Source organism: Schistocerca serialis, chromosome 6 (assembly GCF_023864345.2).
Source record: "Schistocerca serialis cubense isolate TAMUIC-IGC-003099 chromosome 6, iqSchSeri2.2, whole genome shotgun sequence".
Taxonomy (NCBI): domain Eukaryota; kingdom Metazoa; phylum Arthropoda; class Insecta; order Orthoptera; family Acrididae; genus Schistocerca; species Schistocerca serialis.
In genome coordinates, this window is record NC_064643.1 from 775,758,048 (window position 1) to 775,830,136 (window position 72,089).

A 72,089-nucleotide genomic window follows, 5' to 3' on the forward strand; every position below is an offset into this window, starting at 1 on the left:
GATTAGTGGATCGGAAATGTGATTGTCGTATCCCAAAGGAAAATCCTTTCGTTTCCATAGAAACGTTACTCGATTTAGAAGGAAATGTCTTAGAACACATAGTACACGTATTTCATAGCGACGCAATTTCCGTGTGAGTTCGTCAATGTGTGGGCGTGAGGGATGCAGTAAAGAAGGATTAGTGGATCGGAAATGAGATTGTCGTATCCCAAAAGAAAATCCTGTCGTTTCCATAGAAACGTTACTCGATTTAGAAAGAAATGTCTTAGAACACATAGTACTCGTATTTCATAGCGACGGAATTTCCGTGTGAATTCTAAAATGTTTGGGAGTGAGGGATGCAGTAAAGAAGGATTAGTGGATCGGAAATGTGATTGTCGTATCCCAAAAGAAAATCCTGTCGTTTCCATAGAAACGTTACTCGATTTAGAACGAAATGTCTTAGACCACATAGTACTCGTATTTCATAGCGACGCAATTTCCGTGTGTATTCGTCAATGTTTGGGAGTGAGGGATGCAGTAAAGAAGGATTAGTGGATCGGAAATGTGATTGTCGTATCCCAAAAGAAAATCCTTTCGTTTCCATAGAAACGTTACTCGATTTAGAAGGAAATGTCTTAGAACACATAGTACACGTATTTCATAGCGACGCAATTTCCGTGTGAGTTCGTCAATGTGTGGGCGTGAGGGATGCAGTAAAGAAGGATTAGTGGATCGGAAATGAGATTGTCGTATCCCACAAGAAAATCCTGTCGTTTCCATAGAAACGTTACTCGATTTAGAAAGAAATGTCTTAGAACACATAGTACTCGTATTTCATAGCGACGGAATTTCCGTGTGAATTCTAAAATGTTTGGGAGTGAGGGATGCAGTAAAGAAGGATTAGTGGATCGGAAATGTGATTGTCGTATCCCAAAAGAAAATCCTGTCGTTTCCATAGAAACGTTACTCGATTTAGAAGGAAATGTCTTAGAACACATAGTACTCGTATTTCATAGCGACGGAATTTCCGTGTGAATTCGTCAATGTTTGGGAGTGAGGGATGCAGTAAAGAAGGATTAGTGGATCGGAAATGTGATTGTCGTATCCCAAAAGAAAATCCTGTCGTTTCCATAGAAACGTTACTCGATTTAGAAGGAAATATCTTAGAACACATAGTACTCGTATTTCATAGCGACGCAATTTCCGTGTGAATTCGTCAATGTTTGGGAGTGAGGGATGCAGTAAAGAAGGATTAGTGGATCGGAAATGTGATTGTCGTATCCCAAAAGAAAATTATGTCGTTTCCATAGAAACGTTACTCGATTTAGAAGGAAATGTCTTAGAACACATAGTACTCGTATTTCATAGCGACGTAATTTCCGTGTGAATTCGTCAATGTTTGGGAGTGAGGGATGCAGTAAAGAAGGATTAGTGGATCGGAAATGAGATTGTCGCATCCCAAAAGAGAATCGTGTCGTATCCATAGAAACGTTACTCGATTTAGAAGGAAATGTCTTAGGACACATAGTACTCGTATTTCATAGCGACGGAATTTCCGTGTGAATTCGTCAATGTGTGGGAGTGAGGGATGCAGTAAAGAAGGATTAGTGGATCGGAAATGAGATTGTCGTATCACAAAGGAAAATCCTGTCGTTTCCATAGAAACGTTACTCGATTTAGAAGGAAATGTCTTAGAACACATAGTACTCGTATTTCATAGCGACGCAATTTCCGTGTGAGTTCGTCAATGTGTGGGCATGAGGGATGCGGTAAAGAAGGATTAGTGGATCGGAAATGTGATTGTCGTATCCCAAAAGAAAATCCTGTCGTTTCAATAGAAACGTTACTCGATTTAGAACGAAATGTCTTAGAACACATAGTACTCGTATTTCATAGCGACGGAATTTCCGTGTGAATTCTAAAATGTTTGGGAGTGAGGGATGCAGTAAAGAAGGATTAGTGGATCGGAAATGTGATTGTCGTATCCCAAAATAAAATCCTGTCGTTTCCATAGAAACGTTACTCGATTTAGAAGGAAATGTATTAGAACACATAGTACACGTATTTCATAGCGACGCAATTTCCGTGTGAGTTCGTCAATGTGTGGGCGTGAGGGATGCAGTAAAGAAGGATTAGTGGATCGGAAATGAGATTGTCGTATCCCAAAAGAAAATCCGGTCGTTTCCATAGAAACGTTACTCGATTTAGAAAGAAATGTCTTAGAACACATAGTACTCGTATTTCATAGCGACGGAATTTCCGTGTGAATTCTAAAATGTTTGGGAGTGAGGGATGCAGTAAAGAAGGATTAGTGGATCGGAAATGTGATTGTCGTATCCCAAAATAAAATCCTGTCGTTTCCATAGAAACGTTACCGGATTTAGAAGGAAATGTCTTAGAACACATAGTACTCGTATTTCATAGGGACGCAATTTCCGTGTGAATTCGTCAATGTGTGGGAGTGATGGATGCAGTAAAGAAGGATTAGTGGATCAGTAATGAGATTGTCGTATCCCAAAGGAAAATCCTGTCGTTTCCATAGAAACGTTACTCGATTTAGAAGGAAATGTCTTAGAACACATAGTACTCGTATTTCATAGGGACGCAATTTCCGTGTGAATTCGTCAATGTGTGGGAGTGAGGGATGCAGTAAAGAAGGATTAGTGGATCGGAAATGAGATTGTCGTATCCCAAAGGAAAATCCTGTCGTTTCCATAGAAACGTTACTCGATTTAGAAGGAAATGTCTTAGAACACATAGTACTCGTATTTCATAGCGACGCAATTTCCCTGTGAATTCGTCAATGTGTGTTAGTGAGGGATGCAGTAAAGAAGGATTAGTGGATCGGAAATGTGATTGTCATATCCCAAAAGAAAATCCTGTCGTTTCCATAGAAACGTTACTCGATTTAGAAGGAAATGTCTTAGAACACATAGTACTGGTATTTCATAGCGACGGAATTTCCGTGTGAATTCGTCAATGTTTGGGAGTGAGGGATGCAGTAAAGAAGGATTAGTGGATCGGAAATGTGATTGTCGTATCCCAAAAGAAAATCCTGTCGTTTCCATAGAAACGTCACTCGATTTAGAAGGAAATGTCTTAGAACACATAGTACTCGTATTTCATAGGGACGCAATTTCCGTGTGAATTCGTCAATGTGTGGGAGTGAGGGATGCAGTAAAGAAGGATTAGTGGATCGGAAATGAGGTTGTCGTATCCCAAAGGAAAATCCTGTCGTTTCCATAGAAACGTTACTCGATTTAGAAGGAAATGTCTTAGAACACATAGTACTCGTATTTCATAGCGACGGAATTTCCGTGTGAATTCGTCAATGTTTGGGAGTGAGGGATGCAGTAAAGAAGGATTAGTGGATCGGAAATGTGATTGTCGTATCCCAAAAGAAAATTATGTCGTTTCCATAGAAACGTTACTCGATTTAGAAGGAAATGTCTTAGAACACATAGTACTCGTATTTCATAGCGACGTAATTTCCGTGTGAATTCGTCAATGTTTGGGAGTGAGGGATGCAGTAAAGAAGGATTAGTGGATCGGAAATGAGATTCTCGTATCCCAAAAGAGAATCCTGTCGTTTCCATAGAAACGTTACTCGATTTAGAAGGAAATGTCTTAGAACACATAGTACTCGTATTTCATAGCGACGGAATTTCCGTGTGAATTCGTCAATGTGTGGGAGTGAGGGATGCAGTAAAGAAGGATTAGTGGATCGGAAATGAGATTGTCGTATCACAAAGGAAAATCCTGTCGTTTCCATAGAAACGTTACTCGATTTAGAAGGAAATGTCTTAGAACACATAGTACTCGTATTTCATAGCGACGCAATTTCCGTGTGAGTTCGTCAATGTGTGTTAGTGAGGGATGCGGTAAAGAAGGATTAGTGGATCGGAAATGTGATTGTCGTATCCCAAAAGAAAATCCTGTCGTTTCAATAGAAACGTTACTCGATTTAGAACGAAATGTCTTAGACCACATAGTACTTGTATTTCATAGCGACGGAATTTCCGTGTGTATTCGTCAATGTTTGGGAGTGAGGGATGCAGTAAAGAAGGATTAGTGGATCGGAAATGTGATTGTCGTATCCCAAAAGAAAATCCTTTCGTTTCCATAGAAACGTTACTCGATTTAGAAGGAAATGTCTTAGAACACATAGTACACGTATTTCATAGCGACGCAATTTCCGTGTGAGTTCGTCAATGTGTGGGCGTGAGGGATGCAGTAAAGAAGGATTAGTGGATCGGAAATGAGATTGTCGTATCCCAAAAGAAAATCCTGTCGTTTCCATAGAAACGTTACTCGATTTAGAAAGAAATGTCTTAGAACACATAGTACTCGTATTTCATAGCGACGGAATTTCCGTGTGAATTCTAAAATGTTTGGGAGTGAGGGATGCAGTAAAGAAGGATTAGTGGATCGGAAATGTGATTGTCGTATCCCAAAAGAAAATCCTGTCGTTTCCATAGAAACGTTACTCGATTTAGAACGAAATGTCTTAGACCACATAGTACTCGTATTTCATAGCGACGCAATTTTCGTGTGTATTCGTCAATGTTTGGGAGTGAGGGATGCAGTAAAGAAGGATTAGTGGATCGGAAATGTGATTGTCGTATCCCAAAAGAAAATCCTTTCGTTTCCATAGAAACGTTACTCGATTTAGAAGGAAATGTCTTAGAACACATAGTACACGTATTTCATAGCGACGCAATTTCCGTGTGAGTTCGTCAATGTGTGGGCGTGAGGGATGCAGTAAAGAAGGATTAGTGGATCGGAAATGAGATTGTCATATCCCAAAAGAAAATCCTGTCGTTTCCATAGAAACGTTACTCGATTTAGAAAGAAATGTCTTAGAACAAATAGTACTCGTATTTCATAGCGACGGAATTTCCGTGTGAATTCTAAAATGTTTGGGAGTGAGGGATGCAGTAAAGAAGGATTAGTGGATCGGAAATGTGATTGTCGTATCCCAAAATAAAATCCTGTCGTTTCCATAGAAACGTTACTCGATTTAGAAGGAAATGTCTTAGAACACATAGTACTCGTATTTGATAGCGACGTAATTTCCGTGTGAATTCGTCAATGTTTGGGAGTGAGGGATGCAGTAAAGAAGGATTAGTGGATCGGAAATGAGATTGTCGCATCCCAAAAGAGAATCGTGTCGTTTCCATAGAAACGTTACTCGATTTAGAAGGAATTGTCTTAGAACACATAGTACTCGTATTTCATAGCGACGGAATTTCCGTGTGAATTCGTCAATGTGTGGGAGTGAGGGATGCAGTAAAGAAGGATTAGTGGATCGGAAATGAGATTGTCGTATCACAAAGGAAAATCCTGTCGTTTCCATAGAAACGTTACTCGATTTAGAAGGAAATGTCTTAGAACACATAGTACTCGTATTTCATAGCGACGCAATTTCCGTGTGAGTTCGTCAATGTGTGGGCATGAGGGATGCGGTAAAGAAGGATTAGTGGATCGGAAATGTGATTGTCGTATCCCAAAAGAACATCCTGTCGTTTCAATAGAAACGTTACTCGATTTAGAACGAAATGTCTTAGAACACATAGTACTCGTATTTCATAGCGACGGAATTTCCGTGTGAATTCTAAAATGTTTGGGAGTGAGGGATGCAGTAAAGAAGGATTAGTGGATCGGAAATGTGATTGTCGTATCCCAAAATAAAATCCTGTCGTTTCCATAGAAACGTTACTCGATTTAGAAGGAAATGTATTAGAACACATAGTACACGTATTTCATAGCGACGCAATTTCCGTGTGAGTTCGTCAATGTGTGGGCGTGAGGGATGCAGTAAAGAAGGATTAGTGGATCGGAAATGAGATTGTCGTATCCCAAAAGAAAATCCGGTCGTTTCCATAGAAACGTTACTCGATTTAGAAAGAAATGTCTTAGAACACATAGTACTCGTATTTCATAGCGACGGAATTTCCGTGTGAATTCTAAAATGTTTGGGAGTGAGGGATGCAGTAAAGAAGGATTAGTGGATCGGAAATGTGATTGTCGTATCCCAAAATAAAATCCTGTCGTTTCCATAGAAACGTTACCGGATTTAGAAGGAAATGTCTTAGAACACATAGTACTCGTATTTCATAGGGACGCAATTTCCGTGTGAATTCGTCAATGTGTGGGAGTGAGGGATGCAGTAAAGAAGGATTAGTGGATCAGAAATGAGATTGTCGTATCCCAAAGGAAAATCCTGTCGTTTCCATAGAAACGTTACTCGATTTAGAAGGAAATGTCTTAGAACACATAGTACTCGTATTTCATAGCGACGTAATTTCCGTGTGAATTCGTCAATGTTTGGGAGTGAGGGATGCAGTAAAGAAGGATTAGTGGATCGGAAATGAGATTGTCGCATCCCAAAAGAGAATCGTGTCGTTTCCATAGAAACGTTACTCGATTTAGAAGGAAATGTCTTAGAACACATAGTACTCGTATTTCATAGCGACGGAATTTCCGTGTGAATTCGTCAATGTGTGGGAGTGAGGGATGCAGTAAAGAAGGATTAGTGGATCGGAAATGAGATTGTCGTATCACAAAGGAAAATCCTGTCGTTTCCATAGAAACGTTACTCGATTTAGAAGGAAATGTCTTAGAACACATAGTACTCGTATTTCATAGCGACGCAATTTCCGTGTGAGTTCGTCAATGTGTGGGCATGAGGGATGCGGTAAAGAAGGATTAGTGGATCGGAAATGTGAATGTCGTATCCCAAAAGAAAATCCTGTCGTTTCAATAGAAACGTTACTCGATTTAGAACGAAATGTCTTAGAACACATAGTACTCGTATTTCATAGCGACGGAATTTCCGTGTGAATTCTAAAATGTTTGGGAGTGAGGGATGCAGTAAAGAAGGATTAGTGGATCGGAAATGTGATTGTCGTATCCCAAAATAAAATCCTGTCGTTTCCATAGAAACGTTACTCGATTTAGAAGGAAATGTATTAGAACACATAGTACACGTATTTCATAGCGACGCAATTTCCGTGTGAGTTCGTCAATGTGTGGGCGTGAGGGATGCAGTAAAGAAGGATTAGTGGATCGGAAATGAGATTGTCGTATCCCAAAAGAAAATCCGGTCGTTTCCATAGAAACGTTACTCGATTTAGAAAGAAATGTCTTAGAACACATAGTACTCGTATTTCATAGCGACGGAATTTCCGTGTGAATTCTAAAATGTTTGGGAGTGAGGGATGCAGTAAAGAAGGATTAGTGGATCGGAAATGTGATTGTCGTATCCCAAAATAAAATCCTGTCGTTTCCATAGAAACGTTACCGGATTTAGAAGGAAATGTCTTAGAACACATAGTACTCGTATTTCATAGGGACGCAATTTCCGTGTGAATTCGTCAATGTGTGGGAGTGAGGGATGCAGTAAAGAACGATTAGTGGATCAGAAATGAGATTGTCGTATCCCAAAGGAAAATCCTGTCGTTTCCATAGAAACGTTACTCGATTTAGAAGGAAATGTCTTAGAACACATAGTACTCGTATTTCATAGGGACGCAATTTCCGTGTGAATTCGTCAATGTGTGGGAGTGAGGGATGCAGTAAAGAAGGATTAGTGGATCGGAAATGAGATTGTCGTATCCCAAAGGAAAATCCTGTCGTTTCCATAGAAACGTTACTCGATTTAGAAGGAAATGTCTTAGAACACATAGTACTCGTATTTCATAGCGACGCAATTTCCCTGTGAATTCGTCAATGTGTGTTAGTGAGGGATGCAGTAAAGAAGGATTAGTGGATCGGAAATTTGATTGTCATATCCCAAAAGAAAATCCTGTCGTTTCCATAGAAACGTTACTCGATTTAGAAGGAAATGTCTTAGAACACATAGTACTGGTATTTCATAGCGACGGAATTTCCGTGTGAATTCGTCAATGTTTGGGAGTGAGGGATGCAGTAAAGAAGGATTAGTGGATCGGAAATGTGATTGTCGTATCCCAAAAGAAAATCCTGTCGTTTCCATAGAAACGTCACTCGATTTAGAAGGAAATGTCTTAGAACACATAGTACTCGTATTTCATAGGGACGCAATTTCCGTGTGAATTCGTCAATGTGTGGGAGTGAGGGTTGCAGTAAAGAAGGATTAGTGGATCGGAAATGAGGTTGTCGTATCCCAAAGGAAAATCCTGTCGTTTCCATAGAAACGTTACTCGATTTAGAAGGAAATGTCTTAGAACACATAGTACTCGTATTTCATAGCGACGGAATTTCCGTGTGAATTCGTCAATGTTTGGGAGTGAGGGATGCAGTAAAGAAGGATTAGTGGATCGGAAATGTGATTGTCGTATCCCAAAAGAAAATTATGTCGTTTCCATAGAAACGTTACTCGATTTAGAAGGAAATGTCTTAGAACACATAGTACTCGTATTTCATAGCGACGTAATTTCCGTGTGAATTCGTCAATGTTTGGGAGTGAGGGATGCAGTAAAGAAGGATTAGTGGATCGGAAATGAGATTGTCGTATCCCAAAAGAGAATCCTGTCGTTTCCATAGAAACGTTACTCGATTTAGAAGGAAATGTCTTAGAACACATAGTACTCGTATTTCATAGCGACGGAATTTCCGTGTGAATTCGTCAATGTGTGGGAGTGAGGGATGCGGTAAAGAAGGATTAGTGGATCGGAAATGTGATTGTCGTATCCCAAAAGAACATCCTGTCGTTTCAATAGAAACGTTACTCGATTTAGAACGAAATGTCTTAGAACACATAGTACTCGTATTTCATAGCGACGGAATTTCCGTGTGAATTCTAAAATGTTTGGGAGTGAGGGATGCAGTAAAGAAGGATTAGTGGATCGGAAATGTGATTGTCGTATCCCAAAATAAAATCCTGTCGTTTCCATAGAAACGTTACTCGATTTAGAAGGAAATGTATTAGAACACATAGTACACGTATTTCATAGCGACGCAATTTCCGTGTCGATGAATTATTCAGATACAATTCTACCCTTGAATGCCGTTTACTAATTTTCTATCTTCATACTCGCGGAATCCATGCGAAAAGTAGCTCATACAATAGCTATGCCATGAGCGCATAAGTATTCTATGTAGTACTCTCTCTGGTGATTGTTAGAAAAAAAAGAAAGGGAGCTTCGGAGATTGTCTTCGTGCCGATTAGCCTGTGCTTGGTTTGGAAGAACTGTAATCTGATTATTGAGATTTATTACAGAAGATAACTGATATGAACTGTACGATTAAATGGAAATATATATAGATGGCTCCTTCAAGTAAATGGTGTGTATTTTAAATTTGAGAATTAATGATATTTATCGATATATTGCGTAGTTGTTAATCAGAAGGGACTTCCGAAAGACTGGATACGAACCTGCACTTAATAATCCAAGAGCTCCATTGCTTCTTCGGAAGGTTAAACTTCATCAAAGCCAAATATCCGCTTGATCTGAGGTTTCCCGACTGATTATACAACGCTCCCAAAATTACGAGGCATTTTATTTGTGCAGATTAGCAGACTGCCGCAAAGCACGAGCCTGCAGAGAAGAAGAATCATCGCCTGATTTCATTCTAACAAGTAAAATTTCAGAATCATTTTGAGTGACTGAGCTATGACTGTATTTCCTATCATGAATGATTGATTGCTCGAACTAATTGAGAGCTACATAATTACGTAGAAAAGGAGGAAAAAAAAATTACAGTGGCGCCAGTGTGACAGGACTCTCTTGGATTGTTATATAATATATGTATTTTTTGTTTCATGAAAACCAACGAGAACGAGAGGTAACTAATCTGAAGAGAGATTCGGTGCCCATAGTAAAAGATTGCTGATACCAAGAAACGATTTCAACTATTGGACAACACCGAGACTACAGAACAAGGCCAGAGAAATCTAATTTTTTTATCCTGTAGTTAAAATAGTTTGAAATCAGTTTAGAAAGAATTTTTTTCCAGATAGTAGTTAGATTGTAGAACTGTATATTGTGTGATTTTCGTATCTGAGCAGTGAACTTTATACCATCTGTGAAGTAATTAGAAAGTGAAGTGTGTCTACGACAGTAAATTTGAAACTGTATTTAGTGACTGGAACCTGATATTGACAGTTATTTAATGGTATTGACTAGAGCGGCATTTAAAATGTCATTGAATCAGCAACGAGACGTGCAACAGCCTTCAGCTGTTTGCACAGAAGCAGAGGCCACGGATAGTAATTCTGAGACTGTTGTGGCTAGCGGTAGCAATATAAATAATCCCGCTGGTTCAGAAAACATTCATACAACAGCTGATCAGACTGTTGTTGACACATTAGTTGTTATTATGCAACAGTTGTCTCTATTAGCCGAAGGCCAAGCGGAGGTGAAACGAGACTTATCCGTTATACAAAATGAATTCAAAAATCAACTAGCCGAAAATCAAACAGAATTACAAAATCAGTTAAGAGCAACCTTTACCGAATTAGATCAGAGATTAAATACCCAGACACAGGAAATAAAGGAACAGGCGGAAAGGACCGAACAGAATCTTATTGCTCGAATTGAGCAGGTCCGCCAACAATGCCAAGAAAACAATAGTAAATTAAAAGCGGAACTAACCGAATATGTATCCGTCAAAATTGACACGATACAAAAACAAGTAGAACTGTTTCCTCAAGTAATACAAGCTCAAGAGGACATACAGTGTTCCGTAGCTATGATACCAGAAATAACAGAATCCCAAGACAATCTAAAGAAGCAATTTGACGAAGTGAAGGAAAAACAGGAGACAGTGGAACATAGAATGAATGTACTTGCGGGAAAGTTTTCAGAAATGACATTAGAGCGGCAAAATTCTCCTTCGGAAACGATAGAAGAAACTGTGAAAGTAGCTTTACAGTCAATTTCAGAGAGTTCCGAGGATAATTTTTTTAACAAAGGGTTAAAGGAAGTTCGAGAACAACTTGGCGAAGAATTCTCGCGTTGGAAAGAAGATATCGAAAGATCACTAAATCTCTCGCAGCAGGATTTAGAAACAGCGAGAAGTAGGAAACAAAACTCTCAATCTGCGCGTGACATTCCGTCCACGTCAAGATCCGATGTAAATAGAACTGGAACATCACAAGTTAGATTGGATATAACGGAGAACCACAGGGAAAAGTACGAACAGGATGATTTTTGGAATCGTAGTACCGTTGAGGAGAAGATGATTAAACAGAGACAATTTCAAATCTTTAACCCTGACAAAAAGAATGTTCATCCTGTAGTCTTTATTCGAAGTTTCAGAGGTCTATTTCCACGATCTTGGACAGAATGGCAAAAGATTAGTTTTGTATCTGGATATATACAAGGAACAGGAGCATTGTGGGCATGCGAACAAACATGTTCTTGTAAATGTTACAAAGAATTTGAGCAGGCTTTTCTAGCAAAATATTGGTCTGCTGGAATACAGGAAAGACTTAGGCAGGAAGTATTACATCCTGAGCCTTTCTCATTTTCTAGAGGATCTCTAAAGAGATATTTTGAGAAATACATTAATAAATCTTTGTATTGGGATGTACCGATTCCTTTGCCGGATATACTTAGAATACTCAAGTCCAGACTACCCACCAGTATAAGGAATCAGCTGTTATATATAAATGATAAGGATATAGACTCATTTATGACTACGCTTGATCATATTGATATAATTGAGGAGGACAATAAAAGGGCAAGAGAAATGTCATATCAAAGAAGAGCAACAGAAGCGAATCCGAGCTGCAACTCGAGTGGGAATGGCAGTAATGGTAGCAGTAACAATAATCATAACCAACTACACTCTCCGAGGAGACTTAGCAATGAACAAAATGCAAACAATAATTATCATCATAATGTAAACTTTAGTAATGGTGCAGCGAGGGGCTATTTTAGGAACAATAGGAATTTTAATCGATATAATCCAATGTATGGCAACACAGGACAGTTCTACCAACACCAGCAAAACAACAACAATAATTACACGAATCAAGCAAGACAATATAGACCGAAATCACCACAACAACCGATAATCACTGAAGTAGCTGAAGAGACAAATACCAATCGGACCAACAATCAGTCAAACTAAACATGACCGCACCGTGCCCCGGAGGAGCGGTCAGGGGATCTGTTAGGGGCGAAACAGTAAAATTACAATTGTTAAGATATAATGATGGTGAGCTGTTGACTGAAGAGTTAACAAAGGATTTAATAACGTGTCATAATGACAGATCGAGTGTTCCGGTATCGGAAGTATTTGTTGAAATAGAGGAAGTTCCAACGAATGTGATATTAGACACCGCCGCTTCCGCCAATGTCATCTCAGGCGCTCTTTTTCGGAGAATTATTAGGAAGAAGAAGGTACCAATTTTGCCAGTACAGAACTGCAAAATCATCGGAGCTGTTGGAGCACGCTCTCCCAGTGTCAAAATACAAACACAATTAGAGATGAAAATGGGAAATGTAGCAATAAAATGCACGTTCCTTGTAGTGGAGAAGTTATTAGTGGACTGTATTCTTGGTATTGGGAGTATGCAGGAGTACGATAGTCAGATAGATTTTTTGGAAGGAATAGTTAAATTTAGATTAAATGGAGAAGAGATAGCACTGGATTTAAATAGAAAGGAAACGGTGCATGAGAAATATTGTCGCGGTGCCATAATTCAATTAATTGACACTACAAACGGTCGTTGGAAGGAACTTTCAAAGGATTTGATGCAACAGGAGGACTTTAACCAAACAACATTGATAAAAGCTAGTGAATCAAATCAGCTTCCCGGAGAACAAAGGCAGCAGCTTCATTGTTTGTTATAGGCATATGAAGAGATTTTTGATGAGAAACCAGGAATTATTAAAGGGTATATTTGTCACCTACAAGTGAAGCCACATCAGACTTACTGTTACAAGCACTATCCGATCCCCTGGCGTTTAGAACAATCCGTTCAAAGGGAGATAAATAGAATGTTAGGATGGAACTTGATTGAGCCATCAACTAGTCCATATTGTTCTCCGCTCTTAGTCGTTCCAAAACCTGGAGGCAACGGATGAAAAGTATGAAGACCAGAATTTAAAATGGGAAGAAAAGATTTGACTCGCACTTGCCAATTTAACTAAAATGGCAGTACAATGGAAATTGACATACGATAAACGGATTCACCGGATTCAGACGTTTCATCTTGGAGAAAAGGTTTTATTGAGGCGACACATCTATTCCTCGAAACTGATGAAGAACATAAAGAAATGGAATCTTATTTATACCGGACCATATGTTATTGTAAATATACCAAATCCTGGATCATACTTGTTGGCATATCCCGAATCGAAAAGAATAAAGGGATTATTCCCGCATAATGATATTAAGAAATTTAGTGAAGGATCGTAGATCTGTGATACCAAATATGGAGAAGAATTTAGTGTGGAATTTGACTATGAGTCGAATGTGTATATAAATATCAAGAAGTTTATGTTGTCTAGAGGTTAAGAGACAGGGAGATTACTCTTGTGGTAGGTTAAGAGACTCTTGTGGTAGGTTAAGAGACAGTGAGATTACTCCTGTGATAGGTTAAGAGACAGTGAGATTACTCCTGTGCTAGGTTAAGAGACAGTGAGATTACTCCTGTGATAGGTTAAGAGACAGTGAGATTACTCTTGTGATAGGTTAAGAGACAGTGAGATTACTCCTGTGATAGTTAGCACAAAATTTTTAAGATAGGTAGAAGAATTTGTTAATTACTAGTGTTTGTAAGTGTGGACTATGAGCAGAAGCCACAGTGATATACAATGAAAGTGCATCTACATTTCCTCAAGACACGGCACTTATGTGAGAATTGCGTGTGAAACTTGAACAGTGTGGGATATGTAGGTAAATACGCTGTGTGTGTATGATGTGCGCTGTTTGCGCAAGAAAACAAACGAACTGTGAAATGAAGCAACAGTCGACAATGTCACTGTTGCAAACAACTGAAGAAACTCCCTGGTTGCGCGAGAGAAAATTATTATAATGTTTAGATTTTCATCATGCCTTCTTTACCAGGAGAATTAATTTAAGAATTTTAATTAACATTTTAAGAATAGCAGTTTGTGTGTTTCATATTATGGACATAATTGTTGAAATATATTTCCATAAATGTTCATGAGAGGAAGAAGAAGATTCTGCGATTGGATGATTTGTTAAATGAACATACGTCATCATTAATGATATTTATTTGCAAGTGGACCTATAAATCAATTAATCATAAGAATAATGAAAATTTTTCAAATTATTCCTTTTGTGGAGTCAGTGTCATATGCCTATGTTTAAAATTTTTCATCAAGTGTAAACTTAAATTTTATCCTTAATTTCTTAATTGAAAGCAAACCTCGGACAGATTCAATGCTCTACTTCCACCTGCACTACAACAAAACGAAGAGTAGATTAAAAAATTTTTTGAGAGGAATACATTCTATATGAGCTACAACAAAATTTAAATGGCCACAGTCTATTTGGCAATGTTTTGGACAATCAGCAGTTGTAATGCAAAACAACTTTGGTATTGAGGACTACAAAAAAATTCGTGATTGTCAGGACTGATGGATGTTCCAGTCTAGTACAGATGGAAGAATATAAGGATCCACTCCGATTTTGAGTTCAGCGATGAAATATGGACTTCATTGCCTTAATCCACTCTCTTCCAGGGATTTATTCAGTCAGAACCTTTTCTTATTTCACTTTAAACCTGTTTCATGTTCACGTCCCTGACCATCTGTTCCTGAGATCATCTTCCTGTTTCTACGGCACGTTACCAGCTTCTATCCTGTACCATAAGCCATCGCCTGTCCTCCGTGCCGCCTCCACCAAAAGCTGTACGTCGCCTACCCGGTGTCCGTACCCAGTGTTCCTGTTCCATCGACTTCACAACGAGATCGCCGGCTACATCGTCGAAAGAAGAATTAAAAAAAAAAATTTTTTTTTGAGCAATATTGTAAATTTTTTTTTTTGGCTATGAGGCACTTTTCCTTCGATCTAATCTATAGAGCTTCTATATATTTCAAAATTACTGGATTTAGGCTTTCCTATCTTCTTTAATACCTGAGCTGGGGTCTATTCTTCCGGGTTTTCCAGGGTTTCCCTGTGAAGGCCAGTTCCCAAATGGGTAGACCTTTTTCGTAATTACACCAATCAACATCTTCCCTGGTTATGTACTCGGGATGCGGGTATACCCCGGTACATGTAAAAGCTACAGCTTAGGTATTCTCGTGACTTATTGTCTTAACATGTTACCCATACTCTCTATAGTAAAATTCTACGAATTCAAAATATTCCTCTTTTGAATAAAAAACCCAACAAATTTTTTTCTGTTAGCTCGCAAAGTGTATTATCATTAACTTTGCTCGCTGCGAGGGGCAATTGTAATATCTCTTTATATTCGATGAATTATTCAGATACAATTCTACCCTTGAATGCCGTTTACTAATTTTCTATCTTCATACTCGCGGAATCCATGCGAAAAGTAGCTCATACAATAGCTATGCCATGAGCGCATAAGTATTCTATGTAGTACTCTCTCTGGTGATTGTTAGAAAAAAAAGAAAGGGAGCTTCGGAGATTGTCTTCGTGCCGATTAGCCTGTGCTTGGTTTGGAAGAACTGTAATCTGATTATTGAGATTTATTACAGAAGATAACTGATATGAACTGTACGATTAAATGGAAATATATATAGATGGCTCCTTCAAGTAAATGGTGTGTATTTTAAATTTGAGAATTAATGATATTTATCGATATATTGCGTAGTTGTTAATCAGAAGGGACTTCCGAAAGACTGGATACGAACCTGCACTTAATAATCCAAGAGCTCCATTGCTTCTTCGGAAGGTTAAACTTCATCAAAGCCAAATATCCGCTTGATCTGAGGTTTCCCGACTGATTATACAACGCTCCCAAAATTACGAGGCATTTTATTTGTGCAGATTAGCAGACTGCCGCAAAGCACGAGCCTGCAGAGAAGAAGAATCATCGCCTGATTTCATTCTAACAAGTAAAATTTCAGAATCATTTTGAGTGACTGAGCTATGACTGTATTTCCTATCATGAATGATTGATTGCTCGAACGAATTGAGAGCTACATAATCACGTAGATAGGAGGAAAAATTACAAAACGTTACTCGATTTAGAAGGAAATGTATTAGAACACATAGTACACGTATTTCATAGCGACGCAATTTCCGTGTGAGTTCGTCAATGTGTGGGCGTGAGGGATGCAGTAAAGAAGGATTAGTGGATCGGAAATGAGATTGTCGTATCCCAAAAGAAAATCCGGTCGTTTCCATAGAAACGTTACTCGATTTAGAAAGAAATGTCTTAGAACACATAGTACTCGTATTTCATAGCGACGGAATTTCCGTGTGAATTCTAAAATGTTTGGGAGTGAGGGATGCAGTAAAGAAGGATTAGTGGATCGGAAATGTGATTGTCGTATCCCAAAATAAAATCCTGTCGTTTCCATAGAAACGTTACCGGATTTAGAAGGAAATGTCTTAGAACACATAGTACTCGTATTTCATAGGGACGCAATTTCCGTGTGAATTCGTCAATGTGTGGGAGTGAGGGATGCAGTAAAGAAGGATTAGTGGATCAGAAATGAGATTGTCGTATCCCAAAGGAAAATCCTGTCGTTTCCATAGAAACGTTACTCGATTTAGAAGGAAATGTCTTAGAACACATAGTACTCGTATTTCATAGCGACGTAATTTCCGTGTGAATTCGTCAATGTTTGGGAGTGAGGGATGCAGTAAAGAAGGATTAGTGGATCGGAAATGAGATTGTCGCATCCCAAAAGAGAATCGTGTCGTTTCCATAGAAACGTTACTCGATTTAGAAGGAAATGTCTTAGAACACATAGTACTCGTATTTCATAGCGACGGAATTTCCGTGTGAATTCGTCAATGTGTGGGAGTGAGGGATGCAGTAAAGAAGGATTAGTGGATCGGAAATGAGATTGTCGTATCACAAAGGAAAATCCTGTCGTTTCCATAGAAACGTTACTCGATTTAGAAGGAAATGTCTTAGAACACATAGTACTCGTATTTCATAGCGACGCAATTTCCGTGTGAGTTCGTCAATGTGTGGGCATGAGGGATGCGGTAAAGAAGGATTAGTGGATCGGAAATGTGATTGTCGTATCCCAAAAGAAAATCCTGTCGTTTCAATAGAAACGTTACTCGATTTAGAACGAAATGTCTTAGAACACATAGTACTCGTATTTCATAGCGACGGAATTTCCGTGTGAATTCTAAAATGTTTGGGAGTGAGGGATGCAGTAAAGAAGGATTAGTGGATCGGAAATGTGATTGTCGTATCCCAAAATAAAATCCTGTCGTTTCCATAGAAACGTTACTCGATTTAGAAGGAAATGTATTAGAACACATAGTACACGTATTTCATAGCGACGCAATTTCCGTGTGAGTTCGTCAATGTGTGGGCGTGAGGGATGCAGTAAAGAAGGATTAGTGGATCGGAAATGAGATTGTCGTATCCCAAAAGAAAATCCGGTCGTTTCCATAGAAACGTTACTCGATTTAGAAAGAAATGTCTTAGAACACATAGTACTCGTATTTCATAGCGACGGAATTTCCGTGTGAATTCTAAAATGTTTGGGAGTGAGGGATGCAGTAAAGAAGGATTAGTGGATCGGAAATGTGATTGTCGTATCCCAAAATAAAATCCTGTCGTTTCCATAGAAACGTTACCGGATTTAGAAGGAAATGTCTTAGAACACATAGTACTCGTATTTCATAGGGACGCAATTTCCGTGTGAATTCGTCAATGTGTGGGAGTGAGGGATGCAGTAAAGAAGGATTAGTGGATCAGAAATGAGATTGTCGTATCCCAAAGGAAAATCCTGTCGTTTCCATAGAAACGTTACTCGATTTAGAAGGAAATGTCTTAGAACACATAGTACTCGTATTTCATAGGGACGCAATTTCCGTGTGAATTCGTCAATGTGTGGGAGTGAGGGATGCAGTAAAGAAGGATTAGTGGATCGGAAATGAGATTGTCGTATCCCAAAGGAAAAACCTGTCGTTTCCATAGAAACGTTACTCGATTTAGAAGGAAATGTCTTAGAACACATAGTACTCGTATTTCATAGCGACGCAATTTCCCTGTGAATTCGTCAATGTGTGTTAGTGAGGGATGCAGTAAAGAAGGATTAGTGGATCGGAAATTTGATTGTCATATCCCAAAAGAAAATCCTGTCGTTTCCATAGAAACGTTACTCGATTTAGAAGGAAATGTCTTAGAACACATAGTACTGGTATTTCATAGCGACGGAATTTCCGTGTGAATTCGTCAATGTTTGGGAGTGAGGGATGCAGTAAAGAAGGATTAGTGGATCGGAAATGTGATTGTCGTATCCCAAAAGAAAATCCTGTCGTTTCCATAGAAACGTCACTCGATTTAGAAGGAAATGTCTTAGAACACATAGTACTCGTATTTCATAGGGACGCAATTTCCGTGTGAATTCGTCAATGTGTGGGAGTGAGGGTTGCAGTAAAGAAGGATTAGTGGATCGGAAATGAGGTTGTCGTATCCCAAAGGAAAATCCTGTCGTTTCCATAGAAACGTTACTCGATTTAGAAGGAAATGTCTTAGAACACATAGTACTCGTATTTCATAGCGACGGAATTTCCGTGTGAATTCGTCAATGTTTGGGAGTGAGGGATGCAGTAAAGAAGGATTAGTGGATCGGAAATGTGATTGTCGTATCCCAAAAGAAAATTATGTCGTTTCCATAGAAACGTTACTCGATTTAGAAGGAAATGTCTTAGAACACATAGTACTCGTATTTCATAGCGACGTAATTTCCGTGTGAATTCGTCAATGTTTGGGAGTGAGGGATGCAGTAAAGAAGGATTAGTGGATCGGAAATGAGATTGTCGTATCCCAAAAGAGAATCCTGTCGTTTCCATAGAAACGTTACTCGATTTAGAAGGAAATGTCTTAGAACACATAGTACTCGTATTTCATAGCGACGGAATTTCCGTGTGAATTCGTCAATGTGTGGGAGTGAGGGATGCAGTAAAGAAGGATTAGTGGATCGGAAATGAGATTGTCGTATCACAAAGGAAAATCCTGTCGTTTCCATAGAAACGTTACTCGATTTAGAAGGAAATGTCTTAGAACACATAGTACTCGTATTTCATAGCGACGCAATTTCCGTGTGAGTTCGTCAATGTGTGTTAGTGAGGGATGCGGTAAAGAAGGATTAGTGGATCGGAAATGTGATTGTCGTATCCCAAAAGAAAATCCTGTCGTTTCAATAGAAACGTTACTCGATTTAGAACGAAATGTCTTAGACCACATAGTACTTGTATTTCATAGCGACGGAATTTCCGTGTGTATTCGTCAATGTTTGGGAGTGAGGGATGCAGTAAAGAAGGATTAGTGGATCGGAAATGTGATTGTCGTATCCCAAAAGAAAATCCTTTCGTTTCCATAGAAACGTTACTCGATTTAGAAGGAAATGTCTTAGAACACATAGTACACGTATTTCATAGCGACGCAATTTCCGTGTGAGTTCGTCAATGTGTGGGCGTGAGGGATGCAGTAAAGAAGGATTAGTGGATCGGAAATGAGATTGTCGTATCCCAAAAGAAAATCCTGTCGTTTCCATAGAAACGTTACTCGATTTAGAAAGAAATGTCTTAGAACACATAGTACTCGTATTTCATAGCGACGGAATTTCCGTGTGAATTCTAAAATGTTTGGGAGTGAGGGATGCAGTAAAGAAGGATTAGTGGATCGGAAATGTGATTGTCGTATCCCAAAAGAAAATCCTGTCGTTTCCATAGAAACGTTACTCGATTTAGAACGAAATGTCTTAGACCACATAGTACTCGTATTTCATAGCGACGCAATTTCCGTGTGTATTCGTCAATGTTTGGGAGTGAGGGATGCAGTAAAGAAGGATTAGTGGATCGGAAATGTGATTGTCGTATCCCAAAAGAAAATCCTTTCGTTTCCATAGTAACGTTACTCGATTTAGAAGGAAATGTCTTAGAACACATAGTACACGTATTTCATAGCGACGCAATTTCCGTGTGAGTTCGTCAATGTGTGGGCGTGAGGGATGCAGTAAAGAAGGATTAGTGGATCGGAAATGAGATTGTCATATCCCAAAAGAAAATCCTGTCGTTTCCATAGAAACGTTACTCGATTTAGAAAGAAATGTCTTAGAACAAATAGTACTCGTATTTCATAGCGACGCAATTTCCGTGTGAATTCTAAAATGTTTGGGAGTGAGGGATGCAGTAAAGAAGGATTAGTGGATCGGAAATGTGATTGTCGTATCCCAAAAGAAAATCCTGTCGTTTCCATAGAAACGTTACTCGATTTAGAAGGAAATGTCTTAGAACACATAGTACTCGTATTTCATAGCGACGCAATTTCCGTGTGAATTCGTCAATGTTTGGGAGTGAGGGATGCAGTAAAGAACGATTAGTGGATCGGAAATGTGATTGTCGTATCCCAAAAGAAAATCCTGTCGTTTCCAGAGAAACGTTACTCGATTTAGAAGGAAATGTCTTAGAACACATAGTACTCGTATTTCACAGCGACGGAATTTCCGTGTGAATTCGTCAATGTGTGGGAGTGAGGGATGCAGTAAAGAAGGATTAGTGGATCGGAAATGAGATTGTCGTATCCCAAATGAAAATCCTGTCGTTTCCATAGAAACGTTACTCGATTTAGAAGGAAATGTCTTAGAACACATAGTACTCGTATTTCATAGCGACGCAATTTCCGTGTGAATTCGTCAATGTGTGGGAGTGAGAGATGCAGTAAAGAAGGATTAGTGGATCGGAAATGTGATTGTCGTATCCCAAAAGAAAATCCTGCCGTTTCCATAGAAACGTTACTCGATTTAGAAGGAAATCTCTTAGAACACATAGCACTCGTATTTCATAGCGACGCAATTTCCGTGTGAATTCGTCAATGTGTGGGAGTGAGGGATGCAGTAAAGAAGGATTAGTGGATCGGAAATGAGATTGTCGTATCCCAAAAGAAAATCCTGTCGTTTCCATAGAACGTTACTCGATTCAGAAGGAAATGTCTTAGAACACATAGTACTCGTATTTCATAGCGACGCAATTTCCGTGTGAATTCGTCAATGTGTGGGAGTGAGGGAAGCAGTAAAGAAGGATTAGTGGATCAGAAAATGTGATTGTCGTATCCCAAAAGAAAATCCTGTCGTTTCCATAGAAACGTTACTCGATTTAGAAGGAAATGTCTTAGAACACATAGTACTCGTATTTCATAGCGACGCAATTTCCGTGTGAATTCGTCAATGTTTGGGAGTGAGGGATGCAGTAAAGAAGGATTAGTGGATCGGAAATGTGATTGTCGTTTCCCAAAAGAAAATCCTGTCGTTTCCATAGAAACGTTACTCGATTTAGAAGGAAATGTCTTAGAACACATAGTACTCGTATTTCATAGCGACGCAATTTCCGTGTGAATTCGTCAATGTGTGGGAGTGAGGGATGCAGTAAAGAAGGATTAGTGGATCGGAAATGAGATTGTCGTATCCCAAAATAAAATCCTGTCGTTTCCATAGAAACGTTACTCGATTTAGAAGGAAATGTCTTAGAACACATAGTACTCGTATTTCATAGCGACGCAATTTCCGTGTGAATTCGTCAATGTGTGGGAGTGAGGGATGCAGTAAAGAAGGATTAGTGGATCGGAAATGTGATTGTCGTATCCCAAAAGAAAATCCTGTCGTTTCCATAGAAACGTTACTCCATTTAGAAGGAAATGTCTTAGAACACATAGTACTCGTATTTCATAGCGACGGAATTTCCGTGTGAATTCTAAAATGTTTGGGAGTGAGGGATGCAGTAAAGAAGGATTAGTGGATCGGAAATGTGATTGTTGTATCCCAAAAGAAAATCCTGTCGTTTCCATAGAAACGTTACTCGATTTAGAAGGAAATGTCTTAGAACACATAGTACTCGTATTTAATAGCGACGCAATTTCCGTGTGAATTCGTCAATGTTTGGGAGTGAGGGATGCAGTAAAGAACGATTAGTGGATCGGAAATGTGGTTGTCCTATCCCAAAAGAAAATCCTGTCGTTTCCATAGAAACGTTACTCGATTTAGAGGGAAATGTCTTAGAACACATAGTACTCGTATTTCACAGCGACGGAATTTCCGTGTGAATTCGTCAATGTGTGGGAGTGAGGGATGCAGTAAAGAAGGATTAGTGGATCGGAAATGAGATTGTCGTATCCCAAAAGAAAATCCCGTCTTTTCCATAGAAACGTTACTCGATTTAGAAGGAAATGTCTTAGAACACATAGTACTCGTATTTCATAGCGACGCAATTTCCGTGTGAATTCGTCAATGTGTGGGAGTGAGGGATGCAGTAAAGAAGGATTAGTGGATCAGAAATGTGATTGTCGTATCCCAAAAGAAAATCCTGCCGTTTCCATAGAAACGTTACTCGATTTAGAAGGAAATGTCTCAGAACACATAGCACTCGTATTTCATAGCGCCGCAATTTCCGTGTGAATTCGTCAATGTGTGGGAGTAAGGGATGCAGTAAAGAAGGATTAGTGGATCGGAAATGAGATTGTCGTATCCCAAAAGAAAATCCTGTCGTTTCCATAGAAACGTTACTCGATTTAGAAGGAAATGTCTTAGAACACATAGTACTCGTATTTCATAGCGACGCAATTTCCGTGTGAATTCGTCAATGTGTGGCAGTGAGGGAAGCAGTAAAGAAGGATTAGTGGATCAGAAAATGTGATTGTCGTATCCCAAAAGAAAATCCTGTCGTTTCCATAGAAACGTTACTCGATTTAGAAGGAAATGTCTTAGAACACATAGTACTCGAATTTCATAGCGACGCAATATCCGTGTGAATTCGTCAATGTTTGGGAGTGAGGGATGCAGTAAAGAAGGATTAGTGGATCGGAAATGTGATTGTCGTATCCCAAAAGAAAATCCTGTCGTTTCCATAGAAACGTTACTCGATTTAGAAGGAAATGTCTTAGAACACATAGTACTCGTATTTCATAGGGACGCAATTTCCGTTTGAATTCGTCAATGTGTGGGAGTGAGGGATGCAGTAAAGAAGGATTAGTGGATCGGAAATGAGATTGTCGTATCCCAAAGGAAAATCCTGTCGTTTCCATAGAAACGTTACTCGATTTAGAAGGAAATGTCTTAGAACACATAGTACTCGTATTTCATAGCGACGCAATTTCCCTGTGAATTCGTCAATGTGTGTTAGTGAGGGATGCAGTAAAGAAGGATTAGTGGATCGGAAATGTGATTGTCATATCCCAAAAGAAAATCCTGTCGTTTCCATAGAAACGTTACTCGATTTAGAAGGAAATGTCTTAGAACACATAGTACTTGTATTTCATAGCGACGGAATTTCCGTGTGAATTCGTCAATGTTTGGGAGTGAGGGATGCAGTAAAGAAGGATTAGTGGATCGGAAATGTGATTGTCGTATCCCAAAAGAAAATCCTTTCGTTTCCATAGAAACGTTACTCGATTTAGAAGGAAATGTCTTAGAACACATAGTACACGTATTTCATAGCGACGCAATTTCGGTGTGAGTTCGTCAATGTGTGGGCGTGAGGGATGCAGTAAAGAAGGATTAGTGGATCGGAAATGAGATTGTCGTATCCCAAAAGAAAATCCTGTCGTTTCCATAGAAACGTTACTCGATTTAGAAGGAAATGTCTTAGAACACATAGTACTCGTATTTCATAGCGACGGAATTTCCGTGTGAATTCTAAAATGTTTGGGAGTGAGGGATGCAGTAAAGAAGGATTAGTGGATCGGAAATGTGATTGTCGTATCCCAAAAGAAAATCCTGTCGTTTCCATAGAAACGTTACTCGATTTAGAAGGAAATGTCTTAGAACACATAGTACTCGTATTTCATAGCGACGCAATTTCCGTGTGAATTCGTCAATGTTTGGGAGTGAGGGATGCAGTATTGAACGATTACTGGATCGAAAATGTGATTGTCGTATCCCAAAAGAAAATCCTGTCGTTTCCATAGAAACGTTACTCGATTTAGAAGGAAATGTCTTAGAACACATAGTACTCGTATTTCACAGCGACGGAATTTCCGTGTGAATTCGTCAATGTGTGGGAGTGAGGGATGCAGTAAAGAAGGATTAGTGGATCGGAAATGTGATTGTCGTATCCCAAAAGAAAATCCTGCCGTTTCCATAGAAACGTTACTCGATTTAGAAGGAAATGTCTTAGAACACATAGCACTCGTACTTCATAGCGACGCAATTTCCGTGTGAATTCGTCAATGTGTGGGAGTGAGGGAAGCAGTAAAGAAGGATTAGTGGTTCAGAAAATGTGATTGTCGTATCCCAAAAGAAAATCCTGTCGTTTCCATAGAAACGTTACTCGATTTAGAAGGAAATGTCTTAGAACACATAGTACTCGTATTTCATAGCGACGCAATTTCCGTGTGAATTCGTCAATGTTTGGGAGTGAGGGATGCAGTAAAGAAGGATTAGTTGATCGGAAATGTGATTGTCGTATCCCAAAAGAAAATCCTGTCGTTTCCATAGAAACGTTACTCGATTGAGAAGGAAATGTCTTAGAACACATAGTACTCGTATTTCATAGCGACGCAATTTCCGTGTGAATTCGTCAATGTTTGGGAGTGAGGGATGCAGTATTGAACGATTAGTGGATCGAAAATGTGATTGTCGTATCCCAAAAGAAAATCCTGTCGTTTCCATAGAAACGTTACTCGATTTAGAAGGAAATGTCTTAGAACACATAGTACTCGTATTTCATAGCGACGCAATTTCCGTGTGAATTCGTCAATGTTTGGGAGTGAGGGATGCAGTAAAGAAGGATTAGTTGATCGGAAATGTGATTGTCGTATCCCAAAAGAAAATCCTGTCGTTTCCATAGAAACGTTACTCGATTTAGAAGGAAATGTCTTAGAACACATAGTACTCGTATTTCATAGCGACGCAATTTCCGTGTGAATTCGTCAATGTTTGGGAGTGAGGGATGCAGTATTGAACGATTAGTGGATCGAAAATGTGATTGTCGTATCCCAAAAGAAAATCCTGTCGTTTCCATAGAAACGTTACTCGATTTAGAAGGAAATGTCTTAGAATACATAGTACTCGTATTTCACAGCGACGGAATTTCCGTGTGAATTCGTCAATGTGTGGGAGTGAGGGATGCAGTAAAGAAGGATTAGTGGATCGGAAATGAGATTGTCGTATCCCAAAAGAAAATCCTGTCGTTTCCATAGAAACGTTACTCGATTCAGAAGGAAATGTCTTAGAACACATAGTACTCGTATTTCATAGCGACGCAATTTCCGTGTGAATTCGTCAATGTGTGGGAGTGAGGGAAGCAGTAAAGAAGGATTAGTGGTTCAGAAAATGTGATTGTCGTATCCCAAAAGAAAATCCTGTCGTTTCCATAGAAACGTTACTCGATTTAGAAGGAAATGTCTTAGAACACATAGTACTCGTATTTCATAGCGACGCAATTTCCGTGTGAATTCGTCAATGTTTGGGAGTGAGGGATGCAGTAAAGAAGGATTAGTTGATCGGAAATGTGATTGTCGTATCCCAAAAGAAAATCCTGTCGTTTCCATAGAAACGTTACTCGATTGAGAAGGAAATGTCTTAGAACACATAGTACTCGTACTTCATAGCGACGCAATTTCCGTGTGAATTCGTCAATGTGTGGGAGTGAGGGATGCAGTAAAGAATGATTAGTGGATCGGAAATGAGATTGTCGTATCCCAAAATAAAATCCTGTCGTTTCCATAGAAACGTTACTCGATTTAGAAGGAAATGTCTTAGAACACATAGTACTCGTATTTCATAGCGACGCAATTTCCGTGTGAATTCGTCAATGTTTGGGAGTGAGGGATGCAGTAAAGAAGGATTAGTGGATCGGAAATGTGATTGTCGTATCCCAAAAGAAAATCCTTTCGTTTCCATAGAAACGTTACTCCATTTAGAAGGAAATGTCTTAGAACACATAGTACTCGTATTTCATAGCGACGCAATTTCCGTGTGAGTTCGTCAATGTGTGGGCGTGAGGGATGCAGTAAAGAAGGATTAGTGGATCGGAAATTAGATTGTCGTATCCCAAAAGAAAATCCTGTCGTTTCCATAGAAACGTTACTCGATTTAGAAGGAAATGTCTTAGAACACATAGTACTCGTATTTCATAGCGACGGAATTTCCGTGTAAATTCTAAAATGTTTGGGTGTGAGGAATGCAGTAAAGAAGGATTAGTGGATCGGAAATGTGATTGTTGTATCCCAAAAGAAAATCCTGTCGTTTCCATAGAAACGTTACTCGATTTAGAAGGAAATGTCCTAGAACACATAGTACTAGTATTTAATAGCGACGCAATTTCCGTGTGAATTCGTCAATGTTTGGGAGTGAGGGATGCAGTAAAGAACGATTAGTGGATCGGAAATGTGATTGTCGTATCCCAAAAGAAAATCCTGTCGTTTCCATAGAAACGTTACTCGATTTAGAGGGAAATGTCTTAGAACACATAGTACTCGATTTCACAGCGACGGAATTTCCGTGTGAATTCGTCAATGTGTGGGAGTGAGGGATGCAGTAAAGAAGGATTAGTGGATCGGAAATGAGATTGTCGTATCCCAAAAGAAAATCGTGTCGTTTCCATAGAAACGTTACTCGATTTAGACGGAAATGTCTTAGAACACATAGTACTCGTATTTCATAGCGACGCAATTTCCGTGTGAATTCGTCAATGTGTGGGAGTGAGGGATGCAGTAAAGAAGGACTAGTGGATCGGAAATGAGATTGTCGTATCCCAAATGAAAATCCTGTCGTTTCCATAGAAACGTTACTCGATTTAGAAGGAAATGTCTTAGAACACATAGTACTCGTATATCATAGCGACGCATTTCCGTGTGAATTCGTCAATGTGTGGGAGTGAGGGATGCAGTAAAGAAGGATTAGTGAATCGGAAATGTGATTGTCGTATCCCAAAAGAAAATCCTGCCATTTCCATAGAAACGTTACTCGATTTAGAAGGAAATGTCTTAGAACACATAGCACTCGTATTTCATAGCGACGCAATTTCCGTGTGAATTCGTCAATGTGTGGGAGTGAGGGATGCAGTAAAGAAGGATTAGTGGATCGGAAATGAGATTGTCGTATCCCAAAAGAAAATCCTGTCGTTTCCATAGAAACGTTACTCGATTCAGAAGGAAATGTCTTAGAACACATAGTACTCGTATTTCATAGCGACGCAATTTCCGTGTGAATTCGTCAATGTGTGGGGGTGAGGGAAGCAGTAAAGAAGGATTAGTGGTTCAGAAAATGTGATTGTCGTATCCCAAAAGAAAATCCTGTCGTTTCCATAGAAACGTTACTCGATTTAGAAGGAAATGTCTTAGAACACATAGTACTCGTATTTCATAGCGACGCAATTTCCGTGTGAATTCGTCAATGTTTGGGAGTGAGGGATGCAGTAAAGAAGGATTAGTTGATCGGAAATGTGATTGTCGTATCCCAAAAGAAAATCCTGTCGTTTCCATAGAAACGTTACTCGATTTAGAAGGAAATGTCTTAGAACACATAGTACTCGTATTTCATAGCGACGCAATTTCCGTGTGAATTCGTCAATGTGTGGGAGTGAGGGATGCAGTAAAGAAGGATTAGTGGATCGGAATTGAGATTGTCGTATCCCAAAATAAAATCCTGTCGTTTCCATAGAAACGTTACTCGATTTAGAAGGAAATGTCTTAGAACACATAGTACTCGTATTTCATAGCGACGCAATTTCCGTGTGAATTCGTCAATGTTTGGGAGTGAGGGATGCAGTAAAGAAGGATTAGTGGATCGGAAATGTGATTGTCGTATCCCAAAAGAAAATCCTGTCGTTTCCATAGAAACGTTACTCGATTTAGAAGGAAATGTCTTAGAACACATAGTACTCGTACTTCATAGCGACGCAATTTCCGTGTGAATTCGTCAATGTGTGGGAGTGAGGGAAGCAGTAAAGAAGGATTAGTGGATCGGAAATCAGATTGTCGTATCCCAAAATAAAATCCTGTCGTTTCCATAGAAACGTTACTCGATTTAGAAGGAAATGTCTTAGAACACATAGTACTCGTATTTCATAGCGACGCTATTTCCGTGTGAATTCGTCAATGTTTGGGAGTGAGGGATGCAGTAAAGAAGGATTAGTGGATCGGAAATGTGATTGTCGTATCCCAAAAGAAAATCCTTTCGTTTCCATAGAAACGTTACTCCATTTAGAATGAAATGTCTTAGAACACATAGTACTCGTATTTCATAGCGACGCAATTTCCGTGTGAGTTCGTCAATGTGTGGGCGTGAGGGATGCAGTAAAGAAGGATTAGTGGATCGGAAATTAGATTGTCGTATCCCAAAAGAAAATCCTGTCGTTTCCATAGAAACGTTACTCGATTTAGAAGGAAATGTCTTAGAACACATAGTACTCGTATTTCATAGCGACGGAATTTCCGTGTGAATTCTAAAATGTTTGGGAGTGAGGGATGCAGTAAAGAAGGATTAGTGGATCGGAAATGTGATTGTCGTATCCCAAAAGAAAATCCTGTCGTTTCCATAGAAACGTTACTCGATTTAGAGGGAAATGTCTTAGAACACATAGTACTCGATTTCACAGCGACGGAATTTCCGTGTGAATTCGTCAATGTGTGGGAGTGAGGGATGCAGTAAAGAAGGATTAGTGGATCGGAAATGAGATTGTCGTATCCCAAAAGAAAATCGTGTCGTTTCCATAGCAACGTTACTCGATTTAGACGGAAATGTCTTAGAACACATGGTACTCGTATTTCATAGCGACGCAATTTCCGTGTGAATTCGTCAATGTGTGGGAGTGAGGGATGCAGTAAAGAAGGATTAGTGGATCGGAAATGTGATTGTCGTATCCCAAAAGGAAATCCTGCCGTTTCCATAGAAACGTTACTCGATTTAGAAGGAAATGTCTTAGAACACATAGCACTCGTATTTCATAGCGACGCAATTTCCGTGTGAATTCGTCAATGTGTGGGAGTGAGGGATGCAGTAAAGAAGGATTAGTGGATCGGAAATGTGATTGTCGTATCCCAAAAGAAAATCCTGTCGTTTCCATAGAAACGTTACTCGATTTAGAAGGAAATGTCTTAGAACACATAGTACTCGTATTTCACAGCGACGGAATTTCCGTGTGAATTCGTCAATGTGTGGGAGTGAGGGATGCAGTAAAGAAGGACTAGTGGATCGGAAATGAGATTGTCGTATCCCAAATGAAAATCCTGTCGTTTCCATAGAAACGTTACTCGATTTAGAAGGAAATGTCTTAGAACACATAGTACTCGTATTTCATAGCGACGCATTTCCGTGTGAATTCGTCAATGTGTGGGAGTGAGGGATGCAGTAAAGAAGGATTAGTGGATCGGAAATGTGATTGTCGTATCCCAAAAGAAAATCCTGCCATTTCCATAGAAACGTTACTCGATTTAGAAGGAAATGTCTTAGAACACATAGCACTCGTATTTCATAGCGACGTAATTTCCGTGTGAATTCGTCAATGTGTGGGAGTGAGGGATGCAGTAAAGAAGGATTAGTGGATCGGAAATGAGATTGTCGTATCCCAAAAGAAAATCCTGTCGTTTCCATAGAAACGTTACTCGATTTAGAAGGAAATGTCTTAGAACACATAGTACTCGTATTTCATAGCGACGGAATTTCCGTGTGAATTCTAAAATGTTTGGGAGTGAGGGATGCAGTAAAGAAGGATTAGTGGATCGGGAATGTGATTGTTGTATCCCAAAAGAAAATCCTGTCGTTTCCTTAGAAACGTTACTCGATTTAGAAGGTAATGTCTTAGAACACATAGTACTCGTATTTAATAGCGACGCAATTTCCGTGTGAATTCGTCAATGTTTGGGAGTGAGGGATGCAGCAAAGAAGGATTAGTGGATCGGAAATGAGATTGTCGTATCCCAAAAGAAAATCGTGTCGTTTCCATAGAAACGTTACTCGATTTAGACGGAAATGTCTTAGAACACATAGTACTCGTATTTCATAGCGACGCAATTTCCGTGTGAATTCGTCAATGTGTGGGAGTGAGGGATGCAGTAAAGAAGGATTAGTGGATCGGAAATGTGATTGTCGTATCCCAAAAGAAAATCCTGCCGTTTCCATAGAAACGTTACTCGATTTAGAAGGAAATGTCTTAGAACACATAGCACTCGTATTTCATAGCGACGCAATTTCCGTGTGAATTCGTCAATGTGTGGGAGTGAGGGATGCAGTAAAGAAGGATTAGTGGATCGGAAATGTGATTGTCGTATCCCAAAAGAAAATCCTGTCGTTTCCATAGAAACGTTACTCGATTTAGAAGGAAATGTCTTAGAACACATAGTACTCGTATTTCACAGCGACGGAATTTCCGTGTGAATTCGTCAATGTGTGGGAGTGAGGGATGCAGTAAAGAAGGACTAGTGGATCGGAAATGAGATTGTCGTATCCCAAATGAAAATCCTGTCGTTTCCATAGAAACGTTACTCGATTTAGAAGGAAATGTCTTAGAACACATAGTACTCGTATTTCATAGCGACGCAATTTCCGTGTGAATTCGTCAATGTGTGGGAGTGAGGGATGCAGTAAAGAAGGATTAGTGGATCGGAAATGTGATTGTCGTATCCCAAAAGAAAATCCTTTCGTTTCCATAGAAACGTTACTCCATTTAGAATGAAATGTCTTAGAACACATAGTACTCGTATTTCATAGCGACGCAATTTCCGTGTGAGTTCGTCAATGTGTGGGCGTGAGGGATGCAGTAAAGAAGGATTAGTGGATCGGAAATTAGATTGTCGTATCCCAAAAGAAAATCCTGTCGTTTCCATAGAAACGTTACTCGATTTAGAAGGAAATGTCTTAGAACACATAGTACTCGTATTTCATAGCGACGGAATTTCCGTGTGAATTCTAAAATGTTTGGGAGTGAGGGATGCAGTAAAGAAGGATTAGCTGATCGGAAATGTGATTGTCGTATCCCAAAAGAAAATCCTGTCGTTTCCATAGAAACGTTACTCGATTTAGAGGGAAATGTCTTAGAACACATAGTACTCGATTTCACAGCGGCGGAATTTCCGTGTGAATTCGTCAATGTGTGGGAGTGAGGGATGCAGTAAAGAAGGATTAGTGGATCGGAAATGAGATTGTCGTATCCCAAAAGAAAATCGTGTCGTTTCCATAGCAACGTTACTCGATTTAGACGGAAATGTCTTAGAACACATGGTACTCGTATTTCATAGCGACGCAATTTCCGTGTGAATTCGTCAATGTGTGGGAGTGAGGGATGCAGTAAAGAAGGATTAGTGGATCGGAAATGTGATTGTCGTATCCCAAAAGGAAATCCTGCCGTTTCCATAGAAACGTTACTCGATTTAGAAGGAAATGTCTTAGAACACATAGCACTCGTATTTCATAGCGACGCAATTTCCGTGTGAATTCGTCAATGTGTGGGAGTGAGGGATGCAGTAAAGAAAGATTAGTGGATCGGAAATGTGATTGTCGTATCCCAAAAGAAAATCCTGTCGTTTCCATAGAAACGTTACTCGATTTAGAAGGAAATGTCTTAGAACACATAGTACTCGTATTTCACAGCGACGGAATTTCCGTGTGAATTCGTCAATGTGTGGGAGTGAGGGATGCAGTAAAGAAGGACTAGTGGATCGGAAATGAGATTGTCGTATCCCAAATGAAAATCCTGTCGTTTCCATAGAAACGTTACTCGATTTAGAAGGAAATGTCTTAGAACACATAGTACTCGTATATCATAGCGACGCATTTCCGTGTGAATTCGTCAATGTGTGGGAGTGAGGGATGCAGTAAAGAAGGATTAGTGGATCGGAAATGTGATTGTCGTATCCCAAAAGAAAATCCTGCCATTTCCATAGAAACGTTACTCGATTAAGAAGGAAATGTCTTAGAACACATAGCACTCGTATTTCATAGCGACGCAATTTCCGTGTGAATTCGTCAATGTGTGGGAGTGAGGGATGCAGTAAAGAAGGATTAGTGGATCGGAAATGAGATTGTCGTATCCCAAAAGAAAATCCTGTCGTTTCCATAGAAACGTTACTCGATTCAGAAGGAAATGTCTTAGAACACATAGTACTCGTATTTCATAGCGACGCAATTTCCGTGTGAATTCGTCAATGTGTGGGGGTGAGGGAAGCAGTAAAGAAGGATTAGTGTTTCAGAAAATGTGATTGTCGTATCCCAAAAGAAAATCCTGTCGTTTCCATAGAAACGTTACTCGATTTAGAAGGAAATGTCTTAGAACACATAGTACTCGTATTTCATAGCGACGCAATTTCCGTGTGAATTCGTCAATGTTTGGGAGTGAGGGATGCAGTAAAGAAGGATTAGTTGATCGGAAATGTGATTGTCGTATCCCAAAAGAAAATCCTGTCGTTTCCATAGAAACGTTACTCGATTTAGAAGGAAATGTCTTAGAACACATAGTACTCGTATTTCATAGCGACGCAATTTCCGTGTGAATTCGTCAATGTGTGGGAGTGAGGGATGCAGTAAAGAAGGATTAGTGGATCGGAATTGAGATTGTCGTATCCCAAAATAAAATCCTGTCGTTTCCATAGAAACGTTACTCGATTTAGAAGGAAATGTCTTAGAACACATAGTACTCGTATTTCATAGCGACGCAATTTCCGTGTGAATTCGTCAATGTTTGGGAGTGAGGGATGCAGTAAAGAAGGATTAGTGGATCGGAAATGTGATTGTCGTATCCCAAAAGAAAATCCTTTCGTTTCCATAGAAACGTTACTCCATTTAGAAGGAAATGTCTTAGAACACATAGTACTCGTATTTCATAGCGACGCAATTTCCGTGTGAGTTCGTCAATGTGTGGGCGTGAGGGATGCAGTAAAGAAGGATTAGTGGATCGGAAATTAGATTGTCGTATCCCAAAAGAAAATCCTGTCGCTTCCATAGAAACGTTACTCGATTTAGAAGGAAATGTCTTAGAACACATAGTACTCGTATTTCATAGCGACGGAATTTCCGTGTGAATTCTAAAATGTTTGGGAGTGAGGGATGCAGTAAAGAAGGATTAGTGGATCGGAAATGTGATTGTTGTATCCCAAAAGAAAATCCTGTCGTTTCCATAGAAACGTTACTCGATTTAGAAGGAAATGTCTTAGAACACATAGTACTCGTATTTAATAGCGACGCAATTTCAGTGTGAATTCGTCAATGTTTGGGAGTGAGGGATGCAGTAAAGAACGATTAGTGGATCGGAAATGTAATTGTCGTATCCCAAAAGAAAATCCTGTCGTTTCCATAGAAACGTTACTCGATTTAGGAGGAAATGTCTTAGAACACATAGTACTCGTATTTCATAGCGACGCAATTTCCGTGTGAATTCGTCAATGTGTGGGAGTGAGGGATGCAGTAAAGAAGGATTAGTTGATCGGAAATGTGATTGTCGTATCCCAAAAGAAAATCCTGTCGTTTCCATAGAAACGTTACTCGATTTAGAAGGAAATGTCTTAGAACACATAGTACTCGTATTTCATAGCGACGCAATTTCCGTGTGAATTCGTCAATGTGTGGGAGTGAGGGATGCAGTAAAGAAGGATTAGTGGATCGGAAATGAGATTGTCGTATCCCAAAATAAAATCCTGTCGTTTCCATAGAAACGTTACTCGATTTAGAAGGAAATGTCTTAGAACACATAGTACTCGTATTTCATAGCGACGCAATTTCCGTGTGAATTCGTCAATGTTTGGGAGTGAGGGATGCAGTAAAGAAGGATTAGTGGATCGGAAATGTGATTGTCGTATCCCAAAAGAAAATCCTTTCGTTTCCATAGAAACGTTACTCGATTTAGAAGGAAATGTCTTAGAACACATAGTACTCGTATTTCATAGCGACGCAATTTCCGTGTGAGTTCGTCAATGTGTGGGCGTGAGGGATGCAGTAAAGAAGGATTAGTGGATCGGAAATTAGATTGTCGTATCCCAAAAGAAAATCCTGTCGCTTCCATAGAAACGTTACTCGATTTAGAAGGAAATGTCTTAGAACACATAGTACTCGTATTTCATAGCGACGGAATTTCCGTGTGAATTCTAAAATGTTTGGGAGTGAGGGATGCAGTAAAGAAGGATTAGTGGATCGGAAATGTGATTGTTGTATCCCAAAAGAAAATCCTGTCGTTTCCATAGAAACGTTACTCGATTTAGAAGGAAATGTCTTAGAACACATAGTACTCGTATTTAATAGCGACGCAATTTCAGTGTGAATTCGTCAATGTTTGGGAGTGAGGGATGCAGTAAAGAACGATTAGTGGATCGGAAATGTGATTGTCGTATCCCAAAAGAAAATCCTGTCGTTTCCATAGAAACGTTACTCGATTTAGAGGGAAATGTCTTAGAACACATAGTACTCGTATTTCACAGCGACGGAATTTCCGTGTGAATTCGTCAATGTGTGGGAGTGAGGGATGCAGTAAAGAAGGATTAGTGGATCGGAAATGAGATTGTCGTATCCCAAAAGAAAATCGTGTCGTTTCCATAGAAACGTTACTCGATTTAGACGGAAATGTCTTAGAACACATAGTACTCGTATTTCATAGCGACGCAATTTCCGTGTGAATTCGTCAATGTGTGGGAGTGAGGGATGCAGTAAAGAAGGATTAGTGGATCGCAAATGTGATTGTCGTATCCCAAAAGAAAATTCTGCCGTTTCCATAGAAACGTTACTCGATTTAGAAGGAAATGTCTTAGAACACATAGCACTCGTATTTCATAGCGACGCAATTTCCGTGTGAATTCGTCAATGTGTGGGAGTGAGGGATGCAGTAAAGAAGGATTAGTAGATCGGAAATGAGATTGTCGTATCCCAATAGAAAATCCTGTCGTTTCCATAGAAACGTTACTCGATTTAGAAGGAAATGTCTTAGAACACATAGTACTCGTATATCATAGCGACGCAATTTCCGTGTGAATTCGTCAATGTGTGGGAGTGAGGGAAGCAGTAAAGAAGGATTAGTGGATCAGAAAATGTGATTGTCGTATCCCAAAAGAAAATCCTGTCGTTTCCATAGAAACGTTACTCGATTTAGAAGGAAATGTCTTAGAACACATAGTACTCGTATTTCATAGCGACGCAATATCCGTGTGAATTCGTCAATGTTTGGGAGTGAGGGATGCAGTAAAGAAGGATTAGTGGATCGGAAATGTGATTGTCGTATCCCAAAAGAAAATCCTGTCGTTTCCATAGAAACGTTACTCGATTTAGAAGGAAATGTCTTAGAACACATAGTACTCGTATTTCATAGGGACGCAATTTCCGTGTGAATTCGTCAATGTGTGGGAGTGAGGGATGCAGTAAAGAAGGATTAGTGGATCGGAAATGAGATTGTCGTATCCCAAAGGAAAATCCTGTCGTTTCCATAGAAACGTTACTCGATTTAGAAGGAAATGTCTTAGAACACATAGTACTCGTATTTCATAGCGACGCAATTACCCTGTGAATTCGTCAATGTGTGTTAGTGAGGGATGCAGTAAAGAAGGATTAGTGGATCGGAAATGTGATTGTCATATCCCAAAAGAAAATCCTGTCGTTTCCATAGAAACGTTACTCGATTTAGAAGGAAATGTCTTAGAACACATAGTACTCGTATTTCATAGCGACGGAATTTCAGTGTGAATTCGTCAATGTTTGGGAGTGAGGGATGCAGTAAAGAAGGATTAGTGGATCGGAAATGTGATTCTCGTATCCCAAAAGAAAATCCTGCCGTTTCCATAGAAACGTTACTCGATTTAGAAGGAAATGTCTTAGAACACATAGCACTCGTATTTCATAGCGACGCAATTTCCGTGTGAATTCGTCAATGTGTGGGAGTGAGGGATGTAGTAAAGAAGGATTAGTGGATCGGAAATGTGATTGTCGTATCCCAAAAGAAAATCCTGTCGTTTCCATATAAACGTTACTCGATTTAGAAGGAAATGTCTTAGAACACATAGTACTCGTATTTCACAGCGACGGAATTTCCGTGTGAATTCGTCAATGTGTGGGAGTGAGGGATGCAGTAAAGAAGGACTAGTGGATCGGAAATGAGATTGTCGTATCCCAAATGAAAATCCTGTCGTTTCCATAGAAACGTTACTCGATTTAGAAGGAAATGTCTTAGAACACATAGTACTCGTATTTCATAGCGACGCAATTTCCGTGTGAATTCGTCAATGTGTGGGAGTGAGGGATGCAGTAAAGAAGGATTAGTGGATCGGAAATGTGATTGTCGTATCCCAAAAGAAAATCCTGCCGTTCCCATAGAAACGTTTCTCGATTTAGAAGGAAATGTCTTAGAACACATAGCACTCGTATTTCATAGCGACGCAATTTCCGTGTGAATTCGTCAATGTGTGGGAGTGAGGGATGCAGTAAAGAAGGATTAGTGGATCGGAAATGAGATTGTCGTATCCCAAAAGAAAATCCTGTCGTTCCATAGAAACGTTACTCGATTCAGAAGGAAATGTCTTAGAACACATAGTACTCGTATTTCATAGCGACGCAATTTCCGTGTGAATTCGTCAATGTGTGGGAGTGAGGGAAGCAGTAAAGAAGGATTAGTGGTTCAGAAAATGTGATTGTCGTATCCCAAAAGAAAATCCTGTCGTTTCCATTGAAACGTTACTCGATTTAGAAGGAAATGTCTTAGAACACATAGTACTCGTATTTCATAGCGACGCAATTTCCGTGTGAATTCGTCAATGTTTGGGAGTGAGGGATGCAGTAAAGAAGGATTAGTTGATCGGAAATGTGATTGTCGTATCCCAAAAGAAAATCCTGTCGTTTCCATAGAAACGTTACTCGATTTAGAAGGAAATGTCTTAGAACACATAGTACTCGTATTTCATAGCGACGGAATTTCCGTGTGAATTCGTCAATGTTTGGGAGTGAGGGATGCAGTAAAGAAGGATTAGTTGATCGGAAATGTGATTGTCGTATCCCAAAAGAAAATCCTGTCGTTTCCATAGAAACGTTACTCGATTTAGAGGGAAATGTCTTAGAACACATAGCACTCGTATTTCATAGCGACGGAATTTCCGTGTGAATTCGTCAATGTGTGGGAGTGAGGGATGCAGTAAAGAAGGATTAGTGGATCGGAAATGAGATTGTCGTATCCCAAAAGAAAATCCTGTCGTTTCCATAGAAACGTTACTCGATTTAGACGGAAATGTCTTAGAACACATAGTACTTGTATTTCATAGCGACGCAATTTCCGTGTGAATTCGTCAATGTGTGGGAGTGAGGGATGCAGTAAAGAAGGATTAGTGGATCGGAAATGTGATTGTCGTATCCCAAAAGAAAATCCTGCCGTTTCCATAGAAACGTTACTCGATTTAGAAGGAAATGTCTTAGAACACATAGCACTCGTATTTCATAGCGACGCAATTTCCGTGTGAATTCGTCAATGTGTGGGAGTGAGGGATGCAGTAAAGAAGGATTAGTGGATCGGAAATGAGATAGTCGTATCCCAAAAGAAAATCCTGTCGTTCCATAGAAACGTTACTCGATTCAGAAGGAAATGTCTTAGAACACATAGTACTCGTATTTCATAGCGACGCAATTTCCGTGTGAATTCGTCAATGTGTGGGAGTGAGGGAAGCAGTAAAGAAGGATTAGTGGTTCAGAAAATGTGATTGTCGTATCCCAAAAGAAAATCCTGTCGTTTCCATAGAAACGTTACTCGATTTAGAAGGAAATGTCTTAGAACACATAGTACTCGTATTTCATAGCGACGCAATTTCCGTGTGAATTCGTCAGTGTTTGGGAGTGAGGGATGCAGTAAAGAAGGATTAGTGGATCGGAAATGTGATTGTCGTATCCCAAAAGGAAATCCTTTCGTTTCCATAGAAACGTTACTCCATTTAGAAGGAAATGTCTTAGAACACATAGTACTCGTATTTCATAGCGACGCAATTTCCGTGTGAGTTCGTCAATGTGTGGGCGTGAGGGATGCAGTAAAGAAGGATTAGTGGATCGGAAATTAGATTGTCGTATCCCAAAAGAAAATCCTGTCGTTTCCATAGAAACGTTACTCGATTTAGAAGGAAATGTCTTAGAACACATAGTACTCGTATTTCAAAGCGACGGAATTTCCGTGTGAATTCTAAAATGTTTGGGAGTGAGGGATGCAGTAAAGAAGGTTTAGTGGATCGGAAATGTGATTGTTGTATCCCAAAAGAAAATCCTGTCGTTTCCATAGAAACGTTACTCGATTTAGAAGGACATGTCTTAGAACACATAGTACTCGTATTTAATAGCGACGCAATTTCAGTGTGAATTCGTCAATGTTTGGGAGTGAGGGATGCAGTAAAGAACGATTAGTGGATCGGAAATGTGATTGTCCTATCCCAAAAGAAAATCCTGTCGTTTCCATAGAAACGTTACTCGATTTAGAGGGAAATGTCTTAGAACACATAGCACTCGTATTTCACAGCGACGGAATTTCCGTGTGAATTCGTCAATGTGTGGGAGTGAGGGATGCAGTAAAGAAGGATTAGTGGATCGGAAATGAGATTGTCGTATCCCAAAAGAAAATCCTGCCGTTTCCATAGAAACGTTACTCGATTTAGAAGGAAATGTCTTAGAACACATAGCACTCGTATTTCATAGCGACGCAATTTCCGTGTGAATTCGTCAATGTGTGGGAGTGAGGATAGCAGTAAAGAAGGATTAGTGGATCGGAAATGAGATTGTCGTATCCCAATAGAAAATCCTGTCGTTTCCATAGAAACGTTACTCGATTTAGAAGGAAATGTCTTAGAACACATAGTACTCGTATTTCATAGCGACGCAATTTCCGTGTGAATTCGTCAATGTGTGGGAGTGAGGGAAGCAGTAAAGAAGGATTAGTGGATCAGAAAATGTGATTGTCGTATCCCAAAAGAAAATCCTGTCGTTTCCATAGAAACGTTACTCGATTTAGAAGGAAATGTCTTAGAACACATAGTACTCGTATTTCATAGCGACGCAATATCCGTGTGAATTCGTCAATGTTTGGGAGTGAGGGATGCAGTAAAGAAGGATTAGTGGATCGGAAATGTGATTGTCGTATCCCAAAAGAAAATCCTGTCGTTTCCATAGAAACGTTACTCGATTTAGAAGGAAATGTCTTAGAACACATAGTACTCGTATTTCATAGGGACGCAATTTCCGTGTGAATTCGTCAATGTGTGGGAGTGAGGGATGCAGTAAAGAAGGATTAGTGGATCGGAAATGAGATTGTCGTATCCCAAAGGAAAATCCTGTCGTTTCCATAGAAACGTTACTCGATTTAGAAGGAAATGTCTTAGAACACATTGTACTCGTAATTCATAGCGACGGAATTTCCGTGTGAATTCAAAAATGTTAGGGAGTGAGGGATGCAGTAAAGAAGGATTAGTGGATCGGAAATGTGATTGTCGTATCCCAAAAGAAAATCCTGTCGTTTCCATAGAAACGTTACTCGATTTAGAAGGAAATGTCTTAGAACACATAGTACTCGTATTTCACAGCGACGGAATTTCCGTGTGAATTCGTCAATGTGTGGGAGTGAGGGATGCAGTAAAGAAGGACTAGTGGATCGGAAATGAGATTGTCGTATCCCAAATGAAAATCCTGTCGTTTCCATAGAAACGTTACTCGATTTAGAAGGAAATGTCTTAGAACACATAGTTCTCGTATTTCATAGCGACGCAATTTCCCTGTGAATTCGTCAATGTGTGTTAGTGAGGGATGCAGTAAAGAAGGATTAGTGGATCGGAAATGTGATTGTCATATCCCAAAAGAAAATCCTGTCGTTTCCATAGAAACGTTACTCGATTTAGAAGGAAATGTCTTAGAACACATAGTACTCGTATTTCATAGCGACGGAATTTCCGTGTGAATTCGTCAATGTTTGGGAGTGAGGGATGCAGTAAAGAAGGATTAGTGGATTGGAAATGTGATTGTCGTATCCCAAAAGAAAATCCTGTCGTTTCCATAGAAACGTTACTCGATTTAGAAGGAAATGTCTTAGAACACATAGTACTCGTATTTAATAGCGACGGAATTTCCGTGTGAGTTCGTCAATGTGTGGGCATGAGGGATGCAGTAAAGAAGGATTAGTGGATCGGAAATGAGATTGTCGTATCCCAAAAGAAAATCCTGTCGTTTCCATAGAAACGTTACTCAATTTAGAAGGAAATGTCTTAGAACACATAGTACTCGTATTTCATAGCGACGCAATTTCCGTGTGAATTCGTCAATGTTTGGGAGTGAGGGATGCAGTAAAGAAGGATTAGTGGATCGGAAATGTGATTGTCGTATCCCAAAAGAAAATCCTGTCGTTTCCATAGAAACGTTACTCGATTTAGAACGAAATGTCTTAGAACACATAGTACTTGTATTTCATAGCGACGGAATTTCCGTGTGAATTCGTCAATGTTTGGGAGTGAGGGATGCAGTAAAGAAGGATTAGTGGATCGGAAATGTGATTGTCGTATCCCAAAAGAAAATCCTTTCGTTTCCATAGAAACGTTACTCGATTTAGAAGGTAATGTCTTAGAACACATAGTACACGTATTTCATAGCGACGCAATTTCCGTGTGAGTTCGTCAATGTGTGGGCGTGAGGGATGCAGTAAAGAAGGATTAGTGGATCGGAAATGAGATTGTTGTATCCCAAAAGAAAATCCGGTCGTTTCCATAGAAACGTTACTCGATTTAGAAAGAAATGTCTTAGAACACATAGTACTCGTATTTCATAGCGACGGAATTTCCGTGTGAATTCTAAAATGTTTGGGAGTGAGGGATGCAGTAAAGAAGGATTAGTGGATCGGAAATGTGATTGTCGTATCCCAAAATAAAATCCTGTCGTTTCCATAGAAACGTTACTCGATTTAGAAGGAAATGTCTTAGAACACATAGTACTCGTATTTCATAGGGACGCAATTTCCGTGTGAATTCGTCAATGTGTGGGAGTGAGGGATGCAGTAAAGAAGGATTAGTGGATCGTAAATGAGATTGTCGTATCCCAAAGGAAAATCCTGTCGTATCCATAAAAAAGTTACTCGATTTAGAAGGAAATGTCTTAGAACACATAGTACTCGTATTTCATAGGGACGCAATTTCCGTGTGAATTCGTCAATGTGTGGGAGTGAGGGATGCAGTAAAGAAGGATTAGTGGATCGGAAATGAGATTGTCGTATCCCAAAGGAAAATCCTGTCGTTTCCATAGAAACGTTACTCGATTTAGAAGGAAATGTCTTAGAACACATAGTACTCGTATTTCATAGCGACGCAATTTCCCTGTGAATTCGTCAATGTGTGTTAGTAAGGGATGCAGTAAAGAAGGATTAGTGGATCGGAAATGTGATTGTCATATCCCAAAAGAAAATCCTGTCGTTTCCATAGAAACGTTACTCGATTTAGAAGGAAATGTCTTAGAACACATAGTACTCGTATTTCATAGCGACGGAATTTCCGTGTGAATTCGTCAATGTTTGGGAGTGAGGGATGCAGTAAAGAAGGATTAGTGGATCGGAAATGTGATTGTCGTATCCCAAAAGGAAATCCTGTCATTTCCATAGAAACGTTACTCGATTTAGAAGGAAATGTCTTAGAACACATAGTACTCGTATTTAATAGCGACGCAATTTCCGTGTGAGATCGTCAATGTGTGGGCGTGAGGGATGCAGTAAAGAAGGATTAGTGGATCGGAAATGAGATTGTCGTATCCCAAAAGAAAATCCTGTCGTTTCCATAGAAACGTTACTCGATTTAGAAGGAAATGTCTTAGAACACATAGTACTCGTATTTCATAGCGACGCAATTTCCGTGTGATTTCGTCAATGTTTGGGAGTGAGGGATGCAGTAAAGAAGGATTAGTGGATCGGAAATGTGATTGTCGTATCCCAAAAGAAAATCCGGTCGTTTCCATAGAAACGTTGCTCGATTTAGAAGGAAATGTCTTAGAACACATAGTACTCGTATTTCATAGCGACGGAATTTCCGTGTGAATTCGTCAATGTTTGGGAGTGAGGGATGCAGTAAAGAAGGTTTAGTGGATCGGAAATGTGATTGTCGTATCCCAAAAGAAAATCCTGTCGTTTCCATAGAAACGTTACTCGATTTAGAAGGAAATGTCTTAGAACACATAGTACTCGTATTTCATAGGGACGCAATTTCCGTGTGAATTCGTCAATGTGTGGGAGTGAGGGATGCAGTAAAGAAGGATTAGTGGATCGGAAATGAGGTTGTCGTATCCCAAAGGAAAATCCTGTCGTTTCCATAGAAACGTTACTCGATTTAGAAGGAAATGTCTTAGAACACATAGTACTCGTATTTCATAGCGACGCAATTTCCCTGTGAATTCGTCGATGTGTGTTAGTGCGGGATTCAGTAAAGAAGGATTAGTGGATCGGAAACGTGATTGTCGTATCCCAAAAGAAAATCCTGTCGTTTCCATAGAAACGTTACTCGATTGAGAAGGAAATGTCTTAGAACACATAGTACTCGTATTTCATAGCGACGGAATTTCCGTGTGAATTCGTCAATGTTTGGGAGTGAGGGATGCAGTAAAGAAGGATTAGTGGATCGGAAATGTGATTGTCTTATCCCAAAAGAAAATCCTGTCGTTTCCATAGAAACGTTACTCGATTTAGAAGGAAATGTCTTAGAACACATAGTACTCGTATTTCATAGCGACGCAATTTCCGTGTGAATTCGTCAATGTTTGGGAGTGAGGGATGCAGTAAAGAAGGATTAGTGGATCGGAAATGTGATTGTCGTATCCCAAAAGAAAATCCTGTCGTTTCCATAGAAACGTTACTCGATTTAGAAGGAAATGTCTTAGAACACATAGTACTCGTATTTCATAGCGACGCAATTTCCGTGTGAATTCGTCAATGTTTGGGAGTGAGGGATGCAGTAAAGAACGATTAGTGGATCGGAAATGTGATTGTCGTATCCCAAAAGAAAATCCTGTCGTTTCCAGAGAAACGTTACTCGATTTAGAAGGAAATGTCTTAGAACACATAGTACTCGTATTTCACAGCGACGGAATTTCCGTGTGAATTCGTCAATGTGTGGGAGTGAGGGATGCAGTAAAGAAGGATTAGTAGATCGGAAATGAGATTGTCGTATCCCAAATGAAAATCCTGTCGTTTCCATAGAAACGTTACTCGATTTAGAAGGAAATGTCTTAGAACACATAGTACTCGTATTTCATAGCGACGCAATTTCCGTGTGAATTCGTCAATGTGTGGGAGTGAGGGATGCAGTAAAGAAGGATTAGTGGATCGGAAATGTGATTGTCGTATCCCAAAAGAAAATCCTGCCGTTTCCTTAGAAACGTTACTCGATTTAGAAGGAAATGTCTTAGAACACATAACACTCGTATTTCATAGCGACGCAATTTCCGTGTGAATTCGTCAATGTGTGGGAGTGAGGGATGCAGTAAAGAAGGATTAGTGGATCGGAAATGAGATTGTCGTATCCCAAAAGAAAATCCTGTCGTTTCCATAGAACGTTACTCGATTCAGAAGGAAATGTCTTAGAACACATAGTACTCGTATTTCATAGCGACGCAATCTCCGTGTGAATTCGTCAATGTGTGGGAGTGAGGGAAGCAGTAAAGAAGGATTAGTGGATCAGAAAATGTGATTGTCGTATCCCAAAAGAAAATCCTGTCGTTTCCATAGAAACGTTACTCGATTTAGAAGGAAATGTCTTAGAACACATAGTACTCGTATTTCATAGCGACGCAATTTCCGTGTGAATTCGTCAATGCGTGGGAGTGAGGGATGCAGTAAAGAAGGATTAGTGGATCGGAAATGAGATTGTCGTATCCCAAAATAAAATCCTGTCGTTTCCATAGAAACGTTACTCGATTTAGAAGGAAATGTCTTAGAACACATAGTACTCGTATTTCATAGCGACGCAATTTCCGTGTGAATTCGTCAATGTTTGGGAGTGAGGGATGCAGTAAAGAAGGATTAGTGGATCGGAAATGTGATTGTCGTGTCCCAAAAGAAAATCCTTTCGTTTCCATAGAAACGTTACTCGATTTAGAAGGAAATGTCTTAGAACACATAGTACTCGTATTTCATAGCGACGCAATTTCCGTGTGAATTCTAAAATGTTTGGGAGTGAGGGATGCAGTAAAGAAGGATTAGTGGATCGGAAATGTGATTGTTGTATCCCAAAAGAAAATCCTGTCGTTTCCATAGAAACGTAACTCGATTTAGAAGGAAATGTCTTAGAACACATAGTACTCGTATTTCATAGCGACGCAATTTCCGTGTGAATTCGTCACGGTTTGGGAGTGAGGGATGCAGTAAAGAACGATTAGTGGATCGGAAATTTGATTGTCGTATCCCAAAAGAAAATCCTGTCGTTTCCATAGAAACGTTACTCGATTTAGAGGGAAATGTCTTAGAACACATAGTACTCGTATTTCACAGCGACGGAATTTCCGTGTGAATTGGTCAATGTGTGGGAGTGAGGGATGCAGTAAAGAACGATTAGTGGATCGGAAATGAGATTGTCGTATCCCAAAAGAAAATCCTGTCTTTTCCATAGAAACGTTACTCGATTTAGAAGGAAATGTCTTAGAACACATAGTACTCGTATTTCATAGCGACGCAATTTCCGTGTGAATTCGTCAATGTGTGGGAGTGAGGGATGCAGTAAAGAAGGATTAGTGGATCGGAAATGTGATTGTCGTATCCCAAAAGAAAATCCTGCCGTTTCCATAGAAACGTTACTCGATTTAGAAGGAAATGTCTCAGAACACATAGCACTCGTATTTCATAGCGACGCAATTTCCGTGTGAATTCGTCAATGTGTGGGAGTGAGGGATGCAGTAAAGAAGGATTAGTGGATCAGAAATGAGATTGTCGTATCCCAAAAGAAAATCCTGTCGTTTCCATAGAAACGTTACTCGATTTAGAAGGAAATGTCTTAGAACACATAGTACTCGTATTTCATAGCGACGCAATTTCCGTGTGAATTCGTCAATGTGTGGCAGTGAGGGAAGCAGTAAAGAAGGATTAGTGGATCAGAAAATGTGATTGTCGTATCCCAAAAGAAAATCCTGTCGTTTAAATAGAAACGTTACTCGATTTAGAAGGAAATGTCTTAGAACACATAGTACTCGTATTTCATAGCGACGCAATATCCGTGTGAATTCGTCAATGTTTGGGAGTGAGGGATGCAGTAAAGAAGGATTAGTGGATCGGAATTGTGATTGTCGTATCCCAAAAGAAAATTATGTCGTTTCCATAGAAACGTTACTCGATTTAGAAGGAAATGTCTTAGAACACATAGTACTCGTATTTCATAGGGACGCAATTTCCGTGTGAATTCGTCAATGTGTGGGAGTGAGGGATGCAGTAAGGAAGGATTAGTGGATCGGAAATGAGATTGTCGTATCCCAAAGGAAAATCCTGTCGTTTCCATAGAAACGTTACTCGATTTAGAAGGAAATGTCTTAGAACACATAGTACTCGTATTTCATAGCGACGCAATTTCCCTGTGAATTCGTCAATGTGTGTTAGTGAGGGATGCAGTAAAGAAGGATTAGTGGATCGGAAATGTGATTGTCATATCCCAAAAGAAAATCCTGTCGTTTCCATAGAAACGTTACTCGATTTAGAAGGAAATGTCTTAGAACACATAGTACTCGTATTTCATAGCGACGGAATTTCCGTGTGAATTCGTCAATGTTTGGGAGTGAGGGATGCAGTAAAGAAGGATTAGTGGATCGGAAATGTGATTGTCGTATCCCAAAAGAAAATCCTGTCGTTTCCATAGAAACGTTACTCGATTTAGAAGGAAATGTCTTAGAACACATAGTACTCGTATTTAATAGCGACGCAATTTCCGTGTGAGTTTGTCAATGTGTGGGCGTGAGGGATGCAGTAAAGAAGGATTAGTGGATCGGAAATGAGATTGTCGTATCCCAAAAGAAAATCCTGTCGTTTCCATAGAAACGTTACTCGATTTAGAAGGAAATGTCTTAGAACACATAGTACTCGTATTTCATAGCGACGCAACTTCCGTGTGAATTCGTCAATGTTTGGGAGTGAGGGATGCAGTAAAGAAGGATTAGTGGATCGGAAATGTGATTGTCGTATCCCAAAAGAAAATCCTGTCGTTTCCATAGAAACGTTACTCGTTTAGAAGGAAATGTCTTAGAACACATAGTACCCGTATTTCATAGCGACGCAATTTCCGTGTGAATTCGTCAATGTTTGGGAGTGAGGGATGCAGTAAAGAACGATTAGTGGATCGGAAATGTGATTGTCGTATCCCAAAAGAAAATCCTGTCGTTTCCATAGAAACGTTACTCGATTTAGAAGGAAATGTCTTAGAACGCATAGTACTCGTATTTCATAGGGACGCGATTTCCGTGTGAATTCGTCAATGTGTGGGAGTGAGGGATGCAGTAAAGAAGGATTAGTGGATCGGAAATGAGATTGTCGTATCCCAAAGGAAAATCCTGTCGTTTCCATAGAAACATTACTCGATTTAGAAGGAAATGTCTTAGAACACATAGTACTCGTATTTCATAGCGACGCAATTTCCATGTGAGTTCGTCAATGTGTGTTTGTGAGGGATGCGGTAAAGAAGGATTAGTGGATCGGAAATGTGATTGTCGTATCCCAAAAGAAAATCCTGTCGTTTCCATAGAAACGTTACTCGATTTAGAACGAAATGTCTTAGAACACATAGTACTTGTATTTCATAGCGACGGAATTTCCGTGTGAATTCGTCAATGTTTGGGAGTGAGGGATGCAGTAAAGAAGGATTAGTGGATCGGAAATGTGATTGTCGTATCCCAAAAGAAAATCCTTTCGTTTCCATAGAAACGTTACTCGATTTAGAAGGAAATGTCTTAGAACACATAGTACACGTATTTCATAGCGACGCAATTTCCGTGTGAGTTCGTCAATGTGTGGGCGTGAGGGATGCAGTAAAGAAGGATTAGTGGATCGGAAATGAGATTGTCGTATCCCAAAAGAAAATCCTGTCGTTTCCATAGAAACGTTACTCGATTTAGAAGGAAATGTCTTAGAACACATAGTACTCGTATTTCATAGCGACGGAATTTCCGTGTGAATTCTAAAATGTTTGGGAGTGAGGGATGCAGTAAAGAAGGATTAGTGGATCGGAAATGTGATTGTCGTATCCCAAAAGAAAATCCTGTCGTTTCCATAGAAACGATACTCGATTTAGAAGGAAATGTCCTAGAACACATAGTACTCGTATTTCATAGCGACGCAATTTCCGTGTGAATTCGTCAATGTTTGGGAGTGAGGGATGCAGTAAAGAACGATTAGTGGATCGGAAATGTGATTGTCGTATCCCAAAAGAAAATCCTGTCGTTTCCGTAGAAACGTTACTCGATTTAGAAGGAAATGTCTTAGAACACATAGTACTCGTATTTCACAGCGACGGAATTTCCGTGTGAATTCGTCAATGTGTGGGAGTGAGGGATGCAGTAAAGAAGGATTAGTGGATCGGAAATGAGATTGTCGTATCCCAAATGAAAATCCTGTCGTTTCCATAGAAACGTTCCGCGATTTAGAAGGAAATGTCTTAGAACACATAGTACTCGTATTTCATAGCGACGCAATTTCCGTGTGAATTCGTCAATGTGTGGGAGTGAGGGATGCAGTAAAGAAGGATTAGTGGATCGGAAATGTGATTGTCGTATCCCAAAAGAAAATCCTGCCGTTTCCATAGAAACGTTACTCGATTTAGAAGGAAATGTCTTAGAACACATAGCACTCGTATTTCATAGCGACGCAATTTCCGTGTGAATTCGTCAATGTGTGGGAGTGAGGGATGCAGTAAAGAAGGATTAGTGGATCGGAAATGAGATTGTCGTATCCCAAAAGAAAATCCTGTCGTTTCCATAGAAACGTTACTCGATTCAGAAGGAAATGTCTTAGAACACATAGTACTCGTATTTCATAGCGACGCAATTTCCGTGTGAATTCGTCAATGTGTGGGAGTGAGGGAAGCAGTAAAGAAGGATTAGTGGTTCAGAAAATGTGATTGCCGTATCCCAAAAGAAAATCCTGTCGTTTCCATAGAAACGTTACTCGATTTAGAAGGAAATGTCTTAAAACACATAGTACTCGTATTTAATAGCGACGCAATTTCCGTGTGAATTCGTCAATGTTTGGGAGTGAGGGATGCAGTAAAGAAGGATTAGTTGATCGGAAATTAGATTGTCGTATCCCAAAATATAAACCTGTCGTTTCCATAGAAACGTTACTCGATTTAGAAGGAAATGTCTTAGAACACATAGTACTCGTATTTCATAGCGACGCAATTTCCGTGTGAATTCGTCAATGTGTGGGAGTGAGGGATGCAGTAAAGAAGGATTAGTGGATCGGAAATGTGATTGTCGTATCCCAAAAGAAAATCCTGCCGTTTCCATAGAAACGTTACTCGATTTAGAAGGAAATGTCTTAGAACACATAGCACTCGTATTTCATAGCGACGCAATTTCCGTGTGAATTCGTCAATGTGTGGGAGTGAGGGATGCAGTAAAGAAGGATTAGTGGATCGGAAATGAGATTGTCGTATCCCAAATGAAAATCCTGTCGTTTCCATAGAAACGTTCCGCGATTTAGAAGGAAATGTCTTAGAACACATAGTACTCGTATTTCATAGCGACGCAATTTCCGTGTGAATTCGTCAATGTGTGGGAGTGAGGGATGCAGTAAAGAAGGATTAGTGGATCGGAAATGTGATTGTCGTATCCCAAAAGAAAATCCTGTCGTTTCCATAGAAACGTTACTCGATTTAGAAGGAAATGTCTTAGAACACATAGTACTCGTATTTAATAGCGACGCAATTTCCGTGTGAGTTTGTCAATGTGTGGGCGTGAGGGATGCAGTAAAGAAGGATTAGTGGATCGGAAATGAGATTGTCGTATCCCAAAAGAAAATCCTGTCGTTTCCATAGAAACGTTACTCGATTTAGAAGGAAATGTCTTAGAACACATAGTACACGTATTTCATAGCGACGCAATTTCCGTGTGAATTCGTCAATGTTTGGGAGTGAGGGATGCAGTAAAGAAGGATTAGTGGATCGGAAATGTGATTGTCGTATCCCAAAAGAAAATCCTGTCGTTTCCATAGAACCGTTACTCGTTTAGAAGGAAATGTCTTAGAACACATAGTACTCGTATTTCATAGCGACGCAATTTCCGTGTGAATTCGTCAATGTTTGGGAGTGAGGGATGCAGTAAAGAACGATTAGTGGATCGGAAATGTGATTGTCGTATCCCAAAAGAAAATCCTGTCGTTTCCGTAGAAACGTTACTCGATTTAGAAGGAAATGTCTTAGAACGCATAGTACTCGTATTTCATAGGGACGCAATTTCCGTGTGAATTCGTCAATGTGTGGGAGTGAGGGATGCAGTAAAGAAGGATTAGTGGATCGGAAATGAGATTGTCGTATCCCAAAGGAAAATCCTGTCGTTTCCATAGAAACGTTACTCGATTTAGAAGGAAATGTCTTAGAACACATAGTACTCGTATTTCATAGCGACGCAATTTCCATGTGAGTTCGTCAATGTGTGTTTGTGAGGGATGCGGTAAAGAAGGATTAGTGGATCGGAAATGTGATTGTCGTATCCCAAAAGAAAATCCTGTCGTTTCCATAGAAACGTTACTCGATTTAGAACGAAATGTCTTAGAACACATAGTACTTGTATTTCATAGCGACGGAATTTCCGTGTGAATTCGTCAATGTTTGGGAGTGAGGGATGCAGTAAAGAAGGATTAGTGGATCGGAAATGTGATTGTCGTATCCCAAAAGAAAATCCTTTCGTTTCCATAGAAACGTTACTCGATTTAGAAGGAAATGTTTAGAACACATAGTACTCGTATTTCATAGCGACGGAATTTCCGTGTGAATTCTAAAATGTTTGGGAGTGAGGGATGCAGTAAAGAAGGATTAGTGGATCGGAAATGTGATTGTCGTATCCCAAAAGAAAATCCTGTCGTTTCCATAGAAACGATACTCGATTTAGAAGGAAATGTCCTAGAACACATAGTACTCGTATTTCATAGCGACGCAATTTCCGTGTGAATTCGTCAATGTTTGGGAGTGAGGGATGCAGTAAAGAACGATTAGTGGATCGGAAATGTGATTGTCGTATCCCAAAAGAAAATCCTGTCGTTTCCATAGAAACGTTACTCGATTTAGAAGGAAATGTCTTAGAACACATAGTACTCGTATTTCACAGCGACGGAATTTCCGTGTGAATTCGTCAATGTTTGGGAGTGAGGGATGCAGTAAAGAAGGTTTAGTGGATCGGAAATGTGATTGTCGTATCCCAAAAGAAAATCCTGTCGTTTCCATAGAAACGTTACTCGATTTAGAAGGAAATGTCTTAGAACACATAGTACTCGTATTTCATAGGGACGCAATTTCCGTGTGAATTCGTCAATGTGTGGGAGTGAGGGATGCAGTAAAGAAGGATTAGTGGATCGGAAATGAGGTTGTCGTATCCCAAAGGAAAATCCTGTCGTTTCCATAGAAACGTTACTCGATTTAGAAGGAAATGTCTTAGAACACATAGTACTCGTATTTCATAACGACGCAATTTCCCTGTGAATTCGTCGATGTGTGTTAGTGCGGGATTCAGTAAAGAAGGATTAGTGGATCGGAAATGTGATTGTCGTATCCCAAAAGAAAATCCTGTCGTTTCCATAGAAACGTTACTCGATTGAGAAGGAAATGTCTTAGAACACATAGTACTCGTATTTCATAGCGACGGAATTTCCGTGTGAATTCGTCAATGTTTGGGAGTGAGGGATGCAGTAAAGAAGGATTAGTGGATCGGAAATGTGATTGTCTTATCCCAAAAGAAAATCCTGTCGTTTCCATAGAAACGTTACTCGATTTAGAAGGAAATGTCTTAGAACACATAGTACTCGTATTTCATAGCGACGCAATTTCCGTGTGAATTCGTCAATGTTTGGGAGTGAGGGATGCAGTAAAGAAGGATTAGTGGATCGGAAATGTGATTGTCGTATCCCAAAAGAAAATCCTGTCGTTTCCATAGAAACGTTACTCGATTTAGAAGGAAATGTCTTAGAACACATAGTACTCGTATTTCATAGCGACGCAATTTCCGTGTGAATTCGTCAATGTTTGGGAGTGAGGGATGCAGTAAAGAACGATTAGTGGATCGGAAATGTGATTGTCGTATCCCAAAAGAAAATCCTGTCGTTTCCAGAGAAACGTTACTCGATTTAGAAGGAAATGTCTTAGAACACATAGTACTCGTATTTCACAGCGACGGAATTTCCGTGTGAATTCGTCAATGTGTGGGAGTGAGGGATGCAGTAAAGAAGGATTAGTGGATCGGAAATGAGATTGTCGTATCCCAAATGAAAATCCTGTCGTTTCCATAGAAACGTTACTCGATTTAGAAGGAAATGTCTTAGAACACATAACACTCGTATTTCATAGCGACGCAATCTCCGTGTGAATTCGTCAATGTGTGGGAGTGAGGGAAGCAGTAAAGAAGGATTAGTGGATCAGAAAATGTGATTGTCGTATCCCAAAAGAAAATCCTGTCGTTTCCATAGAAACGTTACTCGATTTAGAAGGAAATGTCTTAGAACACATAGTACTCGTATTTCATAGCGACGCAATTTCCGTGTGAATTCGTCAATGTGTGGGAGTGAGGGATGCAGTAAAGAAGGATTAGTGGATCGGAAATGAGATTGTCGTATCCCAAAATAAAATCCTGTCGTTTCCATAGAAACGTTACTCGATTTAGAAGGAAATGTCTTAGAACACATAGTACTCGTATTTCATAGCGACGCAATTTCCGTGTGAATTCGTCAATGTTTGGGAGTGAGGGATGCAGTAAAGAAGGATTAGTGGATCGGAAATGTGATTGTCGTGTCCCAAAAGAAAATCCTTTCGTTTCCATAGAAACGTTACTCGATTTAGAAGGAAATGTCTTAGAACACATAGTACTCGTATTTCATAGCGACGCAATTTCCGTGTGAATTCTAAAATGTTTGGGAGTGAGGGATGCAGTAAAGAAGGATTAGTGGATCGGAAATGTGATTGTTGTATCCCAAAAGAAAATCCTGTCGTTTCCATAGAAACGTAACTCGATTTAGAAGGAAATGTCTTAGAACACATAGTACTCGTATTTCATAGCGACGCAATTTCCGTGTGAATTCGTCACGGTTTGGGAGTGAGGGATGCAGTAAAGAACGATTAGTGGATCGGAAATTTGATTGTCGTATCCCAAAAGAAAATCCTGTCGTTTCCATAGAAACGTTACTCGATTTAGAGGGAAATGTCTTAGAACACATAGTACTCGTATTTCACAGCGACGGAATTTCCGTGTGAATTGGTCAATGTGTGGGAGTGAGGGATGCAGTAAAGAACGATTAGTGGATCGGAAATGAGATTGTCGTATCCCAAAAGAAAATCCTGTCTTTTCCATAGAAACGTTACTCGATTTAGAAGGAAATGTCTTAGAACACATAGTACTCGTATTTCATAGCGACGCAATTTCCGTGTGAATTCGTCAATGTGTGGGAGTGAGGGATGCAGTAAAGAAGGATTAGTGGATCGGAAATGTGATTGTCGTATCCCAAAAGAAAATCCTGCCGTTTCCATAGAAACGTTACTCGATTTAGAAGGAAATGTCTCAGAACACATAGCACTCGTATTTCATAGCGACGCAATTTCCGTGTGAATTCGTCAATGTGTGGGAGTGAGGGATGCAGTAAAGAAGGATTAGTGGATCGGAAATGAGATTGTCGTATCCCAAAAGAAAATCCTGTCGTTTCCATAGAAACGTTACTCGATTTAGAAGGAAATGTCTTAGAACACATAGTACTCGTATTTCATAGCGACGCAATTTCCGTGTGAATTCGTCAATGTGTGGCAGTGAGGGAAGCAGTAAAGAAGGATTAGTGGATCAGAAAATGTGATTGTCGTATCCCAAAAGAAAATCCTGTCGTTTAAATAGAAACGTTACTCGATTTAGAAGGAAATGTCTTAGAACACATAGTACTCGTATTTCATAGCGACGCAATATCCGTGTGAATTCGTCAATATTTGGGAGTGAGGGATGCAGTAAAGAAGGATTAGTGGATCGGAATTGTGATTGTCGTATCCCAAAAGAAAATTATGTCGTTTCCATAGAAACGTTACTCGATTTAGAAGGAAATGTCTTAGAACACATAGTACTCGTATTTCATAGGGACGCAATTTCCGTGTGAATTCGTCAATGTGTGGGAGTGAGGGATGCAGTAAGGAAGGATTAGTGGATCGGAAATGAGATTGTCGTATCCCAAAGGAAAATCCTGTCGTTTCCATAGAAACGTTACTCGATTTAGAAGGAAATGTCTTAGAACACATAGTACTCGTATTTCATAGCGACGCAATTTCCCTGTGAATTCGTCAATGTGTGTTAGTGAGGGATGCAGTAAAGAAGGATTAGTGGATCGGAAATGTGATTGTCATATCCCAAAAGAAAATCCTGTCGTTTCCATAGAAACGTTACTCGATTTAGAAGGAAATGTCTTAGAACACATAGTACTCGTATTTCATAGCGACGGAATTTCCGTGTGAATTCGTCAATGTTTGGGAGTGAGGGATGCAGTAAAGAAGGATTAGTGGATCGGAAATGTGATTGTCGTATCCCAAAAGAAAATCCTGTCGTTTCCATAGAAACGTTACTCGATTTAGAAGGAAATGTCTTAGAACACATAGTACTCGTATTTAATAGCGACGCAATTTCCGTGTGAGTTTGTCAATGTGTGGGCGTGAGGGATGCAGTAAAGAAGGATTAGTGGATCGGAAATGAGATTGTCGTATCCCAAAAGAAAATCCTGTCGTTTCCATAGAAACGTTACTCGATTTAGAAGGAAATGTCTTAGAACACATAGTACTCGTATTTCATAGCGACGCAACTTCCGTGTGAATTCTAAAATGTTTGGGAGTGAGGGATGCAGTAAAGAAGGATTAGTGGATCGGAAATGTGATTGTCGTATCCCAAAAGAAAATCCTGTCGTTTCCATAGAAACGTTACTCGTTTAGAAGGAAATGTCTTAGAACACATAGTACCCGTATTTCATAGCGACGCAATTTCCGTGTGAATTCGTCAATGTTTGGGAGTGAGGGATGCAGTAAAGAACGATTAGTGGATCGGAAATGTGATTGTCGTATCCCAAAAGAAAATCCTGTCGTTTCCATAGAAACGTTACTCGATTTAGAAGGAAATGTCTTAGAACGCATAGTACTCGTATTTCATAGGGACGCAATTTCCGTGTGAATTCGTCAATGTGTGGGAGTGAGGGATGCAGTAAAGAAGGATTAGTGGATCGGAAATGAGATTGTCGTATCCCAAAGGAAAATCCTGTCGTTTCCATAGAAACATTACTCGATTTAGAAGGAAATGTCTTAGAACACATAGTACTCGTATTTCATAGCAACGCAATTTCCATGTGAGTTCGTCAATGTGTGTTTGTGAGGGATGCGGTAAAGAAGGATTAGTGGATCGGAAATGTGATTGTCGTATCCCAAAAGAAAATCCTGTCGTTTCCATAGAAACGTTACTCGATTTAGAACGAAATGTCTTAGAACACATAGTACTTGTATTTCATAGCGACGGAATTTCCGTGTGAATTCGTCAATGTTTGGGAGTGAGGGATGCAGTAAAGAAGGATTAGTGGATCGGAAATGTGATTGTCGTATCCCAAAAGAAAATCCTTTCGTTTCCATAGAAACGTTACTCGATTTAGAAGGAAATGTCTTAGAACACTTAGTACACGTATTTCATAGCGACGCAATTTCCGTGTGAGTTCGTCAATGTGTGGGCGTGAGGGATGCAGTAAAGAAGGATTAGTGGATCGGAAATGAGATTGTCGTATCCCAAAAGAAAATCCTGTCGTTTCCATAGAAACGTTACTCGATTTAGAAGGAAATGTCTTAGAACACATAGTACTCGTATTTCATAGCGACGGAATTTCCGTGTGAATTCTAAAATGTTTGGGAGTGAGGGATGCAGTAAAGAAGGATTAGTGGATCGGAAATGTGATTGTCGTATCCCAAAAGAAAATCCTGTCGTTTCCGTAGAAACGATACTCGATTTAGAAGGAAATGTCCTAGAACACATAGTACTCGTATTTCATAGCGACGCAATTTCCGTGTGAATTCGTCAATGTTTGGGAGTGAGGGATGCAGTAAAGAACGATTAGTGGATCGGAAATGTGATTGTCGTATCCCAAAAGAAAATCCTGTCGTTTCCGTAGAAACGTTACTCGATTTAGAAGGAAATGTCTTAGAACACATAGTACTCGTATTTCACAGCGACGGAATTTCCGTGTGAATTCGTCAATGTGTGGGAGTGAGGGATGCAGTAAAGAAGGATTAGTGGATCGGAAATGAGATTGTCGTATCCCAAATGAAAATCCTGTCGTTTCCATAGAAACGTTCCGCGATTTAGAAGGAAATGTCTTAGAACACATAGTACTCGTATTTCATAGCGACGCAATTTCCGTGTGAATTCGTCAATGTGTGGGAGTGAGGGATGCAGTAAAGAAGGATTAGTGGATCGGAAATGTGATTGTCGTATCCCAAAAGAAAATCCTGCCGTTTCCATAGAAACGTTACTCGATTTAGAAGGAAATGTCTTAGAACACATAGCACTCGTATTTCATAGCGACGCAATCTCCGTGTGAATTCGTCAATGTGTGGGAGTGAGGGATGCAGTAAAGAAGGATTAGTGGATCGGAAATGAGATTGTCGTATCCCAAAAGAAAATCCTGTCGTTTCCATAGAAACGTTACTCGATTCAGAAGGAAATGTCTTAGAACACATAGTACTCGTATTTCATAGCGACGCAATTTCCGTGTGAATTCGTCAATGTGTGGGAGTGAGGGAAGCAGTAAAGAAGGATTAGTGGTTCAGAAAATGTGATTGCCGTATCCCAAAAGAAAATCCTGTCGTTTCCATAGAAACGTTACTCGATTTAGAAGGAAATGTCTTAAAACACATAGTACTCGTATTTAATAGCGACGCAATTTCCGTGTGAATTCGTCAATGTTTGGGAGTGAGGGATGCAGTAAAGAAGGATTACTTGATCGGAAATTAGATTGTCGTATCCCAAAATATAAACCTGTCGTTTCCATAGAAACGTTACTCGATTTAGAAGGAAATGTCTTAGAACACATAGTACTCGTATTTCATAGCGACGCAATTTCCGTGTGAATTCGTCAATGTGTGGGAGTGAGGGATGCAGTAAAGAAGGATTAGTGGATCGGAAATGTGATTGTCGTATCCCAAAAGAAAATCCTGCCGTTTCCATAGAAACGTTACTTGATTTAGAAGGAAATGTCTTAGAACACATAGCACTCGTATTTCATAGCGACGCAATTTCCGTGTGAATTCGTCAATGTGTGGGAGTGAGGGATGCAGTAAAGAAGGATTAGTGGATCGGAAATGAGATTGTCGTATCCCAAATGAAAATCCTGTCGTTTCCATAGAAACGTTCCGCGATTTAGAAGGAAATGTCTTAGAACACATAGTACTCGTATTTCATAGCGACGCAATTTCCGTGTGAATTCGTCAATGTGTGGGAGTGAGGGATGCAGTAAAGAAGGATTAGTGGATCGGAAATGTGATTGTCGTATCCCAAAAGAAAATCCTGTCGTTTCCATAGAAACGTTACTCGATTTAGAAGGAAATGTCTTAGAACACATAGTACTCGTATTTAATAGCGACGCAATTTCCGTGTGAGTTTGTCAATGTGTGGGCGTGAGGGATGCAGTAAAGAAGGATTAGTGGATCGGAAATGAGATTGTCGTATCCCAAAAGAAAATCCTGTCGTTTCCATAGAAACGTTACTCGATTTAGAAGGAAATGTCTTAGAACACATAGTACACGTATTTCATAGCGACGCAATTTCCGTGTGAATTCGTCAATGTTTGGGAGTGAGGGATGCAGTAAAGAAGGATTAGTGGATCGGAAATGTGATTGTCGTATCCCAAAAGAAAATCCTGTCGTTTCCATAGAAACGTTACTCGTTTAGAAGGAAATGTCTTAGAACACATAGTACTCGTATTTCATAGCGACGCAATTTCCGTGTGAATTCGTCAATGTTTGGGAGTGAGGGATGCAGTAAAGAACGATTAGTGGATCGGAAATGTGATTGTCGTATCCCAAAAGAAAATCCTGTCGTTTCCGTAGAAACGTTACTCGATTTAGAAGGAAATGTCTTAGAACGCATAGTACTCGTATTTCATAGGGACGCAATTTCCGTGTGAATTCGTCAATGTGTGGGAGTGAGGGATGCAGTAAAGAAGGATTAGTGGATCGGAAATGAGATTGTCGTATCCCAAAGGAAAATCCTGTCGTTTCCATAGAAACGTTACTCGATTTAGAAGGAAATGTCTTAGAACACATAGTACTCGTATTTCATAGCGACGCAATTTCCATGTGAGTTCGTCAATGTGTGTTTGTGAGGGATGCGGTAAAGAAGGATTAGTGGATCGGAAATGTGATTGTCGTATCCCAAAAGAAAATCCTGTCGTTTCCATAGAAACGTTACTCGATTTAGAACGAAATGTCTTAGAACACATAGTACTTGTATTTCATAGCGACGGATTTTCCGTGTGAATTCGTCAATGTTTGGGAGTGAGGGATGCAGTAAAGAAGGATTAGTGGATCGGAAATGTGATTGTCGTATCCCAAAAGAAAATCCTTTCGTTTCCATAGAAACGTTACTCGATTTAGAAGGAAATGTTTAGAACACATAGTACTCGTATTTCATAGCGACGGAATTTCCGTGTGAATTCTAAAATGTTTGGGAGTGAGGGATGCAGTAAAGAAGGATTAGTGGATCGGAAATGTGATTGTCGTATCCCAAAAGAAAATCCTGTCGTTTCCATAGAAACGATACTCGATTTAGAAGGAAATGTCCTAGAACACATAGTACTCGTATTTCATAGCGACGCAATTTCCGTGTGAATTCGTCAATGTTTGGGAGTGAGGGATGCAGTAAAGAACGATTAGTGGATCGGAAATGTGATTGTCGTATCCCAAAAGAAAATCCTGTCGTTTCCATAGAAACGTTACTCGATTTAGAAGGAAATGTCTTAGAACACATAGTACTCGTATTTCACAGCGACGGAATTTCCGTGTGAATTCGTCAATGTTTGGGAGTGAGGGATGCAGTAAAGAAGGATTAGTGGATCGGAAATGAGATTGTCGTATCCCAAATGAAAATCCTGTCGTTTCCATAGAAACGTTCCGCGATTTAGAAGGAAATGTCTTAGAACACATAGTACTCGTATTTCATAGCGACGCAATTTCCGTGAGAATTCGTCAATGTGTGGGAGTGAGGGATGCAGTAAAGAAGGATTAGTGGATCGGAAATGTGATTGTCGTATCCCAAAAGAAAATCCTGCCGTTTCCATAGAAACGTTACTCGATTTAGAAGGAAATGTCTTAGAACACATAGCACTCGTATTTCATAGCGACGCAATTTCCGTGTGAATTCGTCAATGTGTGGGAGTGAGGGATGCAGTAAAGAAGGATTAGTGGATCGGAAATGAGATTGTCGTATCCCAAAATATAAACCTGTCGTTTCCATAGAAACGTTACTCGATTTAGAAGGAAATGTCTTAGAACACATAGTACTCGTATTTCATAGCGACGCAATTTCCGTGTGAATTCGTCAATGTTTGGGAGTGAGGGATGCAGTAAAGAAGGATTAGTGGATCGGAAATGTGATTGTCGTATCCCAAAAGAAAATCCTTTCGTTTCCATAGAAACGTTACTCCATTTAGAAGGAAATGTCTTAGAACACATAGTACTCGTATTTCATAGCGACGCAATTTCCGTGTGAGTTCGTCAATGTGTGGGCGTGAGGGATGCAGTAAAGAAGGATTAGTGGATCGGAAATTAGATTGTCGTGTCCCAAAAGAAAATCCTGTCGTTTCCATAGAAACGTTACTCGATTTAGAAGGAAATGTCTTAGAACACATAGTACTCGTATTTCATAGCGACGGAATTTCCGTGTGAATTCTAAAATGTTTGGGAGTGAGGGATGCAGTAAAGAAGGATTAGTGGATCGGAAATGTGATTGTTGTATCCCAAAAGAAAATCCTGTCGTTTCCATAGAAACGTTACTCGATTTACAAGGAAATGTCTTAGAACACATAGTACTCGTATTTAATAGCGACGCAATTTCCGTGTGAATTCGTCAATGTTTGGGAGTGAGGGATGCAGTAAAGAACGATTAGTGGATCGGAAATGTGATTGTCGTATCCCAAAGGAAAATCCTATCGTTTCCATAGAAACGTTACTCGATTTAGAGGGAAATGTCGTAGAACACATAGTACTCGTATTTCACAGCGACGGAATTTCCGTGTGAATTCGTCAATGTGTGGGAGTGAGGGATGCAGTAAAGAAGGATTAGTGGATCGGAAATGAGCTTGTCGTATCCCAAAAGAAAATCGTGTCGTTTCCATAGAAACGTTACTCGATTTAGACGGAAATGTCTTAGAACACATAATACTCGTATTTCATAGCGACGCAATTTCCGTGTGAATTCGTCAATGTGTGGGAGTGAGGGATGCAGTAAAGAAGGATTAGTGGATCGGAAATGTGATTGTCGTATCCCAAAAGAAAATCCTGCCGTTTCCATAGAAACGTTACTCGATTTAGAAGGAAATGTCTTAGAACACATAGCACTCGTATTTCATAGCGACGCAATTTCCGTGTGAATTCGTCAATGTGTGGGAGTGTGGGATGCAGTAAAGAAGGATTAGTGGATCGGAAATGTGATTGTCGTATCCCAAAAGAAAATCCTGTCGTTTCCATAGAAACGTTACTCGATTTAGAAGGAAATGTCATAGAACACATAGTATTCGTATTTCACAGCGACGGAATTTCCGTGTGAATTCGTCAATGTGTAGGAGTGAGGGATGCAGTAAAGAAGGACTAGTGGATCGGAAATGAGATTGTCGTATCCCAAATTAAAATCCTGTCGTTTCCATAGAAACGTTACTCGATTTAGAAGGAAATGTCTTAGAACACATAGTACTCGTATTTCATAGCGACGCAATTTCCGTGTGAATTCGACAATGTGTGGGAGTGAGGGATGCAGTAAAGAAGGATTAGTGGATCGGAAATGTGATTGTCGTATCCCAAAAGAAAATCCTGCCATTTCCATAGAAACGTTACTCGATTTAGAAGGAAATGTCTTAGAACACATAGCACTCGTATTTCATAGCGACGCAATTTCCGTGTGAATTCGTCAATGTGTGGGAGTGAGGGATGCAGTAAAGAAGGATTAGTGGATCGGAAATGAGATTGTCGTATCCCAAAAGAAAATCCTGTCGTTTCCATAGAAACGTTACTCGATTCAGAAGGAAATGTCTTAGAACACATAGTACTCGTATTTCATAGCGACGCAATTTCCGTGTGAATTCGTCAATGTGTGGGAGTGAGGGATGCAGTAAAGAAGGATTAGTGGTTCAGAAAATGTGATTGTCGTATCCCAAAAGAAAATCCTGTCGTTTCCATAGAAACGTTACTCGATTTAGAAGGAAATGTCTTAGAACACATAGTACTCGTATTTCATAGCGACGCAATTTCCGTGTGAATTCGTCAATGTTTGGGAGTGAGGGATGCAGTAAAGAAGGATTAGTTGATCGGAAATGTGATTGTCGTATCCCAAAAGAAAATCCTGTCATTTCCATAGAAACGTTACTCGATTTAGAAGGAAATGTCTTAGAACACATAGAACTCGTACTTCATAGCGACGCAATTTCCGTGTGAATTCGTCAATGTTTGGGAGTGAGGGATGCCGTAAAGAAGGATTAGTGGATCGGAAATGTGATTGTCGTATCCCAAAAGAAAATGCTTTCGTTTCCATAGAAACGTTACTCCATTTAGAAGGAAATGTCTTGGAACACATAGCACTCGTATTTCATAGCGACGAAATTTCTGTGTGAGTTCGTCAATGTGTGGGCGTGAGGGATGCAGTAAAGAAGGATTAGTGGATCGGAAATTAGATTGTCGTATCCCAAAAGAAAATCCTGTCGTTTCCATAGAAACGTTACTCGATTTAGAAGGAAATGTCTTAGAACACATTGTACTCGTATTTCATAGCGACGGAAATTCCGTGTGAATTCTAAAATGTTTGGGAGTGAGGGATGCAGTAAAGAAGGATTAGTGGATCGGAAATGTGATTGTTGTATCCCAAAAGAAAATCCTGTCGTTTCCATAGAAACGTTACTCGATTTAGAAGGAAATGTCTTAGAACACATAGTACTCGTATTTAATAGCGACGCAATTTCCGTGTGAATTCGTCAATGTTTGGGAGTGAGGGATGCAGTAAAGAACGATTAGTGGATCGGAAATGTGATTGTCGTATCCCAAAAGAAAATCCTGTCGTTTCCATAGAAACGTGACTCGATTTAGAGGGAAATGTCTTAGAACACATAGTACTCGTATTTCACAGCGACGGAATTTCCGTGTGAATTCGTCAATGTGTGGGAGTGAGGGATGCAGTAAAGAAGGATTAGTGGATCGGAAATGAGATTGTCGTATCCCAAAAGAAAATCGTGTCGTTTCCATAGAAACGTTACTCGATTTAGACGGAAATGTCTTAGAACACATAGTACTCGTATTTCATAGCGACGCAATTTCCGTGTGAATTCGTCAATGTGTGGGAGTGAGGGATGCAGTAAAGAAGGATTAGTGGATCGGAAATGTGATTGTCGTATCCCAAAAGAAAATCCTGCCGTTTCCATAGGAACGTTACTCGATTTAGAAGGAAATGTCTTAGAACACATAGCACTCGTATTTCATAGCGACGCAATTTCCGTGTGAATTCGTCAATGTGTGGGAGTGAGGGATGCAGTAAAGAAGGATTAGTGGAACGGAAATGAGATTGTCGTATCCCAATAGAAAATCCTGTCGTTTCCATAGAAACGTTACTCGATTTAGAAGGAAATGTCTTAGAACACATAGTACTCGTATTTCATAGCGACGCAATTTCCGTGTGAATTCGTCAATGTGTGGGAGTGAGGGAAGCAGTAAAGAAGGATTAGTGGATCAGAAAATGTGATTGTCGTATCCCAAAAGAAAATCCTGTCGTTTCCATAGAAACGTTACTCGATTTAGAAGGAAATGTCTTAGAACACATAGTACTCGTATTTCATAGCGACGCAATATCCGTGTGAATTCGTCAATGTTTGGGAGTGAGGGATGCAGTAAAGAAGGATTAGTGGATCGGAAATGTGATTGTCGTATCCCAAAAGAAAATCCTGTCGTTTCCATAGAAACGTTACTCGATTTAGAAGGAAATGTCTTAGAACACATAGTACTCGTATTTCATAGGGACGCAATTTCCGTGTGAATTCGTCAATGTGTGGGAGTGAGGGATGCAGTAAAGAAGGATTAGTGGATCGGAAATGAGATTGTCGTATCCCAAAGGAAAATCCTGTCGTTTCCATAGAAACGTTACTCGATTTAGAAGGAAATGTCTTAGAACACATAGTACTCGTATTTCATAGCGACGCAATTTCCCTGTGAATTCGTCAATGTGTGTTAGTGAGGGATGCAGTAAAGAAGGATTAGTGGATCGGAAATGTGATTGTCATATCCCAAAAGAAAATCCTTTCGTTTCCATAGAAACGTTACTCGATTTAGAAGGAAATGTCTTAGAACACATAGTACTCGTATTTCATAGCGACGGAATTTCCGTGTGAATTCGTCAATGTTTGGGAGTGAGGGATGCAGTAAAGAAGGATTAGTGGATCGGAAATGTGATTGTCGTATCCCAAAAGAAAATCCTGTCGTTTAAATAGAAACGTTACTCGATTTAGAAGGAAATGTCTTAGAACACATAGTACTCGTATTTAATAGCGACGCAATTTCCGTGTGAGTTCATCAATGTGTGGGCGTGAGGGATGCAGTAAAGAAGGATTAGTGGATCGGAAATGAGATTGTCGTATCCCAAAAGAAAATCCTGTCGTTTCCATAGAAACGTTACTCGATTTAGGAGGAAATGTCTTAGAACACATAGTACTCGTATTTCATAGCGACGCAATTTCCGTGTGAATTCGTCAATGTTTGGGAGTGAGGGATGCAGTAAAGAAGGATTAGTGGATCGGAAATGTGATTGTCGTATCCCGAAAGAAAATCCTGTCGTTTCCATAGAAACGTTACTCGTTTAGAAGGAAATGTCTTAGAACACATAGTACTCGTATTTCATAGCGACGCAATTTCCGTGTGAATTCGTCAATGTGTGGGAGTGAGGGATGCAGTAAAGAAGGATTAGTGGATCGGAAATGAGATTGTCGTATCCCAAAAGAAAATCCTGTCGTTTCCATAGAAACGTTACTCGATTTAGAAGGAAATGTCTTAGAACACATAGTTCTCGTATTTCATAGCGACGCAATTTCCGTGTGAATTCGTCAATGTGTGGGAGTGAGGGATGCAGTAAAGAAGGATTAGTGGATCGGAAATGAGATTGTCGTATCCCAAAAGAAAATCCTGTCGTTTCCATAGAAACGTTACTCGATTTAGAAGGAAATGTCTTAGAACACATAGTACTCGTATTTCATAGCGACGGAATTTCCGTGTGAATTCGTCAATGTTTGGGAGTGAGGGATGCAGTAAAGAAGGATTAGTGGATTGGAAATGTGATTGCCGTATCCCAAAAGAAAATCCTGTCGTTTCCATAGAAACGTTACTCGATTTAGAAGGAAATGTCTTAGAACACATAGTACTGGTATGTCATAGCGACGCAATTTCCATGTGAATTCGTCAATGTTTGGGAGTGAGGGATGCAGTAAAGAAGGATTAGTGGATCGGAAATGTGATTGTCGTATCCCAAAAGAATATCCTGTCGTTTCCATAGAAACGTTACTCGATTTAGAAGGATATGTCTTAGAACACATAGTACTCGTATTTCATAGCGACGGAAGTTCCGTGTGAATTCGTCAATGTTTGGGAGTGAGGGATGCAGCAAACAATTATTAGTGGATCGGAAATGTGATTGTCGTATCCCAAAAGAAAATACTGTCGTTTCCATAGAAACGTTACTCGATTTAGAAGGAAATGTCTTAGAACACATAGTACTCGTATTTCATTGCGACGGAATTTCCGTGTGAATTCGTGAATGTTTGGGAGTGACGGATGCAGTAAAGAAGGATTAGTGGATCGGAAATGTGATTGTCGTATCCCAAAAGAATATCCTGTCGTTTCCATAGAAACGTTACTCGATTTAGAAGGAAATGTCTTAGAACACATAGTACTCGTATTTCATAGCGACGCAATTTCCGTGTGAGTTCGTCAATGTGTGGGAGTGAGGGATGCAGTAAAGAAGGATTAGTGGATCGGAAATGTGATTGTCGTATCCCAAAAGAAAATCCTATCGTTTCCATAGAAACGTTACTCGATTTAGAAGGAAATGTCTTAGAACATATAGTACTCGTATTTCATAGCGACGGAATTTCCGAGTGAATTCGTCAATGTTTGGGAGTGAGGGATGCAGTAAAGAAGGATTAGTGGATCGGAAATGTGATTGTCGTATCCCAAAAGAAAATCCTGTCGTTTCCATAGAAACGTTACTCGATTTAGAAGGAAATGTCTTAGAACACATAGTACTCGTATTTCATAGCGACGGAATTTCCGTGTGAATTCGTCAATGTTTGGGAATGAGGGTTGCGGTAAAGAAGCATTAGTGGATCGGAAATGTGATTGTCGTATCCCAAATGAAAATCCTGTCGTTTCCATTGAAACGTTACTCGATTTAGCAGGAAATGTCTTAGAACACATAGTACTCGTATTTCATAGCGACGGAATTTCCGTGTGAATTCGTCAAAGTTTGGGAGTGAGGGATGCAGTAAAGAAGGATTAGTGGATCGGAAATGTTATTGTCGTATCCCAAAGGAAAATCCTGTCGTTTCCATAGAAACGTTACTCGATTTAGAAGGAAATGTCTTAGAACACATAGTACTCATATTTCATAGCGACGCAATTTCCGTGTGAATTCGTCTATGTGTGGGAGTGAGGGATGCAGTAAAGAAGGATTAGTGGATCGGAAATGAGATTGTCGTATCCCAAAAGAAAATCCTGTCGTTTCCATAGAAACGTTACTCGATTTAGAAGGAAATGTCTTAGAACACATAGTACTCGTGTTTCATAGCGACGGAATTTCCGTGGGAATTCGTCAATGTTTGGGAGTGAGGGATGCAGTAACGAAGGATTAGTGGATCGGAAATGTGATTGTCGTATCCCAAAAGTAAATCCTCTCGTTTCCATTGAAACGTTACTCGATTTAGAAGGAAGTGTCTTAGAACACATAGTACTCGTATTTCATAGCGACGCAATTTCCGTGTGAATTCGTCAATGTTTGGGAGTGAGGGATGCAGTAAAGAACGATTAGTGGATCGGAAATGGGATTGTCGTATCCCAAAAGAAAATCCTGTCGTTTCCATAGAAACGTTACTCGATTTAGAAGGAAATGTCTTAGAACACATAGTACTCGTATTTCACAGCGACGGAATTTCCGTGTGAATTCGTCAATGTGTGGGAGTGAGGGATGCAGTAAAGAAGGATTAGTGGATCGGAAATGAGATTGTCGTATCCCAAAAGAAAATCCTGTCGTTTCCATAGAAACGTTACTCGATTTAGAAGGAAATGTCTTAGAACACATAGTACTCGTATTTCATAGCGACGCAATTTCCGTGTGAATTCGTCAATGTGTGGGAGTGAGGGATGCAGTAAAGAAGGATTAGTGGATCGGAAATGTGATTGTCGTATCCCAAAAGAAAATCCTGCCGTATCCATAGAAACGTTACTCGATTTAGAAGGAAATGTCTTAGAACACATAGTACTCGTATTTCATAGCGACGCAATTTCCGTGTTAATTCGTCAATGTGTGTGAGTGAGGGATGCAGTAAAGAAGGATTAGTGGATCGGAAATGAGATTGTCGTATCCCAAAAGAAAATCCTGTCGTTTCCATGGAAACGTTACTCGATTTAGAAGGAAATGTCTTAGAACACATAGTACTCGTATTTCATAGCGACGCAATTTCTGTGTGAATTCGTCAATGTGTGGGAGTGAGGGATGCAGTAAAGAAGGATTAGTGGATCGGAAATGAGATTGTCGTATCCCAAAAGAAAATCCTGTCGTTTCCAATGAAACGTTACTCGATTTAGAAGGAAATGTCTTAGAGCTCATAGTACTCGTATTTCATAGCGACGCAATTTCCGAGTGAATTCGTCAATGTTTGGGAGTGAGGGATGCAGTAAAGAAGGGTTAGTGGATCGGAAATGTGGTTGTCGTATCCCAAAAGAAAATCCTGTCGTTTCCATAGAAACGTTACTCGATTTAGAAGGAAATGTCTTAGAACACATAGTACACGTATTTCATAGCGACACAATTTCCGTGTGAATTCGTCAATGTTTGGGAGTGAGGGATGCAGTAAAGAACGATTAGTGGATCGGAAATGTGATTGTCGTATCCCAAAAGAAAATCCTGTCGTTTCCATAGAAACGTTACTCGATTTAGAAGGAAATGTCTTAGAACACATAGTACTCGTATTTCATAGCGACGTAATTTCCGTGTGAATCCGTCAATGTTTGGGAGTGAGGGATGCAGTAAAGAAGGATTAGTGGATCGGAAATGAGATTGTCGTATCCCAAAAGATAATCCTGTCGTTTCCATAGAAACGTTACTAGATTTAGAAGGAAATGTCTTAGAACACATAGTACTCGTATTTCATAGCGACGCAATTTCCGTGTGAATTCGTCAATGTTTGGAAGTGAGGGATGCAGTAAAGAACGATTAGTGGATCGGAAATGTGATTGTCGTATCCCAAAAGAAAATCCTGTCGTTTCCATAGAAACGTTACTCGATTTAGAAGGAAATGTCTTAGAACACATAGTACTCGTATTTTATAGCGACGCAATTTCCGTGTGAATTCGTCAATGTGTGGGAGTGAGGGATGCAGTAAAGAAGGATTAGTGGATCGGTAAAGAGATTGTCGTATCCCAAAAGAAAATCCTGTCGTTTCCATAGAAACGTTACTCGATTTAGAAGGAAATGTCTTAGAACACATAGTACTCGTATTTCATAGCGACGGAAGTTCCGTGTGAATTCGTCAATGTTTGGGAGTGAGGGATGCAGTAAAGAAGGATTAGTGGATCGGAAATGTGATTGTCGTATCCCAAAAGAAAATCCTGTCGTTTCCACAGAAACGTTACTCGAATTAGAAGGAAATGTCTTAGAACGCATAGTACTCGTATTTCATAGCGACGGAATTTCCGTGTGAATTCGTCAATGTTTGGGAGTGAGGGATGCAGTAAAGAAGGATTAGTGGATAGGAAATGTGATTGTCGTATCCCAAAAGAAAATCCTGTCGTTTCCATAGAAACGTTACTCGATTTAGAAGGAAATGTCTTAGAACACATAGTACTCGTATTTCATAGCGACGCAATTTGCGTGTGAATTCGTCAATGTTTGGGAGTGAGGGATGCAGTAAAGAACGATGAGTGGATCGGAAATGTGATTGTCGTATCCCAAAAGAAAATCCTGTCGTTTCCATAGAAACGTTACTCGATTTAGAAGGAAATGTCTTAGAACACATGGTACTCGTATTTCATAGCGACGTAAATTTCGTGTGAATTCGTCAATGTTTGGGAGTGAGGGATGCAGTAAAGAAGGATTAGTGGATCGGAAATGAGATTGTCGTATCCCAAAAGAGAATCCTGTCGTTTCCATAGAAACGTTACCCGATTTAGAAGGAAATGTCTTAGAACACATAGTACTCGTATTTCATAGCGACGGTATTTCCGTGTGAATTCTAAAATGTTTGGGAGTGAGGGATGCAGTAAAGAAGGATTAGTGGATCGGAAATGTGATTGTCGTATCAAAAAAAAAAAAATCCTGTCGTTTCCATAGAAACGTTACTCGATTTAGAAGGAAATGTCTTAGAACACATAGTACTCGTATTTCATAGAGACGCAATTTCCGTGTGAATTCGTCAATGTGTGGGAGTGAGGGATGCAGTAAAGAAGGATTAGTGGATCGGAAATGAGATTGTCGTATCCCAAAAGAAAATCCTGTCGTTTCCATAGAAACGTTACTCGATTTAGAAGGAAATGTCTTAGAACACATAGTACTCGTATTTCATAGGGACGCAATTTCCGTGTGAATTCGTCAATGTGTGGGAGTGAGGGATGCAGTAAAGAAGGATTAGTGGATCGGAAATGAGATTGTCGTATCCCAAAGGAAAATCCTGTCGTTTCCATAGAAACGTTACTCGATTTAGAAGGAAATGTCTTAGAACACATAGTACTCGTATTTCATAGCGACGCAATTTCCCTGTGAATTCGTCAATGTGTGTTAGTGAGGGATGCAGTAAAGAAGGATTAGTGGATCGGAAATGTGATTGTCATATCCCAAATAAAAATCCTGTCGTTTCCATAGAAACGTTACTCGATTTAGAAGTAAATGTCTTAGAACACATAGTACTCGTATTTCATAGCGACGGAATTTCCGTGTGAATTCGTCAATGTTTGGGAGTGAGGGATGCAGTAAAGAAGGATTAGTGGATCGGAAATGTGATTGTCGTATCCCAAAAGAAAATCCTGTCGTTTCCATAGAAACGTTACTCGATTTAGAAGGAAATGTCTTAGAACACATAGTACTCGTATTTAATAGCGACGCAATTTCCGTGTGAGTTCGTCAATGTGTGGGCGTGAGGGATGCAGTAAAGAAGGATTAGTGGATCGGAAATGAGATTGTCGTATCCCAAAAGAAAATCCTGTCGTTTCCATAGAAACGTTACTCGATTTAGAAGGAAATGTCTTAGAACACATAGTACTCGTATTACATAGCGATGCAATTTCCGTGTGAATTCGTCAATGTTTGGGAGTGAGGGATGCAGTAAAGAAGGATTAGTGGATCGGAAATGTGATTGTCGTATCCCAAAAGAAAATCCTGTCGTTTCCATAGAAACATTACTCGTTTAGAAGGAAATGTCTTAGAACACATAGTACTCGTATTTCATAGCGACGCAATTTCCGTGTGAATTCGTCAATGTTTGGGAGTGAGGGATGCAGTAAAGAACGATTAGTGGATCGGAAATGTGATTGTCGTATCCCAAAAGAAAATCCTGTCGTTTCCGTAGAAACGTTACTCGATTTAGAAGGAATTGTCTTGGAACGCATAGTACTCGTATTTCATAGCGACGTAATTTCCGTGTGAATTCGTCAATGTTTGGGAGTGAAGGATGCAGTAAAGAAGGATTAGTGGATCGGAAATGAGATTGTCGTATCCCAAAAGAGAATCCTGTCGTTTCCATAGAAATGTTACTCGATTTAGAAGGAAATGTCTTAGAACACATAGTACTCGTATTTCATAGCGACGGAATTTCCGTGTGAATTCAAAAATGTTAGGGAGTGAGGGATGCAGTAAAGAAGGATTAGTGGATCGGAAATGTGATTGTCGTATCCCAAAAAAAAAATCCTCTCGTTTCCATAGAAACGTTACTCGATTTAGAAGGAAATGTCTTAGAACACATAGTACTCGTATTTCACAGCGACGGAATTTCCGTGTGAATTCGTCAATGTGTGGGAGTGAGGATTGCAGTAAAGAAGGATTAGTGGATCGGAAATGAGATTGTCGTATCCCAAAAGAAAATCCTGTCGTTTCCATAGAAACATTACTCGATTTAGAAGGAAATGTCTTAGAACACATAGCACTCGTATTTCATAGCGACGCAATTTCCGTGTGAATTCGTCAATGTGTGGGAGTGAGGGATGCAGTAAAGAAGGATTAGTGGATCGGAAATGTGATTGTCGTATCCCAAAAGAAAATCCTGCCGTATCCATAGAAACGTTACTCGATTTAGAAGGAAATGTCTTAGAACACATAGTACTCGTATTTCATAGCGACGCAATTTCCGTGTTAATTCGTCAATGTTTGGGAGTGAGGGATGCAGTAAAGAACGATTAGTGGATCGGAAATGTGATTGTCGTATCCCAAAAGAAAATCCTGTCGTTTCCGTAGAAACGTTACTCGATTTAGAAGGAATTGTCTTGGAACGCATAGTACTCGTATTTCATAGCGACGTAATTTCCGTGTGAATTCGTCAATGTTTGGGAGTGAAGGATGCAGTAAAGAAGGATTAGTGGATCGGAAATGAGATTGTCGTATCCCAAAAGAGAATCCTGTCGTTTCCATAGAAATGTTACTCGATTTAGAAGGAAATGTCTTAGAACACATAGTACTCGTATTTCATAGCGACGGAATTTCCGTGTGAATTCAAAAATGTTAGGGAGTGAGGGATGCAGTAAAGAAGGATTAGTGGATCGGAAATGTGATTGTCGTATCCCAAAAAAAAAATCCTCTCGTTTCCATAGAAACGTTACTCGATTTAGAAGGAAATGTCTTAGAACACATAGTACTCGTATTTCACAGCGACGGAATTTCCGTGTGAATTCGTCAATGTGTGGGAGTGAGGATTGCAGTAAAGAAGGATTAGTGGATCGGAAATGAGATTGTCGTATCCCAAAAGAAAATCCTGTCGTTTCCATAGAAACATTACTCGATTTAGAAGGAAATGTCTTAGAACACATAGCACTCGTATTTCATAGCGACGCAATTTCCGTGTGAATTCGTCAATGTGTGGGAGTGAGGGATGCAGTAAAGAAGGATTAGTGGATCGGAAATGTGATTGTCGTATCCCAAAAGAAAATCCTGCCGTATCCATAGAAACGTTACTCGATTTAGAAGGAAATGTCTTAGAACACATAGTACTCGTATTTCATAGCGACGCAATTTCCGTGTTAATTCGTCAATGTGTGGGAGTGAGGGATGCAGTAAAGAAGGATTAGTGGATCGGAAATGAGATTGTCGTATCCCAAAAGAAAATCCTGTCGTTTCCATAAAAACGTTACTCGATTTAGAAGGAAATGTCTTAGAACACATAGTACTCGTATTTCATAGCGACGCAATTTCCGTGTGAATTCGTCAATGTGTGGGAGTGAGGGATGCAGTAAAGAAGGATTAGTGGATCAGAAAATGTGATTGTCGTATCCCAAAAGAAAATCCTGTCGTTTCCATAGAAACGTTACTCGATTTAGAAGGAAATGTCTTAGAACACATAGTACTCGTATTTCATAGCGACGCAATTTCCGTGTGAATTCGTCAATGTGTGGGAGTGAGGGATGCAGTAAAGAAGGATTAGTGGATCAGAAAATGTGATTGTCGTATCCCAAAAGAAAATCCTGTCGTTTCCATAGAAACGTTACTCGATTTAGAAGGAAATGTCTTAGAACACATAGTACTCGTATTTCATAGCGACGCAATTTCCGTGTTAATTCGTCAATGTGTGGGAGTGAGGGATGCAGTAAAGAAGGATTAGTGGATCGGAAATGAGATTGTCGTATCCCAAAAGAAAATCCTGTCGTTTCCATAAAAACGTTACTCGATTTAGAAGGAAATGTCTTAGAACACATAGTACTCGTATTTCATAGCGACGCAATTTCCGTGTGAATTCGTCAATGTGTGGGAGTGAGGGATGCAGTAAAGAAGGATTAGTGGATCAGAAAATGTGATTGTCGTATCCCAAAAGAAAATCCTGTCGTTTCCATAGAAACGTTACTCGATTTAGAAGGAAATGTCTTAGAACACATAGTACTCGTATTTCATAGCGACGCAATTTCCGTGTGAATTCGTCAATGTGTGGGAGTGAGGGATGCAGTAAAGAAGGATTAGTGGATCAGAAAATGTGATTGTCGTATCCCAAAAGAAAATCCTGTCGTTTCCATAGAAACGTTACTCGATTTAGAAGGAAATGTCTTAGAACACATAGTACTCGTATTTCATAGCGACGCAATTTCCGTGTGAATTCGTCAATGTTTGGGAGTGAGGGATGCAGTAAAGAACGATTAGTGGATCGGAAATGTGATTGTCGTATCCCAAAAGAAAATCCTGTCGTTTCCAAAGAAACGTTACTCGATTTAGAAGGAAATG